The sequence below is a fragment of the Ceratosolen solmsi genome, unplaced genomic scaffold (assembly GCF_000503995.2).
Source record: "Ceratosolen solmsi marchali unplaced genomic scaffold, CerSol_1.0 scaffold10, whole genome shotgun sequence".
NCBI lineage: Eukaryota > Metazoa > Arthropoda > Insecta > Hymenoptera > Agaonidae > Ceratosolen > Ceratosolen solmsi.
The window spans coordinates 13,949,837-14,021,925 of NW_011948412.1; the positions used below are offsets into that span (position 1 = coordinate 13,949,837).

General features: G+C 28.8%; 2 protein-coding genes across 2 annotated transcripts; one reads left to right on the forward strand and one right to left on the reverse strand.

The window, feature by feature from the left end:
• Positions 1–19,428: 19,428 nt before the first annotated feature.
• Positions 19,429–23,369, forward strand: LOC105360133 (uncharacterized). The gene is made up of 3 exons (XM_011496936.1): positions 19,429–19,928; positions 21,968–22,179; positions 22,540–23,369. The coding sequence occupies exons 2-3, from the start codon at positions 22,092–22,094 to the stop codon at positions 23,100–23,102; spliced, it is 651 nt and encodes a 216-aa protein (XP_011495238.1). The 5' UTR covers positions 19,429–19,928; positions 21,968–22,091; the 3' UTR covers positions 23,103–23,369.
• A 4,159-nt stretch (positions 23,370–27,528) lies between these two features.
• On the reverse strand, positions 27,529–31,459 carry LOC105360141 (Alkaline phosphatase 12). Its single transcript, XM_011496948.1, has 8 exons — positions 31,240–31,459; positions 30,964–31,166; positions 30,555–30,747; positions 29,641–29,804; positions 29,023–29,370; positions 28,672–28,870; positions 28,181–28,399; positions 27,529–27,712 (listed from the first exon to the last, which is right to left on the reverse strand). Exons 1-8 carry the CDS (start codon positions 31,301–31,303, stop codon positions 27,537–27,539), a joined length of 1,566 nt encoding a protein of 521 aa, XP_011495250.1. The 5' UTR covers positions 31,304–31,459; the 3' UTR covers positions 27,529–27,536.
• Positions 31,460–72,089: the final 40,630 nt, after the last annotated feature.

Consider the following 72,089-nt stretch of genomic DNA (forward strand, 5'->3'; position numbering starts at 1 on the left):
ACGGACGTGAATTTAAAGCACACGCACTATTGTTCATTAAGCATAACAATGCACATTCTAAATATATAAGGAAGAAACAATTTTGTATAAAACATCGCTTTACGTCATAACATCAATCAATAACGTTTCTCTTGCATGTGCATCGTAAATCTGAAACGACATGCATATTACGTTCATTATCGGACGGCATTTGTAAAACGAGTCTCACGTATGCCAGTGTCAATGAAATCTACCGTGGTAAGGACAACTCGAAATAAATAAATAAATCGAGAAAAATAAATAGGCATTTCTCTACAGTAGCACTCAATACTCGCTTGTGACATTGATTAGAATGACGGTAGGCAAATAGATGAGGATAAGGATATTATTTACACTCTTTATTTGAGCCTGTAACTCATATAACGTTTCTCCTTTTCTTGGAAAAAGTCGAGTGATGTAGTGTACCAACGAGATAGAAGTTAAATTACTCGATACTTGCGTTAAAACATTTAATTCAGTAAGTAAGTTGAGATTATTCGTGATTAGATGCTATGCACGTGAAAACTGGTTTTGTAGGTTTTTTTCTCTCCAATGTATCATAAACAAGTCAATAGAGTTTTTAAGATGATAATGAATACATGCTTTCTCTATACAGACGATAATCTTTGTCAATGATACAATTATATTAACACAATTATAAGATTATTTACATAAGCGAAAAAAAAAAGATGTTTAATACGCGCTTTTATATTGTCGGTATAAAATTCCATTTTACCACCAACATTCTAGCTATAAAAATTCTACTTTTCATATCGATATCCATCCTTCATTGTGTCTACATGAAAACACATTGAGTGAAGTATATAAAATCAAAGTAAATATCTCGGTTGCACCTCGCAAGTACAAAACGACGTACAAGGTAAGTATCCGAAACTCTATAGTTCGTATATCAACGGTGCACGACGTGAATATAAGAAAACGTCGACATCTAAATACTTGTGAGTGCAACTGTACTTGTCTGACGTGTCTTTTATAGCTGGCGAGTGCGCACGGTGGGAAAAATCGCGTGCGGTTGTTGACTAAGCGCAAAAACACGCGAAAGCCCGCCAACCGGTTGCTCGCAATCGTTATTCGTACTATTGCAGGCGGACGCGATTTATCGAACGCGCCGGCCCTGACTCGATATTCCGCCATTTTCATGAAAGCTTCACTAATTTTCTATGTAGATACATGGGTATGCAGGTGAGCTTATCGAAGATAAACATATCGGAAACCAATAGCTCATCATTTATCGAGTAGACGCGGGAAGGGTACATGCTTCCGTCTTAAATTATCATTGATTTTGTTTATGGGCTAAAGATACTTATGGGGTTGGATACTTATGGGCTTATGTTTTCATCATTAAACACAAATGTATATTGTGGAAAAGAAAAAAATGGTTAAGGGGTGCCTTTGCAATAAATCCAAGTAATGAAATCAAGTTGAGCGTGATCAGTAACTTATCTTTTCGGACTGTTAACGTTTAATTTTTTTGCTTTCCTTTGAAGTTCCATAGCAAAAGTAAATATATGGAATTGTCGCGTATTCTTTATTTACAAATGACTAAAAATCAGTACGTTATTAAATAATAATTATAAGTAAGTAGGCACTTGTGCTTGTTATAATTAATAAATCGTAATAAGTAAGGGTGACAATAGAAAAATAAATGTTAACTATGAATTTAAAGTGAAATTCAAGTAATATTTACTTACATAAGTGAAACTGAATAAATACATCTGCGTTTGCGACCTTGTTTACAAATATCTTTCAATTAATATATAATTTTTATTTTTTTCACAATTATATTTTAAGAAATAATATTGTAATATATATTACCTTATACTTAGGACTATTTATTTCTAAAATTAATTATTCGGATATGAAATTTTTTCCTTATCTAAGACATATTTATATATACTTTTTATTTTTCTGTGATAATTAAATGCCAAAGAATGAAATTATCGATACCCTTTCCAAAGAAATTTAGCGATCGTAATAAACTGCTGTATAATAGTAATAATTTTTATAATTTTTACCAATGATTATCGCATTCATTTATACCACATAAATCGTTTCGATTTAATAAAGTATTTAAGAGATTATCCACTGTTAAATATATCCAGTCTTTCAAATGGAATAGCATCTAAATTAAACCAATAATTCATTAAATTCAATTTTTTTTATCAATTACGGACACATAGTTTGCTAATGAATATTTGAATAATTTTTTATAAACATAAATAATATTATATATGTAAAAAAAAATTTTATCATAATAGAATTAGAGGGCGATACATTTTTTATTAATATTAAATGATAATAGAATAAACGAATACTCAGTATTATGCGAAATTATTCATAAATCAAAAGAGCATATGTAAATAATTAATTTCCCGTAAAATTCAGCGAGAAATAAAAAGTATCCTATTCACTACGAACATAAATGTCACGAAAAAAATTTATTATTATAGTTTAAAATTCTATAAAAGTGGAGATTCGATAATCAAAAGAACTTATTACATTTACATATTCGACAGCACCGAATTAAAACTATTTCTTGTTTGTCAATTGGCCTTTTAATGAAATTGTGATATCTTACTTTACATTGTGCGCTACCGAAATTATTCGGTCGTGATGTAAGAAAATAGAAACGCTTGTCAACACAGCCTTATTTTCATTTATGACTCTAAAAAAATTACGAGATGCTCGATCGTAAATGATAAGATCTATTTTTATCTACATGACATGAATTATTCATTGTGCTCTAACAAAGTCATATGTTACGATTAAATTTGATAAAATAATGAAATTTATTTATTATAAATTCTACAATACAAATTATAAAATGAAAATTAATTAATGTTATAGTACTATATATAAATATTTAATAATTAAATTATAGTTTACATATATATTTTGCTGTTATTACGCAGACTGAATGATTAAATAAATTTCAATATTTCAATAATTTTATGTTTTCAAAATTTAAAATACGAGAGTAATAACTAATTACAAATTTAAATTTAATTTCATGCTTCAATTCAGAATTATAAAAATCATAATAGCTTATTTCAAATAAATGAATTTAATGATTTTTAATGAAATAAATCGATATATAATACTTAATTTTATCAAGCATTAATAAAAATAAAAAATTTTTAAATTTCTTTTAGTTGAAAATTTCTTTTTAACTGTTTGACAATTATTTGAAATAACAAATTTAAAAAACTTTGTATATCTACTAATTTATGTAATTTATTATACATGTTACATTTCAATAATCAATTATTGAAATTAATATCGTTGTCACTCATTATCGAGCTTTTACAATAAGGTCGGCATAAATATAATATGTCAAACTATGAATTTTCGAAATGGTTACAGAAAATTTAATAGGAATTTTGTTATATATAATGATTATAAAATCAATGAATTTCGTCTGATTTTTTTTACTTATATTATAATAATAATTGCGATGACTATTTCGTATTCATTTTTTTCTACATAAATTTCACGCTGATTACATTTTACGTATTAACTTACTGTAAAGCTGTAACCAAAAACACACAACTCACAGTTCAGCAAAAAAGAAACTTAGACGAGGACAGAATTACACATGACAAACAGCGTGAAAAAAATCTTAAGAACTTTGAAATACAATATTTCAGACCGTAATAATGAATTTTATGATTGAAACGATATATTTGTAATTAAAAATTTTCTTATATTTTATAGTAATGCGATTGCATTCGCTTCAATCATTATTATAGTGTATTTATGATTATAACGAATAAAATTTTTTACAAACCATGTTTATTTAAGTTTTTATAAACATAATTTATACAAATATATCATAATATATACAAAGTGGTAATGATATAAATATAATATAGTTAAATTATTTAAAATAAAAAATTGATCCTAAATGATATTTAGCATACTTTTTAAAATAAAGTATCCAATATTATTAAATTCTTTTAATTATTCAAGTGTAGAAAAATAATTCCATTACAAAAGCATTACAAATAAAAAATATTTCTTTTATTTGCTCTATAGTAATAAACTTTATGCTTAATTAAAATATGTAAAAAGGTATTTTCTTTATGATTAATAATTGTTAATTTTTTATTATAATTTTATTATAGCTATTGTAAGTACCCATTGTTTTGTATTCATTGTCAATGGTTTTTTTTTTATGAAGTATATCTACTATTATTATTTATATCTTAAATACTATTAATAAGTATATTTATTATCTATTATTTATAAACAAATGTTTATTAACTACAGTATCGCTCAGGCATTATATTTACATATATTTCAGTGTGATTTATTAAATTATTTTTAGGAATTATATGGATGGGTAAGAAGACACGTTAATGTACATAGAAATAAATTATCCAAACTTTTCTTGAATGAGTGATAGCTTTCAATAGATACAAGGAATTATTTGGATGTTCATCGATTAATTAAAATCATCTATTGATGGATGAATATAACAATTGAAATAGTTTCAAAACTATTGATTTCGCACATTATTGTAAAAAATTAAAATTACAAAACTATCAGTACCTTTTTAAAAAATCGCGAACTTTAAATTAATGACGTTGGTTTCTCAAATCATCTGGAGCTATGAAAAACAAATTCGATAATTGCGTATTGATAGACAGTATAATCATGTAACCTGAGAAATTATTTCGCAGAAGCTTGTATATTTAATAAAAAATTATGAATAAAAAATAAAATTTTAATATAATAATATTTTGAAAAGACTTAATTTCATAATCAAACTCTTTTTCATGTGATTTTCTAAATAAATTTATCATTGAATATTACATCTTCATTTAGTTCACTATTTTTTAAATAACTTAATTGTGCTCTTTGTTCAATAATTATAAAGGAAAAATATTAATATTCAAGATATATTATATTATATTATAAAATTAATATATGGTAAAGGATAATTAACAATGGCATGAGCAAATAAGTAAGAAGAACTTCGGCAAATATATATTACTTGCGTTATATTTTTTTGAAGGTTATCAAACTATATGTTATTTAAATTTTTACAGTCTCGGTGACCTAAAAATTATTCTTCATTAATACAGCTACCTAATTATAAATAGAAAATATTTTTAAAAAACGCCATATTTTGTATTTAAAATATTTAAATTATTTATAATTGAAAATTTATAAGTGTACCTAGTATAAAATAGTTAATAACATAATATTATTAATTATTACAATGACATTTATAATGCATTATTATCGTCCCTCTTTTAATTTTAGAATTATTTTTTAACAAAAATTTTATAAATAGTACTACTGTAAACATATTTTAAACCATGATCCGAAGGTGACATAATATCAAAATATTAATTAAAATGTATATTACGAACCTTTATATAAGGTTAATAGAATATTTTCATATAAAATATTCACCTAAGTTTCAACTGAAAATTCACCTCCCATTTAATAATAACAAAGCCAGTTCATTTAATAGGTCATATTTTCTAATGGAGTATTTTTGGAACGAAATTTATTTTTAAATGTAAATTATGGACTTTGAGTAAGCTTACAATTTACAAGGCAATTGGTAGATTTTCTTTTTGAACAGTACATATTTTAATATATAAACCATATATAAATCAAAGTAATGATTTCTATTGTTTATAATTTTTTTGTTTACAATAAAATAGTAATAATTTATCTTAATTTATAAATAATATCATCTTCAGCAATTTATGAAGTAATATAAAAGTTACGAATAACTGTATTCTATTAGATTTATAAAATTTGTATTATTTTGTTTTGAATCCTCGACGTATGAATTTTTATAATAATTAAAAAAATCTTTATTTTGTATTTGTAATAGTTAATAATCTTAATAATTAAAATAATTTTTTATTGCATGTATAGAATATTGAATGTGAATACATTAATGGAACATCGAAATGAATAGTTGAAATTTTGTTGTAAATGTCGCGTTTAATTTATCTCCAAATAATAAATTTATAATTTTCAAAAGTTTTTTATCACTCTGATTATGAATGCTTCATAATTTATAATATTTCCTACATATTCAATTATGCATGATCTATATTAAACAAATTATTTTTTATAAGTATACAATTGTAACGTAATTGAAATTGTAATCAAAGTCTTTTACATGCCAGATTATGTGTAGCATTGAACTTATAAGATTGAAATCTTTAAATATAATTATACACGAATTTATTCAAATGCTTTGAACTTATTACATAAATATCATTTAAAAATTCCATTAAAAGAATATAAGTTATATTAAAATCACAAGATAAATAATAAATTATTTGAATTTTTGCTTGACGCAAAAAAATCTTCTACGTACTAATCTACATACAAGTATTTTAATGATATACATGGTCTCTTTATTATTCGGAAGTATGATTGACCTCGTTTATATTTCGAAAAAAAAGCGCTCGTTTATCTATATACACTCTCAAGTCATTAAGATGACTCCAAAAAAAAAAAAAAAAAAAAAACAAAACCGGGGACACAGATAAAATGATTTTTTGGTATTAATATCGTCATCATCACGCGTAAAAGGCGTGTAAGTCTACAAATAATTTCCTTACTGACATCATATACAATGCCATTGATGCTTGACAACTGCTACCTATGTTTAACAAATGAGTAACACTTGTAGGTAATATACTTAGTCGTAACAATTTATGGACATTAACTTCTTTAAAATTAAAATAATAATAATTATGATGACGACGATAACGATAATGGATTCATTTACAACCTTAAATTTTTTCTATTCTTTCATAGTACAAATTAGTATATTCTCTAAATTTAATTTTATATTTCCAAGTCCATAAACGTTTAATAATTAAGTTTATTATAGATGCAATAAATATTAAATAACCGTTGCATGAATGTATGCAATATGATTGTAAACAAATTATTATTAAAAGTTCTCTTGATTCGTAATTTTGAGTAAATTATTTTATACCATAATGTTTAGTGCAAAGTATATAAATTGAAATTGTAATAAAATTTTACTACATTAAAACTCGATAACACAACATATTTGTTGCTAATTCCAATGCTAAGTTAATATAAAATTTATTGTGATTTATATACTATGATTTGAATAAATTATTCTACATTAAAATATAGAATAAAAATATTAAGTTTTATAGTTTATCTCAAAATAGTTCATTTAGTTTTGTCATTGGAAATTAAATACAAATTTATTTTTTAATTTAATTTTAAATACTTTGCGTTTATGATTTAATTGTAAATATAATTTAGCTTATTATCATATTAAAAATAGTATATATTTTATAATTTATAATATATAATACATATAACATATGTTAAAAAAGTTATTCTATAACTATTTGATAGAAAAAAAGTAAATATTATTGTGATAATGGTATTTCTTTAAAGTATTTTATTATCTAGATGGAATTTTGGGCATTGAACCCCGCGTTTGATTAGAATAAGAACTTAATTAAGTATATTTTAATTAACACTAAAATACAATATAAAAATAATGCCTGAAAAATATTATATAAATAGATCGTTCAAATTTTAACATTTTTTTACATATCTCATAAATAGTTAAAATTTTAAAATTTATTATCGTATTTGAAAAAAATGATTATTCTAGTCAAAATATTCGAATTGTTTTCAATATTTTCAACAATTTTTTAAGGAAATTTTTAATGAATAAAATATTAAGTTTTAACAATTAATAATATAATATAGAATTTTAAATAAAATTGACAATAATAATTCTTTTTATTTTAATGGGTAATATGAATTTTCATTTAGCCCTGATTTTATAATATCAGTCTATTGATTGTTAATTTATTTAAATAAGATAAGCTGCCTTGAGTTACATATTCGATGTAATCAATTAACCCCTTTATTTTCCTTATCAGTATGGAAATATTAATATTGTGTTTGATGAATTATAAGCTTTTTGAAGTATTTAAGATAAATCTTTCATTTTTCAGACTTATATAATAATGTTAGTAAACAAATGTTAATAAAAGTAGCTACGATATGTAACTAATAATTTGTTAGTATGTGACTTTTTATACATTAATTAATTTTTTTTTATATTTCATTTCCATTTTATAATATGAAAGAATTATAGAATTTGTCAGTGCAATTTATGAAAAATATTACTTTCTTTCTAGAATTCGTATTAACAAATCAAAAAAAAATTTTAATTTCACACTGATAGAATAACTACATCGACCTAAATGTCTAAATTATGAAAATTATACGTCTTATAAATAAAGACTTTAATAATAGAAACATTAAATATATGCAGAATGTTTATTAAAATTGCTTATGCTAATTTTCTTAGATTGTTGTAAGCATCATTTATATTAAAGATGAATGAATTATTAAGAAAATTATGCGCTTAAGAAAGTTATATATTATAGGAAAGGAACTAAATAATAATATTATAGAGAGTTGATTCCATCAACCACGAATTAACATCGATATTTTCTTGTGGTACAATTTCTATATCGATTTCTATCATATGGTGCATTTAACTTGGTAATAATACACTTTTATTGTTCATATGCGGTAGTTTAAGAATTTATCAATATACAAAGTAATATAGTAAAATATATTTTATTATATTTAATATACATTTGAATAAGTTAATTTAACTTAAGACATTGAAGTATCATACTTCATTATCATTAATTATTTTCAAATCCTTCTATATCATTTAATAATTAAAATCAAATTTGTTACTTAACTTAGATAGCTGATAATAAAAATAAAATTATAATCACTTCAACGAGTACTTCAAATTCATATTTTATTTATGTTTCAAGTTTTTACAAACAGTAATCGCCAATTATGTATTATATAAATATTGTTTAATTTAGTAACGTACTAAATAATATTGTTATTTATACAAATAATTTCTTTGAAAAGTATAAATAAAATTATATTAATTTTCTGTAAGCTTTGAAGTTGATAAGGTAATCATAAATTTATTCAATAATTCATTTTAATTTGTTTATAAAGTATGGCTCATTACACATAATTTTCCGTATACATATCAAACTTACTCTAATGAGGTTTCGATATTTATTGTACAGCACTCGATTCTTTGCACATTTATAATTTTTATTCCTAATTGTATATTAATAAAGCATGCGCTTTTCCATGATATCTAAAAAGGTGTTAAATTAAAAAATCATTTAGCTTTAACATCTAATCAAAAATTAATTTATAGATTAAAAATCATAAGACGATCATACAATATGATAATTAAATGATCATGCAACTTTCTGTACAGTTTTAAACTAATTTATAACTGTATATTAGAAAAATGGCAATAATTCTTATACTTTGATCAGATATGTTGATAAAAACAATAAGATTTTTTTAATACCAATTTATGAAAACGCCAAACCATCTCCAGTTTATTTCTAATAAAAAAATTTAAATACTTTATTAAGGACACTCATCTAAAGTGAAATTTTATTATGAATGAAAATTGAGTGACTAGTGGTGCATATTATTGTGTAAGTTTTACATTAATTTAACAAAAAAAATAAATAAATAAAAGAATTAAGAAACCAAATAGCTTCATAACCATTTAAAATTACATATGCCAATTTGACTATAATTTTATTAGATAATAATAATATAATAATCATCTTTGGCAAATAATCTCATACATTCGACTATTTTATTAATTGATTATTTTATAAAAAATTTATTCTAATTTAAAATACAAAAACCTCAACAAATCTTCAACAAATAAATACATATTATACTAAATAATAGCGAGTTACAAAATGACATTACCTCCGAGTTAAATACTATTCATGTAATGGTTTTTTTAATGGTTTTTTTTTTATTTTTATAACATTTCACTGAAAATGCTTTGTTTCACTTTGTAGTTAAAGGAATGTGAATATAAAGATAGAAAATTGCTGAGAGTGGCTACTGCCAATGCTCATTTAGTTTCACATGCGAAGCATATATACATCGATTCAAATTTATAACCGACTTCAATATACGTATGCAGTATTTTCTGTAATATATATTTTAATTCTAGAATAAATAAGAAAGGAAATTAGTCAGTATGATAAATATATATTTTCTCGTATCATGTACAAAAGGTTATGAAATATGTTTTAGTGTTCGAAAAAATTTCATTCACTCTGAATCGAGAAGAACCAACCACAAAGTAACAACTATGAATAATATGTTGTAGGTATGATTAATTGTTATTGAAAAGAGCTTTCTCTCTTTAGTGGAAAAGGTAAAAATTCTTTTTGGTTTTTCGTTCTATCTTGACGCGTCATTTGTGCAGACCCGAATACTAAAGATAAACCTTGAGCTACTCCGACCAAAACAAATTTGTCCTCTCGCACGTCCGATCTTTCCGAAACTATGATGTGTTTACAAAACATTAGTAAAGATTTTAAAATCTTTTGTTTATTTTTTATGGATAAATTCTTACATTATATGAAGAATAAATTTAAAAAAATGCATTCTGTTAACAACCAAATTTAAAGCATTGATATGAAGTTTTTTTATTTATTTAATTTTTTATATTAATGCCTATTATTTATATTAAATTCAAAAAGAAATGTATACTTAAATTATAACATTATTAATATAACGTTAAATAAATTTTAAAACATGTTTTTCATGTATTAAGAATTTATAGAATACAATTACAAAAAGTATATGATTTATAATTCATAAAACAAGCAATTGCTGTATGGTATTGTCTTATTACTAATAAATAAGGAAAATGAATGAAATTACACTCTCATTAAAAATGTAGAATTATCAGTTACTTAATTTTTGTTGCATCCAATCAGTATGAAAAGCAGGAAAAATAAAACTTCGTAAACTATTGTAAATAGAAGTGACATCACAATATCATGATAAGTTTGGTTTTACATATTTTGTAATTAATGTTTTTCTCAAACTGTCTATAATATGAAAAAGTGATCTATATCAAAATAATACACATCATTTCAATCAATGATAGTGAATATCTCTCTAGGAATTTATCGGAAATGACTGTAACGCCAGAGATCAATGAATCATTACGTAAATAAAGCGCGAAAAACTTATCAGCGTGGAGGAGGTACTTAATGACGATTACAACAGTAGTTTCGTTTTGCTGTGATTTCCTACTCGCAGTTATCATCCGTGTACTTATCCTTATGTATATCACCACTATAGCGATATGGCGTGTACATACGCATATAGACTCGCTCAGTAATGATGCGATCACTTAACATGAAACGAGCTGAAGAGGATGATTGCAAGAAATCCAAATGATCAAGGCTTCGTTTCATTTTGCCAATTAAGGTGTGTGTCGTATTTTACAGTTCTGCACTCGACAACCCATACGTTATAATTAAACTAATTACTAAATTGATTTTGTACACCCAATGGCAATTAAATCTGAAGTTATATTAAAATTCATAAAAGAGCAAATAAATATTGTTTAGATTTATTTGATAAGCTTTGACAAATCTTAACGCTGTCAACTTTTCGAAGGATTACAAAAGACACAGATTGGTTAAACCATTAAATAATAGTGCGATTCTAAAAAAAATTGTTATAACTATTAATTGATGTTGTTATTTGTACTTCAATACATATATATATATATATATATATATATATATATATATAGACGAGCGTATAGATATTACGAATATTATCCTCCAGCGTTTTCTTATTTTATAAAATACACGTTAAAATAAATTCAGACAAAATTTCGTTTTAATTTGTTCTCTATAAACTCTATAATTTGTACAAAATTATTTATCTTATCTCAGAGGTAAAATGTATTATATCTTATTTTTAACCCTGGTGAATAGTAGTACTAAATAGTAAACGTAAGTAATTAGAAGAACTAACTCCAGAATTGTAATAACATAATATATACTTTTACTGAAAAATTCAATAACTCTACTTAAAGTTTCTTTGAAGTTAACTTTAATTTATTAACATTTTCTTTATATTATTTTTAAGAAAACAAATATAATATATCTATATGAATAGCCTTATTTAATAATAGAGTAATATAATATTTAATAATGTTATTCTTTAAAGCTTTATAAATTAAAAAAAGAAATTACCATTTTTTAGTTCTTGAAAAATTTAATATTTTCATTAATTTTAAGAAAATTTAGAAAAAATTTATTAAAATTAGTATATTATTTTTTAATAAAAAAAAGAATTATGATTCAGTATTCGCTTACCGCTTCAAGCATGTAAAATAAATTGTTTTATTCACTAGATATCCACAAAATCATAAAATAAACATAATATTCCCTATGCTCCGTATTATCTTAAAAAAAAAAAAAAAAAAAAAAAAAAAAAAAAAAAAAATATGTCGCAACGAATTTATTAATTATATTCAATTTTCTTTATAAATTAATCATTGTACGATAAAACCGACAGTTTATTACCATATAAAATATTAATAAACGAATAATATTATGAATTTTTTACTTTTTTATTTATGACATTATGCTTACACAAGCACTACTCTACATTATGCAAAAAAAGAAATTTCCAATCGGACCAACAGAAGTGCGCAGCAGAAAATTTCAATTTTTCAAAAGTCCATTGCGTCAAAGAGGCTACTACTTCTTGAAAAGTCTCCTGCGCTCATAAGCACAAAGCAGAAAGCTCCTTATTAGTACTTCGGTTAACAAAGAAAGTATTCGGGACACTTGATCGCCACCATTCAGTCCGAAAAATTGTAAACGAGTATCCCTAAGGAGCCCGATAGCGGGCGTTTCGAAGCGTCGTTTGTTGTGCACGTGATCGACGCGTGTGCTTGACATCCTCTCCTATATCGCTCTATCTCTTTTTGACACATGCACATGCGGCATTAACGCGCGCGCATACCCACACACATTTGGTGGCTTTGTCTCCCCTATCTGCGGTACGATTTGGAACGTTAGGTCATGACGCTTCAACCAACAAGTTCTCCTCCTTTCGCTTGTCTACTGCATCATTGTATTTACTTTATCTTCCTCTTTTTTTTCGAGGCTTTCGGACATTCATGTCCAATTGATCCTTTTTCGTTATTTACTAACAGATATGAATAATAAATTGGGCGTACATTATTAAATATTATATATGCCAATAGTATGATGAACTAAATAATTATTTCAACTATCGTAATTAAGGTTTTAATGTCTTTTCCATTAGAATATCAGAACAAATATTTTTAAAGTTGAATAAATGTATTTAATGACAATTGAAACTTGTACTGCTTTACATGCTTCACCAACATCTAGATTTTAACAATTTCTAGATAAAAAATCTAATGTTATATTAGTATTGTATTTCATCATCATAATAAAATATAACGGACGCTTCTTGTGGCATAAACTACGATTATTTAAACCCTATTATTTAAAATAGTTCTGAAGTATAAACAGAAGTATTTTTACAACACAATGTTTTATTTATTTATTTATTTTTATTTTTTTTTTTATTTAGTATCCAAGTTATAAATCATGTGAGTGAAATTTCTTCTCTAATAATATAACTTTCGCAATATCCTAAAAAGTATTTGTTATTCTTTTTTTTTTTTTTTATACAATTCGAAAGAACATCATATTTTTACTTACTATTTTGCATTTTAGTTTGCCATAATTATATAATCTTAATTTATTATGTAAAATCTATTATAAAAAAATAAATAAATAAATAAATAAATAAATAAAATAACTGTTATTCGATAATTGTCGATTAGATGACAGCTATAAAACTATTTATTTAAATTATTATATCACTGGTTTCGTTATAAAGTTTTTTGATCTTTATCTTTGAGAAAGAAAATTAAAATTGTTTGTTTTACTCGACTTTTCAGAAATATCTTTCATATTCTTTATCAATTTGGAAAATTTAAGTTTGATCACGTTCGGGACTGGTGATATTTATAATATTATGAAATGTTCGTATTTTTGACAAATTGAAAATTAATCGAAACTTCGATAATGCACTATCATTGTGACTAATTTTAAGAAAATGTATGTAATATAAGTTTATGATTCCATCATCTTTTTAGGGAGCCATTCAATTTTATTTGATGAATCTAGTGCTGTAATTTATTTATTTCATTCAATACAAGGATAAGTGAATGTATTATACAACTATTAACAAAATTAAGTCCTGTTAATTATTACTTTGGTAATATTAACAATAATGGAAATTTTCTATAAAATTCATAATAAATTATTAACGTTTATTAATGTGTAAGACCGTTATATCTTTTAACTTTCCTTTTAAATTTGTATAAATTTATAACAATGCTAATTATTTTTCACGTCATTATAAAAATTTACTTTATAATTTACAAGTGTTTTTATACAAAACATATATATAATTATACATAAATACATCCACAAATTTAATGAATAATCATAGAATTGAAACAAATAATTTTCCAAAACATTACATATTCTAAAGAATTATTATCAAAAAGATTTATATAAAAAAACTATTTTCATAAGAAATTTTGAAATCTTTTCCTTCTAAAATTATGATATTTTGCTTGAATTAATACAGATTAATTTCTTTATTAGAATTAAAAAGAATAATTAAATATCAATTATCTATTTCAAATGTGAGTACTATTGAGTATTAGAATTACGTATTCATCCGTTTTTTAAAGTCTCGGTAATCATAATTTTAACAATCATTTTGTATAAATTTCATAATTGTTTAAAAAATACTTGCGTTTTTTTTTTTTTTTTTAATATCTATGGATTTTTTTTTAAATAGGAGTTTAATAAGTAATTTAATTGATTATTTATACAATTTTATATTGTATGTGTACTTTCAAGTAAATAATATGTTGACAAATAAATTCTATCTCAGTGGAAAGAAAGTAATAATTATATAAATAAATATATTTGAATTAAATAAAAAAACGGAAGGTTGTCTCTGAAAATTATGAAAATGAAATTGCATAATGCTTTTGAACATAAATCTATCTATTTTTAATATTTTTTTATTTATTAGTTTTAACTTCCATATACCGTATTAAACATGAAAGTCTATCAAATATTGATTTGTAAGAAATGTAGTTCTCATAAAATATATTGCATTATAATATCGATATTTTATTCAAAGTAAAAAAACAAGCAATTTTTAGTTATATAAGCATGTAATATCTGTAATTTTTTATTTACATTTATACTTCATATTTTTAACATAAGAGAAAACGATACTAGAAAACGACATTAAATACAGGATTTAATAATCTTCACCATATATTAGTTAATATCTAAAATGCTTAAAATAAGTGAGTAGAAACTATAATTTATACATTTGTTCAAATAATATAATTCTGTTGTAATATTACTAAAAATTCCTATACAATGTTCTCTAATTTTATAATTTTCTTTGAATAGGTCAATGTACTTTGCCAACTAAACAATTGGAATATGTATAGGCGCATGTGCGTATGTATTATAAGGGTTTCTTTCAATATAATATAACTACTGTTGCTTTTATAAGAAATTATAATATAGGGATACCTGTACTTCTCGTACTGTACTCAGGTACGAAAACTTTAAGTTCGGTTATAATTATTTGTTTGAAATTTGTAACAGGTTCTTGAAAAATTCATTTAAAGTCATAATCGTCTATTATAATTTAATTTTTATGATAAAATTTTGTCACTTTTGTGAAGTGGTGTAGCTTTGATTGTAGTAATTATTAAAAATAAAATCCGACAATTCCTCTAATTATTTAATAGTTTAATTTACAAAATACTACATAGAAAATACTTCTTACGCGTGTCAGTAAAAGAAATAAGCGAAGAAAAATATTTGATAATGTTTCTACATTCGTGTTTTGCATATAACGTCAATCATAGATATTGTAAAACAAAAGTCTACACATAAGCGTTAAATCACGAGTAACATTTTTCTTTCTAATGGTGCTATGTAATTGAGTTCGAATGATCGATTCGAGACATTGATAATGTTTGACATTCGGATTTTTTTAATTCATGACGAAAATGAACAAACGATTATACAATAATGCTGTGATCTATCAATGAATTGATAGGCAATTAATGTTGTAATTAATATTATACTTATTTGTTAGAAAAATTTATGTTTCAATAATTGATTTCATTTTAATATTGAAAAGTTCGCCAAATTGTATCAAAATGTATAACGGAATTTTGATTAATTTATTATACAAAAATATTTTTCCTTTTTAATATGTTCATTAGGATTGTTATGAATTTTATTTCGATTTTACTTTACAAAGAGTTTAAAGTTTACCGTGTTAATCCAATAAAACTGAAATACATTAATTTCATTTTTAGTAAAATTATACTGTACATTTTTTTGTTTTTAAATATAATTACAATTTTTTAATCCTTATGAAAAATTAGTAATATTATGGAAGGATAATTTTGAAAAATACAATGGAAAATGTTATTTTTATTTGTATATAACATGTTTTTCGTGATTATATGGTTTCTTTCTGTTTATCGTATTTTTTCAATCTACGAATATATAATTTTTAGTAATCTAGAACGAACAAGTATTTGACGTACAAGTATTTAGAAGAAAAAAGAAAAACAAATTGAAGTTCAGGAGAAGGAGGAGTAGAAGATTTGCGATCAAATGTTAAACAGTTCCTACGGAAACAGACATGTTTGTGGCATTGAATCATTTATCTGATAATTAAAAACAAATCTAATGTATTGATAATCGAATTTTTATTATGTATTTTTATAATGTATGCGTGCTCGAGTTTAGATGCCTTTAGATCGGTGCGCTTTCCTAAATTCATATGCGTACGTGCATACCCTTTTTTGTTATTTGAGGACGAATTACTTAATTAAGGATTAGTTAGAAATTTTCCTTCTACGTAGGCAATGATTCAAGCAAGCAGATTATCAGTAGCTTCGTAAATGTGATTGTAATTCATTTGTTAAAGTTCAATCAGCATTTAAAATTTATTCATCGATACAAAGTGGTTTTATTTATCTACTTTTTATTTTTATCACGATATTTCTTATGCACAAAATATAAATTTGAAACACTATAATGCCTCTTTTACTTTTTATGATTGCGTAATGCTTTTATAAAGGTCTGGAACGTAAAATTTTTAATGTAAAATCGGTAATGTAAAATATTTTAAATTATCTTTAAAATAAATTTAGTATTTTGATTAAGAGTAATATACATTTTTTAGTGAAAAAATTTAACGATATTGGAAATAGTATATTTCCATGTTATTAGTATATGTAATCATTTCTCATGCATTTTTTGTTTAAATTTTTACATATTTTGACCTTGTATCAATGTTTTTAATGAAATATTATAGTACGAGTCCGCACATAGGTACTAGTCAAATGTTTCGTTATATGTTAATGTTTAAAAATTAAGCTTCCTATGCTTTATTCAATAAAATTATTTTTATAATATTTATATGCATTTAAAATGTATATTAATTTTTATTCGGTAAGCCTTTAACTTCTAAAAAATAATTTTATAAAGCTTCAACGAGTTTTGATTTAATTTATACATCTACAGCTTCATTTATTCTCAATTTATAGTTTGGCCAAGTTGTTAAAATTAATAATAATTGCGAATTAGAAAAATCATTCGGGAAATAGTGAAATTAAAAATCTTTTATCTTTGATTGATTCATAAACCCACAAAATATACGTGCATGACTGATGCAATTTTGCTGTTTTTATCCTTTATCAAAAAAGATAAGTAATATTATTTGTGCACATACGTAATCAATCGCATTACATTCCCATTATAATCTATATCGTTAAATTGTATCTTCAATATTAACCGAAAGTATATCCTAGCTAAAGTTTATGCAAGATAATAATAATTAGTACACAATAATTTTTGATGCAGTAAGTTTTTTTTTCTAATTTTCCAAGGCAGATATTTTAAGTAATCTCTGCTTGTATATTTATAATTTATAATTTATATTTTATATTTGCAAATATATCAGAATTATTTATTTAATTGTTTATGCTAAACTAAGTTGAAAGAATGATGTTATTTCCCAATTCTATTGGGAGTTTTAATTATTAATATATATGTATTCAGATAAATACGCTTTTTAATAAATAGTTTTAATTAATTTTTTCTAATACGTGAACTATCTATCTTATGTTTTAAATTTGAAAAATCATATAATTGCGAATTAAAAAAAATAAGATAGCAGAGTAATCGTCGATTTTGAAATCAACGCGATTTTGTTTTACAAACATATATTGATATTATTTTATATTTGAGACTGATTATTATTATTATTATTATTATATTTTTTTTATAAGTTCAATGCAATCGTATAATATTTTAGAAACATATTAAACTTACGACATAACTTCATATAAAAAGAGAAAAATAAATATGTGAGAAGGGAAATTGAAGCAATATCAATAAAGGAAGTAAGCGTTTTCAATATTTATAAAAATTATTAAAGAGAATTAATTAATATGACTATTAGAAATATTACTTTAACCTTTAGGTTTGTGTACATCTTTATTTACAAAATAACTATATTTAATTGCTTATTCATTTTTGTATTGTTCCAACAGCTTATATTGTTCCAAACGATATTTATTTAGCTATTATTAGCTAAAGCATGATGAATTTATAGGAGTAAGTTGTAATATTTTTATTTGAAATATAAAGTAAAAAAAAAAAGAAAAAAAGAAAAAGAAAGAAACGTTTCAATGATGTAAAAAGAAAGTGAATATGACGGTGGCTCGTTCGTTACACTTTCCTATCGCTTTCATTCATTTGAAAATAATAGATGGATGATTTTTTTGTGTCTCATTCGCAATGAAAAAAGCGAATAGAAATCTAGATGAAAATAGAGACAGAAATGAGTGACCGAGCAAGACGCTTAGATGCATGAATGCGCATCTAATATTGTTAAAATGCGTATTATTACTATTAGCGTCGTTGAATCAATAGTTAATTTAAAAATTTACATACATGACTGAGTGCTCGTAAATTCATTCACATTCCCGACGCTTTGAATTTGGAAACATTCCCTCGAAGGAAATTATTTGTTAATAGGCAAGCTTTGCTCTTGTTCAAAAAATAAGGAAAATGCTTCTCTTGCTTAAGCTCCACAAAACCTATATTATTCTTCAAATGTCCTCCCCGGATTCCTGGTATTTTCTAGCGGCGGCGATGATGGAGGGCACCCCTCCATTCCCCTTCCGGTTCGTGCCGTCCCCACCCCCACGTAATGACGGTATCCCGTCCCACTCTCCATGGCATCTTAGTCCCGTGGCTTGCGCACGTCGCATCATTTCGGTCTCGTACGTTGTTGCGTCAAGAATTGGAGTGGCAGCAGGCAGCAGCAGCAGCATCGGCGTTGGTAGTAACAGGAACGCGAACAGACCTGTTTTCCTCGAGGGACGCTCGTACTCTTACTAAGAGTTGAGGAGGACAAACGTCAAGATCAGCTCCTCGTTCTCTTGGCTGTTTTCTCAGGCGAGAAGACGATCGTTTCGTCATCAGCGCGAGCGAGCTCAGCCATCTCGAGCCAATACGTAAAGAGGAGACGACGGCACGGACGGCACGGACGGCACGGACGGCAGGAATAATATGGGCATATTTCGCGAATTTCCAACAGTCTTCAATCTTTATAAGAAGTACAGTTAGACTGTGACTGATTCAAAGCTTCTTGTCGAAGCTTTAGTAATCGCGCAGAGAACTGGGAGGATCGAGTTTTGTGGAGTATTCATTATTTCGTACGTGAGAGTGTCATCGATTTGGCGAAGTTATTTGGCGAAGAATACCAAAGATTGTTCAAGGATCTCAAATAATAAAAATAATTAAACAAAAAATAAGACAAAAGCAAAAAAAGAATAGGTAAGTCGTTTATCCTTGTTATTATTCAGTATTGTAAAGTGCAACATTCATGCGGCGGTTGCTCCATCATATTATTTAGCTACGAGAGCTTGCTGCTCGATATTAGATTTACTGTTTGCTAAGCGTACACTCTTGCACAATTATGCCGTTTAAATGTGAACGCGACCATTGGTGGTGGGAGCAGGTGAATAGGCAAAAATGATGGGAGTTTTACGTGAGTAAACCTCGGACTTTACAAAAGCACAACCCGAGTCATACTGTTAACAAACTTTGTCGTCTTTCTTATCTATAAATAACGTCAGACATTCCAAATGTATGCAGCCACATTGTATGGTTGACTATTGTATGGTTGCTGCAATGAACCTCTTAAACTTCTCGTTTTCGGTTATACAATAACAACGGTTTCGCTGCCTTGGCTTTCAAGAACATTCATTGATAGCTTCCGTTTGTGATTAGAGCAGCCTCTAAGCTAACATTACTTTTTGTTAAGGGCTTGTTATCAAATGGTCACTTACTGATGGAAAGAAAAGAAAGAGAGAAAGAGAGGTGCACCACCGATGGTTGTCAGTTAATTTTAAGAGGATATAGGACGAAATTCAATTTATTAAATTGATTAAATGGTAGGAGTTTATTAAATATAATTTTTGCTAAGGTTTGTTTTTGTTTTATGTCGATTTCTTCTTTTAAACATTTGTATTAAATTTGTATTCTCAATGTGCATTATTACTTTTTATTTATAATTCTTACGTTTTATTATAAATAATTTCTGTTCATAATGTAGTTAATTATTAAATTTTGTCATTAATTTTTATTCCTTTTAAATACACTTTTAAAATGATTTCAATTTGTCTCGCTGCCGTAACCATACATATATGCCTTATCCAACAATATAAAAAATTGCTATATTTATTAATTCAATATTGAATACAGAATCAAACAATTATTTACAATTTTAGATAAGAACGCATAAATATCAGGTATAAATAAATAAATAATAAAGAAATAACTGTACTTATTTATTATGAAAATCTTAAAAGTAGTTTTATATCTACCGACTGTATTGTAAGTTAATTCAGAACGGCCTTAATGGTACATTTGAGTTTATCTCTTTTCATAAAAATTATCTCTCCATCATTGGATTTTTTTATCTTAAAAATTCAACATTATTGTCATAACAATCTATAAGTAAAACTTAGAAAGTCAAATAATGAAGTTAAAAGAAAAAGAAACATCAAATAAATATTGACTAGACAAGTAATATATATATATATATATATATATATAAATATCTAGACTCTTCTGCTGTTCTTATCAATTATTTTGTATCTGGTTAGCCTGTTTTTTTACTTGGTGAAATAAGAGATTAATTTTGTAATTACAAAAGTTGCAAATCTTTTTGGCAGAGCTTTAATCTTGGTGCTTTGGGTTATCAAGTGTGTGATTTTTTACAAATAGTTTCTGTGACGAGAGTTTGTCAGTTCATATGATACCGGATGAAGGTCTTTTGCATCTGGCAATGAATATTATGCTCAGAGACAGTCTTTCATTTAAATGAAGAGGATACATATATTGATGTTAAAAAATTATTCGAACATTAAGTAATATGCTCAGACTCTGAAAAATAATCTTTTCTGACAGTTATGCAAATCACTTTTATATATATAGTTTTTCTATGTCTAGTAAAATGAATTTCTGCGTATTTTAATATAAAAAATTTTAACTAATTAATAGATATTTATAGATTTAAAAATTTTTTCATATAATTATTTACATATTAATATTAGAACAAGGGTTGTATGTAATTATTGTTAAAAAATATGCGCAAGAGTGTTTTCAGTATTTATTTAATGATAGTCAAATACTACAAATCTTTTAACTTTTAATATTTAAATTTGTTATAAGGATGTATTTTGCTTATGTTCTTTTAAAAATAGAAGAATTTGCTTAATATAAATGTATAAGAAATTTTTATTATAATTAGTTTTGCAATTATATTCTAATAAAGGCATTTAATTATCACGGTAATCTCTTATTTTCAGGAGTGATAACTGTATCCGGTGAATCAGTCTTTTATTCAAAAAATTGTAAAGAATAACAGACTCTAAATAAGGTCATTGTGAAGTTTATCTGATATTCTATAATATTTTCCAAATACTAAATAAAATGAGTAAGTCCAATTTTATTCAAGAGGAGGATAGTACTATCAAAAAAGCCCCTACGTTAGTTAGGCGTGTCTCTGATATGTTTAAGGGTAAGTAATTATGCAGTTGATAAATTTAGTTTGATTATTGAAGTATCACTTATTGAATTTTATACAAGAAAATTTTTATTTATTAAGATAAGCACTGTATTAATAACTGTATTAATGTTTTTTCAAAATTATTAAAAATGCGTATGAGCATAGTTAGTATCTTTGATACAGATCTAGCCACAAATATGTACAGATAAATATATATATATATATATATATATATATATATAATATAAAAAAAAATAACATAACATTCATGAATATGATTTTATGTTAATGTTTATATTTGAATAAAAATCTTCTTTTTTTTTTCATTTATATAGTATAATAGTATTAATTATTATACGTTTTTGTTTGTAGATGGAACTTACAGTGGACCGCCATCTCTCTTTTCTCAGAAGATTAGGCATTGCTGTCAGAATTTAAATCTCTTTCCATACTTGCTTTATTCTTTTGAAAATTCCAAGTCTCATCCAATAGCGAAGAAAGTTAATTTGTGCTTTGATTTGTTACTTAGAAATTTCATTCAACGACTTTTATTTGTATACACGCGTTTACGACGAGCAGCTTTGTGTGGCCTTCAACAGGTATCGTTATTGTCTTCCAAGAAAGAAATTGAAGAGCAGAATTATATTTTTGCAAAAAATGATACAAAAGCTAGGTTATGTAACTTTCAAAAGCAGAAACCAAAACGCAGTCCTGTACTTCTTATAATTGCAATTTATCTGGCTCCTTTGATTCTTGCCCTTCAATTAATTGGACTATGTAGTCTGCTTATTTTTGGCAAGTATACACCTGGATTTATTTTTCTTGTGACTTCGTTAGTATTACTTGGATATATATCCATGAAAATAATGTTCCATGATGCAGCAACAGTTCGAAGCAAAAAGGAAGAAAGGTGGGAGATAAAGAAACTGGATTGATTTTGTATTTCTTTCTAGATCTTTAAATAAAATATAAATAGAATTCTTTCAATCATATCACTATAAATACTCGATACTTTAAGATATTTACTTAGTTGCACCAACATTCTAAATAACTTGCATTACAGAAAAAAATAAAATTTGGCTAATCTATCATTTACTTTTTCTACATTTACATATTTATGCAGACAGTTCTTATGTCCTCGATGCAAGATAATTTTCAATGATTAAATAATTATTATATTATAGTGTTATGATTCACCAACAATTCTTTTTTTTACTCGAATAATTGTTATACATATTTATTTACTAATAATTATTATTCAAGTAAAGTACATAACAAATATTTTGACGGTTGGCAAAAGAAAACATTCGGAAATTTTCAGGGAAAAGTATGTGCTCATCTTACCAAGTAGTTTATGAGATTTTGTAATTGTGTTTCTATAGGCATTGCCTTCACTTATGCTTCTAAAATTTTCTTTCCATTTATTATTATAAAGGCTATAAACTTTCACAATGTACTTCTGTGCTTAATGTAAATCACTTTATTGTGCCCGTCATAATTATTTTATACTACTTCATATGCAAATTAGATTATTAAGTAGACTATACGTGCAGTGATAAAATTAATTGTGAAATCGCAACAAACTTTTGGATAAATAGACATAAGAAGCTCATGTATACATACACATAATCATCAATACATCTTTTAGGAAGGATCAAAGAAGGGAAAGAAAATTAAATAACAAAGTTAAAAAATTAGTTTTCAGTTACAATCAATTTTCGATTTGAAATACTAAATGTAATAGTGATGTTTCATAAACAGCTTTCTTGATGGCTATAACTGCACGTATTTCAGCATTGACTGATGAAATTAAAGGATAATTAACGTATGATACTTTATCCTCTACAGTATAAGACTGAAAAATCGTTTAACGTACTTGTTTGTAAATATAAATAACATGAGAGAATAAATTTATTGATATCGTGTATACCTTATTGCGTACCATTAACAGATTGTAATATTTTTCTTATGCGCATAGTATGATTCTTTGCGACCATATGTTTTCATTAAAATATGCTTTTTCTACAATGTAAAATTTTCTTCTTTGAAATACATTTTTGTCGTATTTTTTATTTATTGTAGTAGAATATGTAGAATATAAAGGAAAGCCATCTACCAATGTTAAATATTTAAATGGATTTAATACTTGTAATATTAAATTTTTCACGAATAACAAAAACTCATTAAAAATATACCTGTAAAATTTCGGAAAATTAAACTTTTTTCATAAAATTATTGAGAGTTATTTATTTGTGTTTAATGACAAACCGTTTTAAAAAAATGTGATATACGTTTTAATTATGAAAATTTGAAGAAATAAAGTATATGTAATTTTCGAATTAAGCAAATCAATCTTGAAAAAAATATTTATAAGAAAAAAGTGTAATTATTTATATATTAAAAGAAAATCCATTATTCAGAGTTCCGAAATGAATATTAATAGATGTTTCAATGATTAAACTTATTAGAGCTTCGAATTCTTTTGGTGTTAATATTGATTTATTTTTAATTACGAGTATCCAAGTTACGATTCATCATACATATATATATATATATATATATATATATATATATATATATCTGTAATTATTGAATTAGCTTTTGATTCATTTCACAAGGAGAAATAAGTAAATTTACATGTAAATTGACAGCAAAATAAAGAATTTGTATGTCCTAACAGTGACGCCATGTAATTTGAAATTCTAAGAATTATATTCCGTTGATATAAATTAATTTAGAATCGATCGTAAACAATATATTGTTTTCATAAAATTTTAAGTAAAATACTTATAATATATTTTATATATTAAAACTTCATCTTTTAATATTATCATGTATGTAGAAAACCAAAAAGTAAGGAATATTTTTTCATTATTCTTTCTAACAGTTACATTATCTTAAAAGAACATTGTTTTATTTATAAATCGCAGATTTACGTGAAATGTATAACAGACAGTAGGACCATATGGTATTGAATTGATAAATCTTTATTATTTTATATGTATATCTTTTGTACAGAATATTGGCGTATATATTTTAACTATAAAACACCAAATATATAATATCAGATAAGGAATATGAATTTGTGTATATCTTAATTGTATGGGAAAAAATTGTCTATTACTAATTGGCAATATCTTTTAGATAAAGTTATCCTAGAGTATTAAATTTACATAGTAAATGAAAATAAATAAATATGTAAGAATATAATCGCATAAGAAAATAGTAAAATTTACCGTACTCGAGCCGGCATCGACTGATGAAATTTTGACACGTCTTTATTTTTTTTATACTGCTTTTATATAGTATATTTACTTTAGAGTATCAATAAAAATATTCTGTTAAATTTTAAAAAGCCTATGTTAATAAATAAACAGTTTATAAAAAATATAATGGTAGCAATAAAAGCTTACCATAACTATATGTATATAGAATATATACATAACTATATATATATATAAGAACTATATGAAACGTGCTACTTACCTGTTAAATTGAAATACGATTCTACTTACATTTTAAATTTATTCTTAGTATACAATAATCGAATGAAGGAGTATAGAGTGATACTAGAGTTTAATCCAGTACCTCGATTTAATAATGATGTACAGGGAAACCATTTAAACAAGTAAAAATATAACATTACAAAGAAAAATTAATTGTAATGAAAAACATGATATCATCTTTGTTAAAAATTTCTACTATAAATATTTTTTATTAGAAAAAAATATTGAAAAGCGATTTAACTTGTAAATAGCAGAAGTATTTGTAATTTTAAATTTGAATAAAAATTTAATATAGTAATGATAATACAGTACGTTAATTGTTGATGTTTAACTCTTTATTTCATAGTTAATCAACAGAGTAATATGTAAGGAATTGCTTGTTTTTAATACAATATTTAAGCACAATCGTAATAGCTTTATTTTTTTTTCATTGATGTTATATTTGCAAGAGATATGTACTTCCTGGTAAATAAGTAGCAAGTTAAATTTTAAAAATGTTTTAGATTTTTTTTTTAAGTTTTTGTATTAGCTTGGAAATTTGTTTACTGTTCGCGTTAGATTTTTCTATTAAACTGTTAAAACTGTAATTTTTTTTATGTTGTACATTAAATAATTTGGGAGAAAATACTATATATACTTTTGTTTATACTATATATATATATATATGATTGTATACTTTGTATTGTATACTTAAAGATATTTATTATCTTTATTTGGTTAGTTTTTTTTTATTAAAAAAACTAATTAATTAAAAAAACTAAGTATTTATTTGATAAGAATTAAAAATCTTATATAATAGCTATAAGCAGTCTTTGAAAAGCTAAAAAAACCTAAACTTCAATTTCGAATGCTTGATTATCAAAACTGAGTTATCACTGACAAGATAAAGGAGAAACCGCTCTCTTGTTTTTTATTTTTATCTATATTATCATATATATATTATCAATTTACTCAAACAGCTTTTAACAACAATTTACTTAATGCTTATACACAAGTAAGTACTATGAGTAAAAGAGGAATCTTTTTAAATAGTGTAACTATTTTAATAATTATTGCTAATGCGTATAATATATAAATGTATAATATATAAAAGAATATAAAATGCATATAATATTGATATCGTTACGAAATAAATTAAATTATCATTTAATTTTTCATAAATACGTAGCATAAAAATAAGTAAAATATAATGGTTTTTATTAAATTACGTAAAACATTGAATAGTGAAATTGTGACTCCCATCAAAAAGAATTTACGGTTTCAGTACGTCTGATTACAATGATATCTGCAATCGCTTACATTGTATTATATTTCGCTTAAATTAAAAAAAAAATATAAGTTAGTTTTGTTTTATGCTTTTATCAACAAAATTATTTTTATTCTTTATTTATAAAACTTTTTTGGTAATGGAATTCCAATCCGGCATTGAGCTGATATGATTGAGAATCAGGAAGTAATTGGAGTATAATGAATTAGTGATTTACCTTTCAAATATATTTAGAGGAAATATCTAAGAGTTAGTTGGGAGAAATAATATTCGTATTCGTTATGGAAGAGTAATAATTTACGAATGCCTTTCGCTAATACGTGATAAGTAATACTAATATAATAAAAGTGTATATACTTTTTCATTAACCAAGTACTATGTTTCTATTCACTCATCTTTCAACACTGGATTAATACAACGATTTAAGTTTTGATTGTTCATTATTTTATTTTAAGTAAAGAAATTTTTAGGAATATAATTTTTAGGAATTATTATAATGCATTGTATGTATGAAATATATTGTTATTATTAAAATTAAAGCTACAAATATGAAAACTACATTGTAATATGCAATAAATTAATTAGGGTTTTTAATTTTAGATAGCAGTATAGAAGATTGTAAATAAAACGAGAAAGTTTCCTATAAAAATTAGACTCCACTTATTGCTCGTAGAGGAGGAATTAGCGTATGGACCAATTTTGGCGGCGTAGGCGACAACGTAAGGTACGAAGTTCTGCTCGTGCGTTGTGTGAAGCAAATGTGCGTACGGTCCTATAGAAAAACGGATATAAATATTCACAAAAATCATTAGTTTTTTAAGAATATTTTTAGGAAAAATGTGTAGTTACATGATTCCTATTGTATTGAATATTAAAATGATTGTGACATATGCAATAAATTATCTAATTAAATAAGAGTTTGCCTGAAATCATTAAAAGATATTCAATATAAATATATTATATAAATTATTTAAAGAAAGTTTTTACAAGAATTTGTATAACCAATTATAAGGATAATGAAGTTTTTAAGAGTAGTGAGCTGCTCGGTTAATATCAAATTATCTATTTTAAAAAATATGCATCTTCATTGCTAATGCATTAAACTGTTGAACGAGTTATGACAATTATTATGAAAATTGATAGCTATATACAAATATTAAAATTTATTATGAGAATAATAAACAATTCTTAATAATGTAATTATGTTTAGTAGGATTATTCATTTAAAAATAAAACTAACCAAGTGCATAAACAGCAACATCGCCACCGCCGTGATGAGCCTCGTCGGTGATAATTGCAGCTTGTTGACTGTAAGTGAATTGCGTAGTATCGTTCTCGTTTGGATTTTTTCTTACGGATTTGTTATTAGAGACTTCGTAAGCTAAATTGTTCGGTCCACCGGTGCTGTAACTCAATGTAGTGTACGGGATTTTGTCGAATTTTGAGTCCTCGGCTATTCCTGTAATCGGTCATTAAACCCTATTTTATGATTGATTGAAAATTTTAAATGTTACTTTTTCTTTATCTCTTACAATGACAAATTACACCCATAAAATAAAAATAAAAATATAAAAATTCGCTATAAAATCTTCCCGTCATTCACTATTATTACGAAGATATATTTATATCAAAATTTCCGATACGCTATTCAATATGTAATATTTTTGCAACGTAAAGCCTTCGAAGTTTAAGGAAAAATTGACATTGATGTCCGATTATATGCGCTCTCACCTAGAATGTCAGACCCACGACGGCTGTTCCCGTTGAAAGCCAACGAGTGTGTATGATCGCTAGTGACAATCACTAGCGTTTCTTCCGCGTTGATCATTCCCAAAGTGGCATTTATTGCATCCGAAAAACGAACGGTCTCGAGAAGAGCTTGAGCAGCGTGGCCCCGATGGTGCGCAAAGTCGATCAAGCCACCTTCGACCTGGAAGAAACGTAAACTCGTGCTTGAGAAGGATGCGAAACCAGTTTACAGTACATATATTGTAAGTTTATCTGTAAGAATGAACGACAAACGGTTTAGAAACATAAAGATATTTAGAGATGTGTGTGTCACGTTAACAGAATATGTATTACCACGAGAAGAAATCCGTTATTGGATTTTTTCAATATCTTAAGTGCAGCGACTGTCATCTCCTCCAAACTCGGCTGACCGTTTGTTCCATTATCCCTCTTGTAATCCATGGGAATGTGTCCGTTTGCGAATATACCCAGTAGAAAGTCTATCTTATCGTAATTAATCTCGGCGAGCTCCTCATTATTTTGTACTACGCTAAACGACGCCTTTCTGCTTTTTTTATCCGCCATCCAATCGCTAATTAAATTACGCCCATCACGTCGGCGACCGGCCCATGTGTCAATGGGATCGCTTTCCGTGGTGTTAACGACAGTTTGTAGCATTTGTCTACCACCACCCATTATTACCTGTTGAATGATTATTTTGTGTTTTGTACTTTTATTATTTCACTTTAACAGTTTTATATTTTATCGGTAAAAACGCATGTATAGTTATTGAAAATATCGATTATGCCCATATTTATGTGTTATTATAAAATCAAATTAATTATTTAGATAATGCATTGGAACGTTAGTTTTGCCGATAAATAAACAAATAAATAAATCAGTACACAATACTGGTATGTAAAGTAGATGAATTTCGAGAAGCATTAATCATTTGTTGAGTGAAATACAAACTTTGATATTTTTGCCAGGCTCATTTTCAATCAATTGCCTAGCTATATCCTTGCAATTACTTTCTTCGATTGGCATTGTGCTCTCGCATTCCCACTTTCTATTTGGGCCATGTGCGTATAATGGAGCAGGCGTCGCATGAGTCACTCGTGTAGTTGTGACAAATCCTGTTGACCAACAAGTACAAATTTGATATCAAAAGACATATTTAATTATGTCAAGCCTACAAGAGCGCGAGAAAATTACGATACGCTAATTCTATTGTTGGCGATAAGAAACTTTATAAATGTGCATCTTTTATGTTAATTATGTACTATTTATACACCTTTTATAAGACTTTATTTTATCGCGAGTCGTCATTTTAGTTATGAAAGAAAAAGAATTTAATCCTATATTAAACAATTTTTTAATTTAATATTGTTGTTATACAAGTTCCATCTATACAGAATTACCTAACGAGCCACTTAACTTCTACTACACAAGTATGTACGATGTTTACAATTGTGCTATAAATTTATTCTACATATATTATAAGTTTTGTAAAGAAGTACCGTTACATGTTGATAATATTACACTAAGCTGAAATTTCAATTACTGAAGTTTTTGTAGTAAAGTTGAATAAATTTGTGCATTCGATTTCTGTACGAAAGAATCGAAAATTTATCTTCCACATTTCCTATACGTTTTCTTTTTTTTTCTTTATTTTCTTTATTTTATTTTTTGTTTTTTATTCAGACGTAGCATTTCTGTCATAGAATTGGCAATAGCATTCAGTTAGTTGTCAAAATTGAGAAATTTTTGTACTTATGCACTATATCACAGTGTTAAAAAAAAATCGTATTAACCCCTTAACAATCGTTAATGTAGCGAGAAAGCCAGTGGCTCCTTATCGACCGAACAAAGTGGTTAGTAGTAACCTGTGCTTTTGCCGGCGGCTTGAGCCCAATTTATGATGGAGTCGACTCGATTGTCGGTAGGTACACTCGCTTCGCAATCGTTCAACGCTACGTTCGCATCAACCCCGTGGGTGTTGTATTTCGCCTTGACGCCGCAAAATAATGCGGTCGCAGCCGAAGCGGAATCCGGTGCCTGCTTATCGACATTGTACGTCTGGATAGAAAAAAAATTTGGCATTACTTCAAAGAGGTTAGAATTTACATTAATAAATAATGATAACTCGCCATGATAGTCGAGGAAAATAAATAGATAGATAGATAGAGATGAGAGTGAAAAATTGGAAAGAGGGGGGAGTGAGCAGGTATATGCGCGCCTATGTGTATATGCGTGCCTGTTGCGTAATAACGTTTTATTGCGTTGGCGGTGTACCTTCAGCAAACCGATGTGAGGAAATCTTTCCCATGCGAGATAACTGTCCTCGCCACTTCGGTAAATTCGACTGGCCGTTATTGTATCGGAGCTCATGCCATCCCCAACGAACAGAACAATGTTTTTGGCTTTGTTTGTGTTCCATGCGTAAGAAAGCGAGTCCTTTAGCTCCTTCTCGGCGACTTCGAGCCAGTACTTCTTATCTGCACGTCGCGTTTAATAAGCTTGGTTTTTATCGATTTTTGGTATTATTATGATAGCTGTTTAATCACGTACCTTCTTTGATTCCTATGATAACAGGAACAAGAAATACAAGGACCACTACTTTTGAAAGTTTCATGTTAATAGTTTGATTTTACTGATTTGCTTATAGTTTACTATCGGTCACATAATCAGCTCGCGATAGATACGCATTGTACGATATCCGTTATCTGTTTGCCGAGTAGCGAGGCTTTGAAAGGTGTGCGTTATTAGCTCTTAAATTGTCATTATATTTAATAGTGACTTATTTATCATAATTTTTCCCGTTAGCATTTATAAAGTGATTACATATACTCGACTGGTGCCGCCATCTCGGCAAATGAGCTTTGATACCTTATTATTTCAATCAATAATTGAAAATTTCATTATTTTGAAGAAAGTAATTTGTTATTTTTTTGCTTACTACGAACTACTATGTATTACTACGAATTAAAAGAATCTTTCTTTCCAAATTTTTCATACAATATTTTATATTTTACACATTTATCGATAAGGTAGAAACTGATTTTATACGCATTATGTAAATAACGGTTTTCTAGAGAATTAAAAAATACGCACACACACACGTGCTGTTCTGAGAATTTGTATTAAAAGATGAAAACCAACAAGAAAAAAAATAATAGATTTTTAGACTGAACATAAATCTATATGTATGTCTAATCTAAATAATATTAACATTTACGATGTTGAATTTTTTAATTGAAATTTTTAATTATCTTTGCTTTGATAACAAACGATCAATGTATTTTCAAATATAAAAATTTATCAAGATATACACTAGCGACGCACTCATTATATTGAAAATGTTCTTTAATTAAATCACATAAATCGATTACTAACATAAGTTCTTCGTTTTTTGTGAAAAATTATCGACGACAATACCTTTTTAAAAGCAGCTAATTTTTCATTTGATAAAACTGTCGGACAACTGTAGACACTAGAGAGACTTCGTATTTATAAACTATATTTGGACCTAAGTTTTTAAAATAAAGTATGGGAGGAGGAATCAAGCGTAATTTTGGAGCATAGGAAAAGAGAGACGAATTTATTGATCGGTGGAGCTCTTCTTTTTCCATTACATAGAAGAGAGCCAGGAAGAGAAGAAAGGGACTCGGTCTGGGAAGGGATTTTTATGAAATTAAAGATGGCGTCAACCTCTTATTGTCTTTTTCTCTCTTATGTGTACTTTGTCCAATATTTCCCATTCTATTTTCTGTTTGACTTTCGATTGTACCGGTTAGGGTGGGATAATGTTAAGCGGTGGGCAATGGTAACGTAACCAAGAGGAAATGAGAATAAATATGTCACGTCGGTTGATCAGTGACCTGAACAAAAAGCATTTTCAGCGTAGTCGTTTTAAGAATGCTTTTCTATAAGAATATACGCGATTTTTCAAGAACTTTGTAAATTAATAATGCTTATTTTCGTAGTCATAATACTTCATATCTAAAATAATTAAGATTATAAACAAATCAGTGTGTGAATAATTTTTTTGAATGAAGTGAGACAAATTACATTTTAATAAAAAATTAACATAAATAATATTTTATAGTAAAAAATATTATTGCATGTAATAATTAGTTTTTACAGCAATGTTCTTAAAGTTTCGTATCGGTGAATTCACTTTATATTTTTATAATTTGTCAATAATATTAAAATATTAGAAAATTTTCATCCTTTTGAAATTTTAAATAAGGTCGTATGCCCCTAGTAAAACGGTACTTTCATTACAAAGGTATTAATTTCATTATTTATTTATCCTGCAAACTGAAGAACAAAGTACGCGAGAAGTAAACGTTGGCACTTGAAGGTAGCGCAGGGGGTTTCGAAGGGTGAGAGAGAAACTTGGAGGGTGGATCGTCTTTTAAACGGCTAAAGGATGGAAGAAGAGATGGAACGCGAGAGAGCCTGTATATGCACGATAGCATTGGAAAGACTGACAACGAGGGTGAGATATATATATATATATATATATATATAGGAGAGAGAGAGAGAGAGAGAGAGAGAGAGAGAGAGAGAGAGACGGGGACAGAGAGCAGGGGGCAGTAATGGGATGGTACGTGCGGAATCGCGGTTTGTTTTTGTTTCCTTCGAGACTTTCGACTCGGAATGTACAAAAACTTGGAGAATTTAAGGGGCGCTGCGAACTGCTTTTTATAGTTTGAGGTTTTATACACAATGAAGTGCGAGTCCCACCGGAAAAAGAATCTTTGTGGTTAAAGTTGAAATTGTTTGCTTTTCTTAGGCTTCTGAAGGTTAGCGTAAATTAATAATAATTGCCAACAATCTTTTATTTTATGTACTTTCTTATTCCAAGGATTTAATGGCTAGCAGAATGATGATATGTCTTTATAGGCACTTACAATTTATAATATAAATTTGATAAAGTACAAACGTGTAGACTTTTAAATTGTACGTTAGATAATTCTAGATGTTATGAAATAATGCCTCGTGTGCTTGGAGGTGCGATACATTTGAAATATTTAATCCATTATATATTATTGATAGTAACATTGATAATCGGAATAAACGATGAATTCGTAAGGAACTACATCTCAACTGTTTAATAGTTTTTAATAATTTTCAAACACTTGCGCTTATTAACGGTATTGACACATCTGCAAGATTCGGTTGGCTTGAGAGTTGAATATGAATTGATTATGTCAGACACGTCAGCATACTGTTTTAGAGGTAGATGCGAGAGATTGACACACACGAGTTTGGTCAGTATGAAAATTGCGCTCGAGCCCTATAACCAGAGTACTCGAGGGTAAAGGTCGGAGGGCGTTAACTGATACCCAAATCGCTGCTTACGAAGCCAGCTGTTGATGATTTTACACCATTTTACGTCATTTATAATTTACTTTTTCTATTTTGTCCTTTGTTTTTTAACCAATAGCCTTTGCTAGATTTACTTTTGTAGACCTCTCTTTTGGATTTATAAAGTTTTCATGTCATTAAATTTTAATTTTTTTTTTTTTTTTTTTTTAAATACATCGAGTTCCTACATTAGTGAATCAGGAAATAAAGTATATTATTCGACGGAAAATGTTTAGTAATTAATTGTTGATTTGTTTATTAGGAAGATCAAGTTTTAAAAATAATTTGGTGCTTTGAAATATTTATTTAATAATACATTATATATAAATTATAAATAGAAATATAAGTAGAAATATAAATATAAATAAAAGAAATATAAATAAAAGAAAATTATATCCACATTATTGATTATATACATTATTTATTTATTATTTATTAAAATATTTTTAATATGCTTTAATAATATTTGTGTCATGTACAGTATTTAAATAACTGTAAATATTGAATTATATGATGTATATATATGTAAATCATAATATTATTAAATAAGTGATACAAATATTTATAAAGAATATTTCAGAATTGAGATAGAATTAGTTTTTATAGAGATGAAAATTTAAACACATAATTATTGAAATTAAATATTATTTTTATTTTATGTTTTTACGACATGAAGTGTAATGCGCAAGAATTTACAGTCCGGCCATTATAAAGACAAGAAATATAAGGAAATAGTTTTTTGTACAATTTAAATAGTTGATCTATAAATTTTTGTTTATAAAAATGAATACTTTCTATTACATAGAACATTAAAAAGATATGAAATAATAATAGGATTTATTTACATTTCAACTAAAAAAATTATTTTTTACTTCTTTACTCAACAAAAAGAAGCCGTGAAAGTATTTTTATAATGAAAATAATGAGTTGATAAATTACAATCTTTCTTTTACGGTAGGCAAGTTCACGACTTCTAAAAGTAACAAAAGAAGTTGACGGCCACTGCAAGAACGAAAAAGAGAAAGAGAGAGAAAGAGAGAGAGAGAGAGAGAGAGAGAGAGAGAGAGCATAAAATAATAAAGACGAGTTTTTGATTGTGCCATAAATTTAAGAGCTTTTGTTTTTAACGTTGTAGTATATATTTGCTGCTGCAAATCTTGCAACTTTCCTAAACTTCAGTACATTGGCAACCTCAGAGGTTGCAATGACCAGTTGGTATTTTTGTTTTCTCAATATTGTACAATATTATTAAAAATAAAGATTTTAACACCTAGTAAAAATAAACGAACCTATAGAATATTTGAATTACGGTCCAGAAGTTTTATTTTGACGTAAACACAACTTTAATCATTAGTAACTTTATTCCGTATTATAATATAATAATGCCTTATTTTAATGTTTATCAACTTTTAATTTGTACAGATTATTAACAGATTTTATATTACGATGTGAAAAAAATATGTATTTTAAAAATAAGTATATTAATTTTTTGTTATGAACATAAGAATATAGCTATTCAAGACTTTTACATTGTCTCATACATAAAATTAAATCGTTAGTTTAAGCACTTAAAAAGTTTTGATTTCAAAATGAAGTAAGTATTTTGTTTATCATTGTCTGTTACTATTTAAATTGAAATAATCATTGTACATTAATTGGTATAAAGTTGCACTAAAATATTGTTGACTCAACATTTATTTTCATTTGTAAAAATTCGATACCTTATAGCTATATTTAGCTATATTCGAAAACTAGTTACGTTTAAGAGAAAATAAAATTTAGATGGTAGTTATCTAAGTTATAGTAGTCTAATAAATAGTAGTTCCTAAATTACTTATTATTAAATTATATTTTTCTTCGTTTAAAAATTAATTTTCTAATTTTAAGTACATTTTTATATGTATTAAAATTAAAAATTCTTCATTTACGTAAACTTATTTTATCATTTTAATTAATTCTTCAATTAATTTAATAAAGAAATTATTGTAAATCAAAAATTAATTTTCGTATTGGGAACTATATGTAATTGTTCCTTAACCCGAGTTTTATAATATAAAGTGTTTGAATAGTTATTGCAATTATAATTTAAAAATTTTCTGTCTATTTTATTAACGTTCAAAATTTATCATTAATTTACTTGAATATGTGAAAATAAATTTTTAATGAAAATTGGAAAAATTTGAACAGATGATGTATTATTTCAATAGAAAATTAATGAAAATATTGAATAAGGAATAATGAAGATAATGGTCATTCAATTTCTTATATGAAAATTGTAGAATATAATAGAAGTATTTAGTTCTTTTATAATGTAGAATATTTTTCTTTTTATAATTTTAGAAATTTGGTTAAAAAATTTTTTAAAAATACATACTTATACATTAATAAATTTCATTATAGTTTTAGATGTCACTGTCACATCATATATAATTTTAAATAATATATTTTTTTATTACGCATGTATTATGTATTATGTATTATGTAGATGTAATTTTAAAAATTGTCCACAATGATAACTACGATTTAAACTTTTTTAAAATTATTTCTGTTATATACAAAATTTGTCAAAATTATCAGAGTTTTTAGTTGTCAATTTCGTTTTATCATAACATATTAGAAGAGATTATTTTTAGTAACCAAGTATTCTTATAAAGGATTATTATAAAATATTTCGAATTTTTTAACGTTTTATGATATTATGTATATATATATATATTCCAAACGGATAGAAATAAGCATTTCGAATATAACTGTTAAATTCAAAAGAAAATTTTCAACTATTACAGACAATATTGCTAAATCGTTCGCGTATGGTAAAAAGGAAAATATGCGTTTCGAAAGTTTTAATGTAGCTATCAGCTGAATTAAAGTGCTAACTAAGAAGTGACATCTCTTACCTAATCCTTTGAATACTCGCTTCTTATAATTTCTTAACATGATGTAGTGCAATACTCTTGTGTTTTACGAGTCACGGCTCTTCAGGTCGAAAGGACGAGGGAGTAGCACGTCGTCGTTTAACCGTGCTGTGGTAGGACTTTTTAGAATGGCATAAAAGCGGCAGTCATAAAGTCTGTGGTTTGGACTTGAGGACTGACGCTTTTTATGCTCCCATCGCGACCGACGGGATTCACTCTTCCTTGCTTGTATAGAGCCGGTGTGTGCGAATCGAGCCATTGCGCGTAATTTATCGTCCGTCGAGACTCGACGGAAATTAGTTGAATCCATGGCTTTTATCAGACGTCGATTTAAGACTCGATGAGAAGTATTGGGATACAGTTCTTTAGCTACACGATGAATAAATTTATTTTTCATTCTGAACGCGAATTCAGTCACCATGGGAATCTAAGAGTTTTGTGGCATTGCAATTAATACTCTTGCCTTTCAGGATGTATACAATATCTACGTTGCAATCTTTACACGGATAACCAAGCGATTTATATCGGTAATCTTTATCCCGTCTATGTAGAGAATAGCAATGATTAATTACACGCCGTTTTTAATCGTTAATATTTAAATTATACGTCTATCAAAAAACAAGCATTGCAAGCTATAAATTTCGCGCGAATTGAACAAACTCTATATTTTCATTAATAATACATTTGATATTATACATTTGATATTTTTTGAAATCTCAATAATTTTTATTTATAATTATCAAGAAAATCTATAAGCATTGACAACTTCACTTCCAAAGTCAGTAGATTGAAAGGTTAACGAGTCATAAAGGGTCTTTTCGTATTAGCTTATCAAGCAAAAGCAATCGGCCATTAATCGATATCTCATCGACATGTTGATTGATTAGCGCATCGACGAAAAAGTTGGCGCCATTTCATCGGATACGGAAGTAAACAAATCCTAGCATAAGTAATCGAAGCCAATATTCTGTGGTTTTTAGTTTTCAAATAAAAAAACGTTGTAAATATGCAGTCATTCATTTTATTTTGAAACTACGTTAATGATTGATTATCCTAAATCAAATTTTTCGTCTTAGCATCGATTTTTCATTAATCTTTGTGCTTGGATATGGTTTTATTTTCTCGCTCTGTTTTTTTTTATACATATACTTTTTCAAGCCTTAATGAATTGAGACCTCACATTATGAAGATGGAAGAATCGTTGTAGAATATGATGAGAAGGTTTGTAGATCCGTATCATGAACGAATTCGAAACCACACAGTTTATATTTCACTGAAAAAAAAGGTTTGGCTATTTGTATTTCATTTCGCCAAAAATCTTTTATCGTTGAAAATTAACTTTCAATATATGTTTAACGTGTACGCGTAAAAGATATTTTTTTTTTTAATTAATCTACAGATATTAAAGTTACTTTTTAATTGAAAAGATATTTAATTATTGGAATAAATTGATGAAATATACATGGAATATACGGAATATACATTTGATTTATCTAAACCTGTTTTTCATTTCATAAAAATTTAAACTATAAATAATAGTCTAGTCTTTCATATAAAATATATAACATAGATTTGAAATAATATATAATATATTGTTGTTTTGTTGACTCTCGGTGTATCGATTAAAAATATTTAATTAGTTATTAAAAATATTTATTTAGCTTACAAATTTTTTTTAACGTAGATATAGTTATAGATAATTTATAATGTTTAGCCAATCATTCTCAATATGCATGGTTGATAATAACTTTAATATTAGATACCGTAATTAATAATTTTTAAATATTTCTTTTATCGAATATATAAACATCACTTACATAAATGTCATTATAAGTCGCCATTCCTAATTTCTGTAATTAAATAAAACAAATATTAGCTTTGAGATTATGCAAAATTCATCCAAAACTTTGTTAACGACGGATTTTGTAACAAAGAATGAAATTGAACGAAACTGAAATTCAGTCGAATAAAATCCAATGAAAAGTCATTTAATTTATTCAGACAATGAAAATTTATTAAAATGTTTACCTTTTATTTTATATGTTTACCTTTATTTAAATTTTATTTAAATGTTTACCTTTTAATTCATTATAATAGATGGTTGCGTTTTATCACTCTATAATGACAATTCACGCGATCGAGAGAAGGTTCTCTTTCTTCATCATTGCCCTTTTTTGTTGCACCTCTCCCGCGATATTCTCCTCTTTTGTCGGGTTGAGCTTAATAGAGCGTTAGATGGGACGAGGGATGAATTTCCTAATTAAAACTCGCAAGAAACTATTTAAAACTTAAAAAGGAATAAAGTTAGTGCAGCTAAAGCGCGGATGAAGAACCAAAGCAACTCTCACGCGTCCATTATCACCTAGGTTAAAAGGAACTTTGGCAAATTATAAATTTCTTCGCTCGTTTATTTGTGTATATATATATATTTTTTGTTTTTAGTTATTGTCAATGATTGTAGCGTATATACTGTAATATATACACTATGACCAGCCAAGCGTTTGCCACATGATTTGATTAATTGCTCTCAGATATCAATGATCAAATGTTATTGTAATGGAGTGAGCAAATTTTAAAATATAATTTAATTTATTTGAATTTTAAATTTGTTGAATAATTGAATGTTATTCAATAGGTTTTACTTCAATGGCACTCTATATGAATAATATTAAGAAATAACAGTATATACATTAATATTAAATAACTTAATTAATGAATTTGAAAAATAAGCTTAATAATTAATTGATATTAAATAATTTTTTTATAAATATTAGCTATAGTCAGAATGATTGGTTCAAGCTGCGAATATAAAAAATCAATTACTATTTTCAATTAAATTTAAGCTGTATAAATCAATAATATTATTATAATTTTTATAATTTTGTAATGCAAAGATAATTTTATTTTTATTTATTATATACAGAGCTTAAAAATATATTGCTCTAGTTAGTCAAGTTTGCTTTGTAAATGATTCAATTAATTTTAGTAAAAATACCACGGAAGTGAGTCTTGGGAGTCCATAGGGTCTTTAAGTAAAATACAACGAGCATGTCGTTTTAATTTTCCTGAGCATTTACGTTTATTCGTGCAAGCGTTTACTTTCCTCCGTTACGATATCACCTGAGCGGGTTGAATTGGGGTATGAGCGATCTTCCCCCTCCTTACCTTTCTCACTACCATCCGCTACTTATTTCGCCTATCTCTCGGGGACGTTCGCGACAGGAACACGGAGGGCAATTAGGAAGTTGTTTTAATCTCGGCCATAGATTTTTCCGGCGAGCTCCCCGCTTAACAAGGAAAATTTAAGGACTAGTGTACGAGCCACTCGAGGCTCGATACCTAAGTTCGCACTGACACTCTCGTTTTGTTTTTCTTCACTTTTAATATGTTTAATCTTGCTAGGAGTGCCAAAAAGTTTTCTCAAGTTTGACTGTCCACCGTCACAAAAACGTCCAAGCGCTTAGTGTTGAATAAACCAAAGCTTTCTTTCGGAGTTCAGGGTTGGGTTTAAACGAGCAATTTGCTTTGCATTTTATATATATAGATTGCAGAAAATATCGGACCTCGTTTTATCGACTGAGTCCAAACGTTTCAAGTAGCGACATCTGTAAAATGAATGAGGTACTTTGTAAAGGAAATATAGGGATAATTTGAGCTGATGCGGTAGATTTCATATTGTTGCCGGGTGCGATATATACTTTTGTACTTTAGAACGAGTAGGTAGTGCCGGATCATTTAATAAGACAAAGTTTTTGAGAAGATCAAAATTGATCTCTTAAGGAAGTGAAATCAGAGACAATTATCATAACTTACTACAACTATTTTTTTTTATTTATTCAGTATATTATTAAGCAAAATTAAAATATTGCAATGGAAAATATGATTTTTTGATAGTCATTTTTGATATATTTTATTTTTAAATAAAAAAATTATTACCTGAATCTAAATATATTATTCAATTATCTTATCAAATTTTATTTTTAATAATAAGATAGTATTAACATAAGTGATTATCTTTACCTTTTTAATGATAGTTTATGGTAGGTTAAACAAGGTCATATCTAACGATAGCTTTCATAATTATACATAATAATTAAATATAATTAATCAATCCTTCGTTCTTCAATGTGACAAAGATTATTTTTTAAAATAAATTTTTTTAACGTTTACGATACGTTGTATAAGATAAAATTTATTGCTGCCTTCCATAATTATAAGCACTTATTCAATAGAATTAATAACGATTAATTAATTGGTTGAGTTATTAATTAAATTAATAATATAAATTAATAAAGTAATAATATAGTTAGTAAAATAGAAAACTTCTATTTTGCATTTGTTTTGTACAATATTTGAAAATATTCGTGAATTATTCATTTGTTTAAGTAAATTTTCTTTTATAATATTGAACTCGAGTTTTAAAAAAACAAAAATCTTTACCGTTTCTCTTTATTTCCAAGCTTAGTATTATTGATACTGTGTCATTTATATCAGATGGAAGTTAAGTCTTAAGTTAAGTTAAGTTAAATAAATATACGGAAATAGTGAAATAAAAAATTTATACATTTTTATGAAATGATAATTTTGTAAGTTTCAGAAAACAGCCACTACGAATTTTTTGTATATAAGAGTCGAATAAATTTGTTATTATATAAAAAGTAGAAAAAGTAAAGAATACTCGACAATTGATTTTACCAATGTAAATCTAGAAAGTTCTTTTGATCATAGTACGAATGCTCCTATTTAATTTTTTCATAAGCCAAAGAAGTGTTCGTTTCAATAACCGCAGGAAATTTCTAAATCATCAGCCATCTCGGTAGTCATAAAACCCAATCTCAGCGTATTCGTGTGCGGACTTTTCTAACTTTCTGCATATTTGCAACAAATTTGAAAAGCGTTTTCCGTAGTCGATAACCATTTGAACGTGGCGGCGGAGTTGGGATTCGACTTTCATAAAAGTTTCACGTAAGCGAGCGATTCGGAGAAGGATAGAAAACCTAGCTCTTCTAAGCGCGGCTAATTCAAAATGGCGTCGTACACCCCTATATCATTCCCGCCGACCCCAGGCTACGACTCGTATGTAGTCGAAAAGAGAGAGAGACAGAGAGGGGTGGGGCCTACACTACCAACCAAAGTATGGCGCGCGTTCGCTTTACTGCCCCTCTTTCTCTTTCTCTCTATGCCTATCTCTTTCTCTTTCGCTCTCCCTTCATCTCAGAACTTCGCTAAATTGAAATCCTGGCCTTTTCCCCGGGAAGCTCTCACGCGACAGCTTATCTCTGGCGAAGTCGAAGCTTTGCAGGAGCTACTCCCCTTTCTCTCTCTGGCTCTCTCCCTCTTTTCATCTCTCTTACCCTTTCTCTTTGCTTCCTTTTGCTTTCCTCTAGCTCTACGTAGCTGCTTCTCTACTTGCCCGTTTTGCCGCTTTAAGGGCCGTATAATTTCGCCGTGAATTATATCGCTTGATAGACGCTTTTATGAGGAAAAATTTTCGGGTTTTCTGTGCATGTATGCAAGTGTCTGATTACACGCGTATAGGAAGGATTCATTTTCGCAACTAAAGAATGCGAGAGGATCTCTCGTTGATTCTGTAAGCGAGTATTTTTGATACTTAATAATTTGCATTGTTTATGTCAAATTATCGTTTTAAATAATTGATTAAGTCATTTATCTTCATGGAATACCTATGTCTTTTATCTAATTTGATAATATCAATAGAAAAGTAGTTATGTACATTTTGTTCTCGGTATATTAGTGCATTTGGTGCAATTATTTATGATTTTAAATACGACTAACATTATAATTATATTAAATAATTTAAGATGCAATATATTTATTCGTTTTAAAAATAATGTTAATACTTTGGTTTTTGAGACATTAGAAAATAAAAATTTATTTGTAATAGGCTCTTGTTTGTCTATTTCATTACATTAACGTTTTTTATAATACTCAAAATATAATACAAAAAGTGAACATAATTTTTTGTGCTTCTTTAAAATAAGTTTATATTTCATTACTCCCTATAAATTTGATGAATATTTTATTTTTGATTAGTCAGAATCCAAACTGGTTGGCGAAGGATTCATCTATTCGAGAAATTTCAACAGCCAGCCAGATTTCATGTCAGCCGTGACTACGGAAAGTCTGGCATTCCATTGCGAATAGTTCTAACATTGCTGCTAATTTTCAAAATAGTCCTTCCACATACTTTTTACTGCCTCATTTCAAAATAAATTACTCGCTGTATGGAAGCGCACGATTTAGATATTACGCCGCTATATTGAAATGTTTTGCAAAATTTGTACATACAGTGGGTCAACTTGACTACGCAAATTTGTTAGTATAACATTCAACATAAACAACCGGCATTGAATTATTGATATTTATAGATGTAAAATCATTTACAGATAGAGGAGTAACTATATTTGTCTTACCTTATTTTCCATTTGTAGTAATAGAATTAATAATGCAATTGATTTACATAATAACTTAGTTAATTAAAGTGTCCACGTTTCTCTTAAGCTATAATTATATAAGCATAGTTTATTATTATAAAATTTCTGAGATTGAATAAATGATTTTTATTTGTGAATCATAAAAATATAAATTTTTCCAAAGTTTTTTGGTGCTCGGAATTCAAATGCGTTCGCGCACAATCACGACAAGACAGACTGGCGTGAATTTTTCCGCAGCTCGTGCCGCACTAACCTCGTCCGTATTTTTCCACCCTGTTTTACTCGTCAGTCCTTTTTCCGTACGATTCCGCACGTAGTCTGAAATTTTTACGATTCTGCGCGCGGGAAAAATTGCATTTTTCTGATGGTAAAGAGCTTGCGCACATTCTGCGACCTTTAATTCGCGCTTATTCAAAGCTGACATTTTGCACTTTCAGATATTCAACGTTCATTGTTATTCAGTAGTTTATTAATATTTATTTCAAATTTTTCTTTCTGTTTAATAGAAATGTAAAAAGAAAGAAAAAATATTCGAGAAATATTTAACAATTAACATTTGGCGTTCCTTGCGTCGTAATTGAACATATTGGTCCAATTTAATTTGACAAAATTGTGTTTAAATGTTTCAGAAGGTAATAACATTTAAGTAAAAGAAATTCTTATATTTTAATTTAACCGAAGACCATTTAATTTCACATAAAATATAATTTTCAAACATATAGAAAATTGTTCACATAAAGTCAAAATAATAAGCTCATAATTAAATACTGTCCCGCTAATATTATTAAGAAAATCACTTTTTATTAGCTGCATATATAATTAAATAGTTGAAATACTTCGTTAATATTACGGAAATTTGAACTTACATCTCTGTATTCACGGAATCAAATATAATTTAAAATTAAGTGAATCTATTGGAATAATTAAATTTTATAATGAAATTGATATAATAAGTAAATAATAGACTTTTTATTCGATAAAATTTTATAGAAACATACATACACGTTTTGTGCAAATTTTCAGAAAAAGTTACGTCAAATTTACGTCCTATTAAATTATAATAGCTATTTTTATAAAATGCGCGCAATCTTGTGTTTAATAAGACGGAAAATTGTTGATAATATGAATTAAGCAATCTAAAATGTCATTACATGCTATTAAAGAAGCAGTTTTCTAATAGAAAAATACATAATTTTGGTAAATATTGTCTTTTATTTGACTTCCAGTATATAAGGGTGACTATTACGATGACGATGCAAGCTTTCTATTCATCATTCTAAAAACAATCAGTTTGAGAGCGGTACGATGTGACGCAAGGACAAGCAATATCCGCAGCTTCTGACCCCTTAGTAAGTCTAAGGAAAGAGTCGAATGAACCCCATTCTGCGGGAATCCCGGAAAGGCTTGTCCGCCTCATTTCATTAGTCTGAGAAAATAGCCGCCGTAACTCGGGAACGCCCTCGATTTTTCCTTCCCTTTGGTCAGCAACGTCAACCTTGGCAAGCGTCTCGACGAGCCCTTATATGTATTCTATGATTCCACATAGGCTTGCATACACAGACCTCGCAAAGAAAGGGGTATCCGGTATTCTCGAGAGGCTGGAAACGAGAGTAGAGTAGCTGAATGCTTGGTCCCGGTCGGCTATACCTACTGTATAGTAAACCCCCGCGTGGCCATAAATTCGCTCTTCGTTCGGCCCGAATTTCGCCTCGCATCTACGAACTAGTGGCGCTGGTTCTTTGTCTATATATCTATGTGCGTGTGTGGCCGAGGGTCGTTAAGTATGCTCTGTAAATTTCTTGGAGTTGAATTTCGTCCGGTAATATAGTTAAAAGAGAACTGGAACGAGAGCTACGGAGAAATAACTTGGCCATTAAAGATACTATATATGTATTTTTAGCATAAATGTCTCTGTTTCTAACTATAGGTTTTTATTGGCATGTCGTTATTTTTTGCGCTAATTTTTTTATTTTTTTATTATTGACAATTTTTTAATACCATTTAGAATGTTCACAATTGTCATTGGCATTTAGAAATCTGTCGAGTATCGCTTTTATTGTTAAAAAATTTTTTTTTCATTATTATGATGCATGAAGTTCCGCTTGTCGCCATTAAAAATAATCACGAATTGGACTTAATAAAGACTTAGAATTTAATCGATATTTGAGAGGAATAAATTACATTTCCATATTACTGATACTTTTGTTAGAGTACATTTCAATTTTGTTGACTTACTTGGATAATTTAGATATTACAATTTGTTGTCGACTCCTGAATGATTTAAACAAATAGTTAGACTGATAATTCTACAAAGTTAAATAAAAGGGTATAAAACTATATGAAACAATTTTAATGAAATCCACGAGCCCGAGAATGTACACTCTACAAACAATAATGTAAAACTCATTCATTGTTCTAATAACTATATTTTGGCATCTCTAAATAGTAAAAGCTTCCCTCTAATGCGTTAATTTGCACTCTGTAAGGAATATAAAAATCTTTCTTTTATTTACATACATACGCATAGTTACAAATACTTATATTGATATATAAATATATTAAAAATATGTATGTTTGATGTATTTGTTAGATAATTCATTAGTATACATAAATTCCTTTTTCATGTTGAAAAATATTTAATATAATAAACATTTATAAACAATGTTATATTTATGATTAAAGTAATACAATTATTTGTATTTTGTATTTATTTTATTTGTATTGAAAAACTGTTGCTGATTTTTTAAAATTTGTGTTTATTTACAAAAATATTGATTCATAAAAATGAAAATATCTCATATCAGTATGCACATAAATTCGCTTTTAAATATTAAGTTTCAATTCTAATTTATTATACGATTGAAATATTAAAAAATATTAAACCATTATTATCAATATCTATATTAACATACAAATAAATATTAGTATGTGTGTATAAGATTTTTTATATATAAGGAAATTTTTTTCAATTAGGAAGTTTGGTCAGTTATATGCATAGGTTTTTCTAAATAGTAATTTTTTATTGAATAATTTATTAAATTAGAAATAATCTAATTATAGTCTATAAATGTATATTTTAATCGCTAATTACATTTCTTACCAAAGACAAATTAATCTATTTTTACATACATCGGTAATACCTAGTTTTATACAATTAAAATATAATAATGCGAATTTATCGAGGTTATTAATATTACTATTACTAGCTACATTTATGAAAATTGTTTTAAACTTTGTTAACAAATTGATGCATTAAATAAGTAAAGTTTCTGTAGGAAGTGTCATTACTTCGAATTTTCTTCCTCCATTTAACTTTATAAAGTTAATATTGTTTTATTGACGGATGTAAATGTCGTTAGAGCTTGATAGTAAATGATAAAAGTAAATATACTAATAGATAGTCTACATCTTAAATAGATATTATAATTTGCAGTTAAAATATTAAAAGTTTTACGATTTTTGAATTGTGGCTGTATTCTCAAGAGTTACATGCCTTATTATTTACATTCGATTGAGAATTCTCCATTAACTACGAAATAGATAAAATAATCTATTAATTTGATATGATAACCAGTTCATATTTTTATCGTTTTAGGCTTGCGAATGACTGGTTTTCTATATTATTATAAATTAGCTGATTAATACGGGTACCTACACAATGATGTGCACAGTTCATTCATCGCGAGTCGGTGGATGCTGCATCTCGCTCCACATGTATGTATGAGGCTCATATTCTCTTCGCGTATGCGGAGGAAATTCGAGAGGCAGGAAGAGGAAGAGGAGAAGGAGGAGGAGGAGGAGGAGGAGGAGGAGGAGAAGGCGCGTACCTTCTTGGATCAATAAATGATTTAATATTCACAAAATGGCGGGCCGACCGAGCTTTCTCTAGCCAGTTTCAATCCTCTCTCTCCTTTCTCTTTTAGCTGCGCTCCTTGTCGTTGCGAGATGGGGCGGAGAAATAATATAATCTACCTTAGACTCCGTACTCAACCGCTGTTACTCTCCTGCGCGTCTCCTTCATTCTTGCGGAGTACCATTTCCCTACGGCTCTCTTCTATTCTCGGCCTTTTCTCCACTTTGCTTATATACCTCCTTCAGGTATGTTCCACACTAGCTCATTTACGAATATTAATTATTTTCACATTTAGGCTTATCTACGTTTCATTAAATTCCGAGATACTTTATTTCTCAACATGTGTATACATTTTTTTTACTCTGTTCACTTCATCATGAATTTATAGAAAAAATTGCTTCATTTCAATGGGAATGATTTTTATGATAAATGTTGAATTTTTATGAAACTAAATAAAAATGTTTAACACATATAATTTTAGTTCTATAACTCACATAATTTATGGCAATCTAATGTGTATCAAATGAGACGAAAAGATTTCATGGTATAAATATCTAATAAAATATAAAATTAAATTTGAATATTGTATTCATGCTTAATAGAAAATCTGTTTAAATAAAAAAGATTATAATGAACTATCTATTAGTTTTATTGTTTAAACATAAATATTGAACCGGTAAATTTAATATTAATACGAAAATCTATTATTAGACCTGAATCCTCAAAACTTACTTGGGGAGAATTATCTTTATTAAGCCTTTATCTTCAAGATTGTTATAAGATTGTTATAATAATAATATTTAATTTAAAAATATTTATTTTAAAATATATATTACTAATTTGCAAAATAAAAAAATAAGAAATATGTTTAATAATGCATATATAATTCGTAATAAATAAAGAATTTTTTAGTGCTAAATTATAGAAATTCAAGTTATCTTTCCATCAATTTATACACGTGCTATCATTTTTCTGATAAAAAAATCTCTTCAATTCGATGTGCTGATCTTAGACATTGTGAAAATCGCATTGTGATCCGCGTTCATTGTATATATATGTGCACTAAACAATATATCTTTTTGTGGAGGGGGAGGGGCACGTATGGATATACAGCATCAGAAAGAGAGAGAGAGAGTGAGAGAGAGAGAGAGAGAGAGAGAGAGAGAGAGAGATTAGTAGAACCGTAGCGACCTCTTTCACTCCACTTTTCCTACTACTCTCTTTCTCTTTATCCTTCCTGTTCTCTCTTTGTATATATATATATATATATATATGCATCTCCTTCTCTTTCTACCCTTACGTCTACTTCTCGCAACCTGGTTACATCCCACTACCACCCCCTATCGCTCTTTCTCTATACGTTCCTACGTACTGCCGGCATAGACTCTAGAGATCTCTCGCTCTTTCCTTCTCTCTCTTGTTCTTGCTCTTTTATTCATCTCTCTAGCTCTTCGACGTAGTAATGCCTAGCGTATACGTTCGAAACGAAGCTCGCCTTCTACTACTTCTATAGGCGATTTTGCCTGTGTCCCACCTCGCGTTGAATTTCCTCTACTGTACTCTTCTCCCGCTTTCTCCCATGCCAGTTACTGATGCTATAGAATACCCCGAGATTCGATATGTGTATATGTAGGAAAAGAGAGAGAGAGAGAAAGAGAGAGAGAGAGAGAGAGAGAGAGAATGAGTGAGGGGGGGGCAGCGCAGAGACTATTCAAATCCTCGACTTTTCACGAGCCACAAATAGTTCGAGATTGGGGGATTCGCGCGACCTTAATATACCGAAAGGCTTTCCACGAATTACTTTCGAGTTTCACCTTTTCTCGCGTTTCGCTTACACATTATATTATAGCATTGTATGTTTTTTGTTTGAAAGAATTATCCAATAGGTCAGTGAACTGTTATAATTAAAAAAAAAAATTATATTCACTTTAGTTCTATCGTTTACCAATTAGAAATGAAAAATTGAGAAATATAATAAATCAAGTGAATAAATAAAATTTTTATCATTAAGCAAAGGTAAAATATTAAAAAATAACCTTTAATTCCCTTAAACTAATTATTTTAAAGAGATATTTATATACGCGGTTGAATATAGAAATTCTTAATCAATTTATTAATTTATTACATAATCTACTTAAGATATACTCATGTATTATACCACATAAAATATTGTGTCTCTTTAATTGTGTGTTTTAAGGTTAAAGGCTCCTCAATATTATGACAACCTTGTTAATTGAATTGAATATCAATTGACATGCTAATGTTAGATACTTGATTTATTAACGCCGTTTGTTTACCAGTCAGTGCTTTGACTTAGTATTAAAATATTACGATTTAAAAAGGAAAATAGCTAAGATTTTATCATTTATTATCGATGCTAAATTATCTTGGCCAATGCTCATACAATCAAATAGTTTGTCAACGGAGCAAGTTGAGGTATTCATTTTTTACGTCTCAATATTTACGACGCGGCTAACACCAAATTTTCGAAAATCCCTTCAGCAAGCGGCCTAGGATCTGAACCCGATGCCACTGGGTGTTGCCTATTGAAAATGGCCGTTCTTTCGGAAATAATTTAAGCTCCGAGCGGAGACGCCATTCGCCTTTAGATCTGTCGCTTTCCGAAACTCCTTAATGCGCTCGTGCGATTTCCATAATCTTGCGAGTTGCTTATGGCAGCGCAGGAGAAGACAACCCTCATAATATAATAATATATGCCCTGACAAGGCAGCAGCTCGCAAACGTGTCTGCCGGGGATGCGAGTGGGAGTGGAGAGGCGAGAGCTAGGGGGTGGCGGCCGACGGCGTCGCTGCCGCTGTAGGATGATGCAAAATGGCCGACCACGTTAATGCCCTCTTAATATTTAGGGATCTTGTACGTCTAGCGTGAGCCGAATGGCTGGTCACGACGCGGTGCTCTTTCTGAAAATCCACTTTACCGTTGTATTAAGGCGAAATATTCCGAATGGGAAGGAGCTGAGATGGAAAATCTTTTACATTGGTGAAATTGCTTTTCCATCTCCTTGTCCATCTTAAAAAGACTTTTGCAAGGCGTAAATAAACCCAGAAGGGTAAATTATTTTCCTAGCTTAAATGTACATTATTTCGGGTTTTAAATGCATTTAGAAAATAAAATAATTATATATCCTATTGTATTATTATTCATTTTACCATTTTTAAATTACTTTACGCGTTTCATTTCAATGTTTAATAAGAGTTTCGAATATAATTCATTTTTTCTTCTTATAAGGTTATTGTAAAATGTAACAACAGAAATATATGTATAAAAATTTATGGGAATAAGTTTTTATATTATTGGCAATAATTTCTATTTCTAGCCAGTTTTTTAAATATATATTTTTCTTGGGTAAATCCCTTAGACAGGCGTCTGTTGAAATCAATAAAAATAGATTATCGTATTACGAGTGATGCTTTAATTAATAAATTATGTTTCCTTTAAATTAGATTCAGTTCGGAAATAAATGTTGAATATAACTTAAGAATTTTATAATATTTCTGATAATTTTAATTTTGAAATATATACATTTTATGTATCTATAAAACTGAAAGTCGGATTCGAATTTTACATAAGCTGCTTTATAAAACTAACAAAGCGCTTTCTGAATATTTCATTTCAATCTCTGGGATTTTGATGAGAAAGGCAACTATTTTGAAATAATATCTTGAAAACACAACAAGAGTTTTATTAAAAGATAAAATTATTTATAAATATCTATCAATCTTAATTCTCAATAGAATTAATTAATAATAGATAAATGTACCCTTTGGATTCAGAATTTGTTATCAACATTATATACCTTACTAATAAATAATATCTAGTGTATTTTATAAAATATAAACTTCTTTATGAATCAATGAAGCAAAGCTTCAAACGGTACGATTTTAAAGCAAATCTAATGGTTATGTATTCGTTTTCAACTGCAATTCATTGCAATTATTGGCGGAGTATTGGCTGAGAGTTTAAGTTTATTCGCTCGTTCTACGATAAATATTTTACATAGCATACTTATATTGGTAAAATCTTAGTTCCTTAAAAATTCTACGAAACCTTGGAAGATATCCCGAATAGTGTCGCTCTACGGGGTATTTTGTATTTGTTTGTTATATTTGTATTTGTACTGGCGCACACATCCTCGTTTCGACACAAATCTTAATTATTAGTGTAGTTATAACTGTGCCGTGCCGCGCAACATCGTAAAGTCACGTTAGGAAACTACAGCGAACAGCGTCAGGGATCGGGAGTTCGACGTAAGTTTGTTGTGCGAGAAAACAGGGGACTGATTTGAATTTATATTACTTGTATTTCGGGCCCACGTATACCGTCGTCTCTTGGGATTTCTGCAAGGTGTTGCTCGAGGAGCCGGACGACGAGGGTACTGATGCCTCTGCGGGAGGAAATTTCCATACATCCGTGAGAGGCTCGACTATCGTCTTTGCGCGAGATTAATCGCTTCCTGCATTCCGCAATTGTTGATGATTTCTCACGTCCCTTAGCTACATTTCTCTGTGCGTACACGAGATCTTTATTCGATTTTGAAATTGTAGCTCATTGTGTAAAATTGTAAAAAGTATTATCTCGGAAGAGATTAAGACATTTTTCAAAACGATTTAGTCGGTGCTTATTGCAAAGTTGTAATTTGAAATAAGAACAGTGCATGTACATTGATCGCGAAATGTTTTAAGCATAATAGATAAAATTTGCCGATTAAAGTGTCGAAATTTTCAAGATACCTTGTAATTACGAACATCTGAGTTAATTAAAGAAATATTGTACGAGATAATAAAAAAATACGAAAAATTATAAGCGAATTTCAGCGAATCATTAGTTAATCATAGACTGTATTAACTTAGTATATTTGAGATTATGTTATTAATTTGATATATCATTATACGAATAGAATAAAATATTTTCTACATTAAATTAATAATAATGTTTATATTAATAGAACATATGTTATCATAAATTTAACGCATAGAAATTAATTATCAATGTAACAGGAATATACAATGTGCCGAGGTAATTTTTTTATTTTAATTGACTAGAGTAAAATTAATGGGAATTTATAAAATCTCGAATAATATGTAACTATACACTCAAGACAGTAGTATTCACTTTCAATGGAATTAACAAATTTATTCGCTTGCTTCTCTTGCACGCTTATTCGAAAAATTTGACTGCTTTAATGCTCTTTGCGAACGAATGTATTCTAAAAGATGCAGCGTCTACACTTTGGAATTATCGCGAATGCAAAGGCTTAATGTGGTTTCTCCAGGATTTGCCCGAGTTTTTTATGAAAAGGTCTCGGTTTCACCCTTTTCAGAGCCGCGCTTAAATACTTTTTAAACGCTAGCTTTTACCCTCCTTGCTGCCCTCTTTCCTTCAGGCACAACCACACGCGAGTTAAGCGCGAAACAATTAAAATGCGAAAACGAGGGGTCGTGGTTCGCGGCTTTCACGCCTGCTGGCTTGATAAGAGATAGGAGCGGAAAAATCCCGGCCGCTCGGGAAATATTGAGGAACCTCGTCACTGCGTAATTTAACCGCGGCTATATGCTCGGCTAATTGACGCTCATTCGTCCGAGCTCTGATTTATCGCACGATTATTTAGATTATCTCATTTTTTGCTTCATCCCCATATCAATTATGTTAAACGTCGTTTCTTAAATCAAGTCAGCACATTATCCACTTTGCGTTACTGGCATAATTAATTATGGATTTTTTCTTATTAAACAATAATATAAATGTATAAAGTGGCACAATGTTTAATATAAGCTTTTAGATTCTAGCTTACGAAATTGTGTATATCTTTAAGATTGGCAATAATTATACAACTAGGACCTTATCATTCATTTCACTATGATTAATATATACATCATAATTATTTGTTAAATAGGTAAATGCCAAAAAATTATTTATTAAGGGCTAAACATTGTAGGGCTATGCTTTAAAGACAATAATAATCTTACTTGATAGCTAATGTAATAATTCATTTTGAAACATTTCGTGATAGATGTTTTTACACATTCTAGTAGAAATCTGTTTAATTAGCACTTTCATGAATATTTCCTCTGAATAGTCTATATGCCCTAATGCAAGTCAAAACTTTATTAATTAATGTACTCACATTGAAATTTTGTTTATTTTGTATTGCACTTTTATCATATAATTTAACTATTTAGATTATATTATTAGGCATTTAGTTTAATTTTACTCTTTTTAGATTTGAATGTATATATATATATATATATATATATATATATATGAAATAAATAATAAAAAAAACTATACTGAGTTTAATAATTTTATTTGTCACTATTCGAAGACCATACATCATGTGTATGTTATAAAATATGATTATAACTATTAGACATTATTAATAAATTAACGTCTTAATTATCAGAATATGTTAATCGTACGAATGATTTTGATCAACTTGAATTTATTTTCTTGCACTTTTTTCTTAATGATATTCATATTGCTAGTTAGAAGTTTAAAAGCTATTCGAGTTGTTAAAAGAAAATATTTCTAACTACGTTGCACTGTAATGCCAATCACACAATAACACAAAATCACACGATAGGATTTCCGAGAGGAACGCGACAAATTGATTGACCGAAGTCACCGGCGATCAAATCCAAATCTCAACTGAGTCTGGTTAATTTAGCGACTCCCGAGTTTCAATCGAGCGCCAAGATGCAAGAAAACGTGAATTAAGTTGCATAAACTGCAGATGACCTTAGGGAAACCTGTTCGATTGAGTGCCGATGACCGGTCACGTGAGAACGGGCATGCAGACAGCGAATGAACAGCGAAATCAGATTCACTTTCCGACAGCGCTCCCGGAATCTAGAACATAGAGCTACAGATATTCCCACAGGACTAGTACGTATATGCATGTACGGCATGTGTATACACGATCAGCCGGTGTGCCACTCTCTCCGTGTCTCCCGCTCTCCCTCTCTCCCTCTCGCCCTTAGTGGTATCGGTCGCTGACCAGTCACCAAGCCGGCTGCCGAGTATATCGCGCCAGTCCACTTAAAGGGTTTTGTTGACGGGAGAACGAGAGTAATAGAGCGCCGAGGTGGAACTTGTATTGCCAGTTCTTGAAGAAATAAGCGATGTTCCTTGCGGCGTCTGTAGTCATCCCAACTTTTTTGTTATGCATTATATAGCGTGAGAAGTATCGGGACTTATTTTATGTGCAGATGTTAACGCTTCATAATTATAGACGACTTTCAAATAGATTATTCCTTATGAAATTTTACGTAAATAAATAGATTAATCGGTGTATCGGTGTAATTTTTCTTCTATCACGGTAATAATTGAAAATTCATAACTATGTAAAATGACTGACTTCAATTGAACGATTATTCATTTAGATGCAAAGTATAGCTTGACGCAGTTACAGAATAATTATTTTCTAGATTTATTTAACGCGAATAAATAATTCATGCGCGTTTTACAACATTTAAAATTAGTTCTGTACATTTGCTATTAAAACTTGATTTATTTATTATTTATACATCTATTTGGCCATATTTAGTTGCCATGAGTTATACAACTAGCCATTTGAATCATCTAACGATGATTGTACGGGCAAAGATTATAATACTAATACAATTTAATTAAAGTATTTTAAAAGAGCATTTTTAAGAATTATAACAGATTCCGCGTATAGGCAAGTAAAATTGTTTATAAGGAAATTAATATTGTTATGCCAGAATCGCGGCTACGAAAGAGAAAAAGTGTTTATTGTTAAGGCAGGGAGTAATAAATCTCAGTGTTTATTCTGTTTCGCGTATCAAAAGTGTCAAACAAATGAAATCAACATCTAATATATATCTAATATATCACTTACTATTTTTTTTTTCTTTTAATATCTAAATATTATTATTAGGACACGCTTTTTCTTTAGCAGAACAATGATGATGCAATTCGTTTGAATCGTGCCAATAACAAAATAAAGGAATGTAAAAAAACAATCGAACTTTCTTCGCCTCTTTCTTTGCAAGTGGTCCTTGACGGCGCTCGAATACGTCCCGCGACAATACCAACAATTATTGACCATGATCCATTGTGCGAGTAAAACGGAAGTAAAACAATCACACATTGTGGGGAAGAATGATAGAGTGCATGCACATAAGACAAGGAACTTAATTATCCTGTAAGTCGACAAGTGTATACAATTAAGTCGTTATAGGGACCAATGACTATTTCCGCGAAACTTCACGTCGAGAGTCACGGAGTTTTGCCGGAACGTAAGCGAACGGACGTAAGCATCTGTTAAATGTTCGAACTTTTTACTCAATTATGAGACAATAATGTCGTACACGTTGGACTCTTCCTCAAAATAAGATTCATAATTGCACGAAAATTGTTTTTACCATTAAAATTAAAAATATTTAATAAGACTAAGTAGAACAATTCTTTCTAAGCCTTAATTCATAATATTATCTAAATAGAAGAAAATTATTAAATTAACAGTAACATTAATTAATCGATAATTGTCCAGTGTAATAATAAATGTAACGAATATGATGTACTACTAATTGTGAGAATACTAAAAAATTATGTCATACAATGTTATCTTAAATATTTAAATAGTAAACATTCTCTCGAAACATGTGTTTAGATGTTTATAATGGTAGCGTGAATAAAATTTTTGAGTAAAAGTTTAATATTTGTGTATTGATGTAATTAGTATTGTTTAAAGTCATTTAAAAAGTAATTCAATTTCTGTAACTCTATTTACATTTAATTGTTTATTTACTTGAATTTTCACATAAAAAAATTGTTATTTTATTATGCTTCTTCAAGTATTTTATGTACTCACCGAGCATGACGAAGTGTACTTAAATTGCAATTATCCAATTTTGGTAGAAGCCAGAAAATAAGCTATTTTCTGCACTGAATAAAACACACCTTTTCCTTAGATTAAGATTTCCTGCTAAATTATTAATTGAGAAATTTTTACTTGAATACTTGATTAATTTTATTACATTTGTAGTATTTTTACTATTATTAAACCAATTTGATAATAATTTTCGCAGAAGCATTTCATTGTATAATAATAGTTTCAGTGGATAAAATAAAATATTATTATCTTAGTTATTGTTTACAATAAATATAAAATGTTTATATTTTTAAATATCTAGAGTTAAAAATAAAAAGTAATTTTAGATTGTATGTTGTATAATTATTATTTTATACATAATATTTTAAAACTTCTCATAACATTATAAAAAATATCCTATTAATTTAATTTATTTCATTTTAAAAAGAAAACTTGTGTTTTTGTCGAATAGTGATATTTTTCGAACCAAATTGTCCACTTATATAATCCTTTACAATATTTTAATGCTATAAATTTTATTACTGCAGAATATCATGTTGTTTAATATTCCTATACAAATTTAGATGATTTGTATATATTAATTTGTCATTCATTTTTATACACTTTTCTCGAAATATTAATTACTTAATGAATTACATTAAAATTAAATGTAATGTTAGTTAAATTACGGTACTTACATATGAACATATATTAATATAAACTGTTATCATTACTAATAATATTTATTAACAAATTAAGGTTATATTATTAAGGGCTTATAAATATATTATTATAATTTTTTTATTACTATTGAAATAATAATTTCTTCAATTTATAATCGCATATTAGTTGCTTTAAAATAATAATTTTAGTTGATCATGTCTATCAAGATATAGTAAGTAGATGTTTTTTTTATCAAATATATGTAGCCGAACTAAAATATAGAATAAATGGGAAATGTTACTAGTACAAGGCTTGGATGTAAGGTTGATTGCGAAATGTTCGAGCTCAGATTCAATGAATTTTCCCGGTACATCTTGTTAGTTGACTTATCAGGATGCTTATGCTATATTTACCGTTGATGGATGTAAATTTGCTTGCAGTTAGCATACATCGTGTCTTTTTCTCTTTAAATCTTTTAACGAATAAAGAAGCATTTTTCAAAATTTTCTGATAAAGAGATGTGAGTTAATGTGGTATGTTAATTTCAATGCCTTATATTGAAGCAAAAAGTTATCTCTATTTATTCAGTTAAGCTTTGTCTAGTTGGAAAGATGACAAACACAATGGGTATGTACATTGAAAAATATTTACACAAAATTAGTAGTAATTGGATATCATAATATCATATATTATAAATAAGTATCTATTTAATTGGACTAAAACTGTATAAATAGATGTATATAACTAATAAAAAGTAAGAAGAAATATTAAAAGACAAATGCTGCAGCATTAAACGAGTGAATGAATATTTATTAATCGTAAATGTTTTATTTGTATTTTTTAATAAAATAGCCTATTTACGCAACATATTTATGAACATGAATAATAATCATAACATTTTAGAATATTTGAATAAATATTTATTCAATAATACATACTAATAATACATAATAATGCAGACTAATGAATAAAAAATCATATAAGAAATAAAATTGTGTAATAATAATATCAATAATATTATTATTATTATTATTATTATTATATTCATTTGTAATAACATTAATATTGCAATCGCACAAAAAATATAAGTTTTTATTACACAGGAGAAATCGGATATTGTAAAGAAGGATGGTCAGCGACATTTGATCCTAAGTTCGAAAGCTAGAAGTTGAAAAAATGAGTAATTAAAGCTGACACTCAGTACGCTTTCATTAATTAAGTTTAGCCACCTATAAACAAACATCTCATAATAATTCGAGAGCGCTTGCGTTACAGTCGCTCAATTAATGCGTAAGTTTGCCGAGGGTCTCCACGGCTTTGCCTTGCAAGTTTATGAAGCACTCAAAACTGAAAACACTCTTGAACAAATTTATATCTGTATATATAAATATATATATATACATATCTTCAGCCCTCGACAAATAGGGAATATTCTCGAGGCGCTATGGCGCATTATACGGCAGAGACGTGAAGTCAGAAAGAGAAAGCTAAATTGGAAAGGAGAAAGATAGTATAAGAGAGATAAAGATAGATAGATAGATAGATAGATAGATAGATAGATAGATAGATAGATAGATAGATAGATAGATAGATAGATAGATAGATAGATAGATAGATAGATAGATAGATAGATAGATAGATAGATAGATAGATAGATAGATAGATAGATAGATAGATAGATAGATAGATAGATAGATAGATAGATAGATAGATAGATAGATAGATAGATAGATAGATAGATAGATAGATAGATAGATAGATAGATAGATAGATAGATAGATAGATAGATAGATAGATAGATAGATAGATAGATAGATAGATAGATAGATAGATAGATAGATAGATAGATAGATAGATAGATAGATAGATAGATAGATAGATAGATAGATAGATAGATAGATAGATAGATAGATAGATAGATAGATAGATAGATAGATAGATAGATAGATAGATAGATAGATAGATAGATAGATAGATAGATAGATAGATAGATAGATAGATAGATAGATAGATAGATAGATAGATAGATAGATAGATAGATAGATAGATAGATAGCTAGATAGATAGATAGATAGAGAGAGAGAGAGAGAGAGAGAGAGAGAGGGAGAGAGAGTGAGAGAGAGAGGGAGAGGGGGGTGTGTGTAAGTCTTCAGAGTTTCCGCATTAACAACCCCGCTCGCGTCACCCATTTTCCCCGACGTTGTATGTACCCGCCCTGTATAACGACGATGGGGCTCGAAGTAGAGAGGAAGAGCAGGAGCCAAGAAGAGCGAGGGGCCTCGGCAAAGCTCCTTTGACAATTTCGAACTAAGACAGCCCGTGTGCTATGGCGCAGGTTCAATTTAGATAATTAATGATATAGCAGAGAGCGGGAGAGAGATCGAGAGCGAGAACTAGAGTGAACACTAGAATAGGAAAGATAGAGACAAGAGCTCGCGACTAGAGAGGAAAACAGTGTTTCCAAGCTATGCGAGGCCTCGAATGCGAGGGAAGTACCTGCATTTCTCCTGCTGTTGCTTGGTTTCCTCGAGGGCGCGTATCTTCTTCTACCAAGATGATTTGGTAGGGGGTGGGATGGGGTGGAAAAGAGGCGCGGCATACGCAAGAAGGAAGAAGATATTGCGAAAGCCCCCACCTGCGCGTTATTTACGCATCGAGACTGATGAGAGCTTAATACTAAGTTGAGGTGGTGGTGGTGAAATTCACTTGAAACTTAATCTTATGTTGCTAAAAATTAAATCTTACGCGATGACTAATTTTGACGTTTATTTCAACAATATGCAACACCAAATATTTTACTTTATATAAAGCAAAATTCATTTCAGATTTTTACAATAGTGTAAACCTAGTTTATTTATATTCTGCTTATCTATTTTATTATATATTTTATTGTATTATATAACTTTATATAAATTACATATAATTTTATAATTAACTATTTTTAGTTATATTAAATTTAATTTACATTTTGAATTGTTATTTTGGTATTTCTATTGTACAAAAAGAATTTTATATTAATCTTTTAAATGAAATAGAATTATTATCTGTTGAATCTATCAATATGTGGTCAATCAAGATTATTGTAATGTGGGAGCAAATTTTTATCTAGCATTATTATTTTTATTGTTGTTGTTGTTGGTCGTAGTTGTTATTTTAGATTTTATTTTATATAATTTTAGATTAATAGCTATTTTTACTCTTGTATATGAATATGAAATATATATGAAATTATTCATTCATTGATTTGGATTGTTTGGATATTATTCTTTCTTCTTTAATTTTTTAATAATTTATATATATTACATAATTATTAGTAACATATATATGCTTGTTTATTATACAAATATACATTTTCATAAACTTTTAAAATATATTTTCAATAAAATTTCAACTCTAATCCTGTATCATAGTTTAATTCTATATTTTAATTTGAGTAATTAGTATTGTATACTATACTGTTTGCAATAAAATATGTTTCGAAACGTTATTATTGATATGATATTCTTTATTATTTATATCAAAGTTAATAACAATGTAGTATCTGTATGTTTTATAAATGGATTGCTAATTTTTAAAAAGAAAATTGAAAAAATAACTATGATAATAATAATTCTCGACGATTTACAGAAATCCTGCAAAGTCTGAATATGTAATCTTGGTCCTTCGGGAGGAAGGGTGCGCGCATGTATGTTCGGAGGGTGGTTGGGTAGGAACCTAGAGACCGAACTAGCGGCGCAAGCCTCGAAGCTTTGCTTTTCTCCCTCTTCCTCGCAGTCAACGAAATCGGAGTAAGACGGAGGAAAATCGTTACTCACTAGTCGTGCTCTCGCGCCGTCGCGGGGTCACTCGCGCGATAAAGACAGACGAATGTAGCATCCCTCTGTTGGGGCGAGGACCTTTCCTAGGATGCGGTCGGGGGAGGGCATCTCATTCCCTCTCCTTGAAAGAAGCAATGAGATTCTGAGGTAGAGAGAAATATATGTGTATAGATAGATTGAGAAAATGAGTGAAAGAGAGAGAGGGAGAGAGAAACAGTCAGACAGACAGAGATCAATGGAATGAGTGAATACGCAAGACGGTCCCTGGGAAAATAGCTAAAATACGTCGATATGAGACTCGACCTGAGACACGGTGGATCTCCCCTTCCGGTTCCTTCGCTACGATCCCCTTTTCCGAGAAAGAGACAAAACTGAATTTCCTCCTTGTCGTCTCTCTTTCCATGTGCGCAAAAGGTCTCTCGCATTCAACTCGAAATTACGTTCGCCAAGCCCGACTCTACGTGTATGCGCGACCGGCGAATTCACGACTCGAGTTCTCGAGTAGTTTTAACGGGGGAGGGGGAGGGAATTCCTGCCCAAGTTCACGCAGATTTACAATTTAACAATTTTCAGCGTTACCTCTGCTGTTGCTGTTCGAGCGTCAGTAACTGAGTACCGAATGGCGCAAAAGTTTGGAATAGTCGTGTATGGATAGCGCTTTTGGGGATTCTTTTTCCATAGTTTAGTTCCAGAACTATTTTTTAGCAGGATTTTTATTTCCCACTGAAGGATTATTGCTTTTGTTATTAATGAAGATAATTACCATTTTTTCCTTATATATTATTGTCCCCACAGATGCACATGCATCTGATGGATATATTTTGTTGTTTTATATCTTAAGGAAGATAGAATTTTTTATATAATTTTGCTCACTCATATAAAGAATTATTTATTCATTGAATATTTGTAGAAATATTTTAAACTATGCTTCACGGTATGATGTAATGTTCAGATTAATTCTCCAGCTATTTATAGTAGTACATCATGATTTAGGAGTGATAATATCATTTTTTTACTACATTATAATATCGGAGAATGGTTTTTTCAACTTTATAATTCTATTTACGTGCATTGAAATAATATAAGTTTTTGCACAATTATCTTAACAATGAGCATAATATCTTTAAGGTGGTATTTAAAAGTAAAAGATATAGAATTAAAGTTTTTGAAAGACAACAAAAAGGAGAAATATAATCACGACGATGGTTTTGTAAATTTACGGAGACATCGACGCTGGGAGCGTCAGAGCTTTTTTCTTGTGTCGACCGCCCATTTTTTTTCGCAAGGCTTTTTTGCATTTTATACGCGTGCGCGTTGCTTTGCTAAGTTTTCTATATTCACGGAGACGGTGCGACGTGAAAAATCGTGAGTTCATTGAAATCTCGCTATTTCTCCTTATGCCCAAAACTTATATTATTTAGTAATTTTAGTTTATATTTATAAAAGATTTTAATACAGAATGACTATAGAAATATTAAAAATAAAGATTAATAATTGTAATGACAATTTTAATTTACATATGACTTAATTTTCTAAATTTCAATAATTTTTTAATAAATATTTTACCATTAATTTATTGTATAATACTTGCACATTTATAATGTTAATTTTAAGACTTTAATGTACATCATCTAAATTTGTATAATTTTTTATCACTAGCGTTGTCATTTTTTTTAGACAACTTACTTAAAATTTAATTTTTATATATGAATGCACGATGGTGAATAGGAATACACGACGGTAAACAGATATTCGTAATTGTGGAGTAAAGTATTCTTTTTAAAACAAATTAAATATTTGATAAAATTACATATTATAAAAACATTTATTAAAGTATAATTTTCAATTGGCAATTAATTTTTTAGGCTTACTATTCAAAATAGAACTCTGTTACAAATACATCTAATTTTTATAATTTAAAAAAAAGAATAATATTTTGATTTAGTTGTATAATATACAGGTAAGTATATAGGTACTACGAGTCTTCTAACATTATTCTCTATAGATTTATCGTAAAATTTAATATATTGCTATACACTAGTAGTAAATACATCGCACAGGTGGTTGCTTTCTCACGATAGCGCGGTTAGGATTGTCTTGAAACCGGACAGTGTCACCCTTACCTAATTCGTAATAATGGCGGTTACTTTCAGTCTCCGATCCAAATACTGTAGAAACAAATAGTAAATTGAAATGTCCTATGTGAAAAAAATGGTTTTTTAATACACACTATATTACATTTAGACATCGGCAATATACATTTCCTTTGTGTGTAGGTTATGCTGATTACGCCAGAGGAGGCTCGTGCATACGAATGGTAAGGAATGCTAGCAAGTGCATAATCACGCAAATTTTAGTTTTGCGGATGCTTCGCATCTCGCTCGAGACATCTTATGTGGGGGGGGGGGTGAATTTGCACGAGGGTGGCATGGTCTGCTGTATGGGATGCAAGGCAACGTTGACGTTTTGACAACACGACACTCTGTAATGTAAATTCAACGACGCTGTGAGAATTTCTTGAATTCCTTTACATTGGTTATAAAAACTTGGATATATAGAGTCTATTGACCGATGGTGAGGTAAGTGAAGTAATAATTAAATTTTTAAATAGTAGTAAAATCTTCCGTTTTTTGTAATTTGTAAAAGTATGGCTATTATTTATTATAAAATTAATTTATGTTATAACTCTCTAAGAAATATAAATATTATTATAATATTAAAATATAAAAATTAAATAAAAATATTACATTATAAATAATAAACTAATATGCATTGTCGTTTATTATATTTGGTTAAAATTTCTTTGCGTATTAAAAATAATCGTTATATTTTATAAATCATTTGAGGGTATTGAATCTTAATGGTCATTATTATAAAACACAAGTAAATGAGAATCAATCGACATTATCATCCATTTTTTAATCGTTGTAATTTAGGTATGTATTTTGAAAATATAATTATGATTTTAATAAAATATTCATTGTCGATCTTTTGTCATTGTTTTTTTTTAAAATTCATAGAAAAATTCAATATTATTTATATAAAAGGATTCTTGCATACGTAAAATACCGTACGTAAGATGATGTATAGAGTAGATTGGAAATAATAGGGTATAGCGATTGAATATTAGGTAATAGTTCGTCCGACCGCGAAATCTTTAAAAGCCAGCAATGCTACAGCAACAAAATTTCAGTTTGGAAATCACGTAGACCCCACATAACCATTACCGACCCCAAGAAATACCCAGGATTCACGAAGTACCAATATTTCCTGGAAATAACGCTCCTCCACCCTAAATTACAAGTCTTCTCGACTCGGTAGCGAACTAACAGCTGTATGTCCGTATATACTTACGTATATATGTATGAATGAGTGTGTATATGTGCGTATGAAATGTGTTATGCACGTATGTATGTGTGTATATTTCTCTCTCTCTCTCTCTCTCTCTCTCTCTCTGTGCGTGTGTGTGGGTGTGTATACCCAGTCATACACGTAAAAGGAGCGTTTGTAAGGGTGGTGTTCTTGGGCTGGCGCTTCGATGCGCGTCGTCTCGGTCTCTCATGTTTCTCATTTCGCGTCACGGCACACGTAGACGACGTAGCGCCAAGCCTTTCCCTTAGAAACTAAAGACGAGCTCCAGCCCCGGCCTCTCTTTCACGTCACATGGAAAGTTGGTCGATGAGCGGTGAGGGGGAAGACGATGGTGGTGGTGGTAGCGGTGGTGATGGTAGTAATGGTGGTGTGGGAAATGGGGTGGGACGAGGAGGCTAGAAAGCCTCTCTCCCTCGGCTCTCATACATACATTAACGTCGCTTGTCAGGCGTGGCAGTCGCGCGCAAGACTTAAGATACTGCTAGTGGGGAAGGATGTCTGTTTCTGGGATATAACTACCCCGCGCTCTTCTCTCCTGTCGCCGGTAACGGTAGAGCCTCTTCCTTCCCGCCTTCTTACACCGCCCACCCACACGCAGGCTTAACGCCCCGTCGAGTCAACTGACGGGAAGCTATCGCACTCTCGCTCTATCGTAAACTTCAGATGAAGGTGCTCGTGGAAAATGGCTGCTACTAAGATCCTTTGGCCCGGGAATTAACGATTGACTTTTCGCATTAACGGCGACGTCTATTCCCGGAGGATGCTTTGCTCTGTAAGTGGAAGAAACGATTTTATTTCTTACTGAAAGATACATCGAGGGCTCATTATTGGGGTACAAGTAGATTATATCTAATGGCAAAAAGAGATACTGGTACATGTATTATTGTATAATATATGTAGTGTGCTATATATCTTCAGAAATAAAAATATGATGGCTGGGCATAGGGAGCAATTGAAATTCGCAAACTTTTCATCGATGTAAACAAATTAATTATGTATTGAAATATATATCGAATGTATGTAGATGAAAGTACGACAAATTGCACTATAAAGAAAGGAAAGAGGACAATGTCTTTATATTTAAAATACTTAATTGAGTACATAAAATAATATAATAGACGCATGATATAATAGAAAATAATATGGTAATAATATAATAGTTTTATTTTTAATGGTAGAAATGAAAATTTATTGGCAACAAAATGTTTTTCGGGGCAAAGAGTTTTTATACTATTGGAGCAATTCTCTAATTCTCCTCTAAATGTCTAGTATTTCCTTTCTCTCCCTCCAGCCCTACAAAGTATTTTTAGACATCGAATTTTCATCCTTTTTCAAACAAATGTGACGTATTTTTGAAACTACGTAATTTGAACACGGATCAAATGAAGCGAAGCGAAGGGCTCGACGCGTACGAGGCGCGTCGACCTCCTTATCATAAAGCAGGTATCAGGGTTATTTTGCCCTCGGGACGACTTGTGACGGAAACGGGTCTAGCATGAAATCGAATCGCAACGGGCTTCGCTGCTTATTAGGTGGATATCTCTTTCTTGCTGCGTAACTACCATCTAAAATATTAAGTAATTCAGCGCAAGTAGTAGCGCAAGGCAAAAGCCACTTGGATTCATGAGACTCTTTATAAAACGTGAATACTCGCTTGTGTTATAAAGAGAAATATGAATTTTTAATTGGATATTGACTGAAATGTGACATGATCGGTGAAAATATTCAAATACTATAATGAACGATTATCTATTCGTTTTGGCTCTCAGTTACGCGGACTGACATTTGTAGACTGACACTGCCATTTTTGGAACTAATTATTTTTATTATTTTATTATTTTATTATTATATCATCATTACATTTAACATTTAGCATAAGGTTATTAAGATGTAATTGTTACTAATGATTTAAATTTATTTAGATAATCATACTGACTAGATGTTGCAAATCTTTTGTTTACCTTTACGCAATTAAGATTAATTAACAATATGGTAAGCAAATCAATAAGAAACGAAAAGAGTTTCCATTTTATATAGTTGTTCTCTCTTTCTTATTATTGATGAGTTAGATTGAGTGAAATTAATTATAGGCGACGAATTGTCAACAAAAAAAATGTTTATAGCATAGCTGTCAATAAAAATGGATAATAAGCGCTTAGTGCGTAATTAAAATTATGGACGAATGTAAATGAAAATTGAAAGAAATAAAAACAAAATTGAAAATATTAATAATAATTAAATACGAATTTAAAATTCATGCCAACATATGATTCAGGGACTTTGATCAAAAGTCATTCATTCTCATAGTATTAAGAATTGAGAAGTTTTTATAAGCTATCATTTAATTACTTTTTATATGGTTAACAAAAAATGAAAATAACATATATCATGCAAATGCTCCTAAAAATTCTGTTGGAAATGGTAAATCGGATAACGTGACAACTAACAATTCCACAAAAACTAATTTCGCTTTTTCCCTCTTTCATTCTCAAACTACAAAAATGCTAACAGGAAGTGAGCATCGAACTTGCGAATATGATTTGCTGTCGACGTAGTACAATGAAGCCCTTGATCGGTCCACCATGTCGACTTCGATATTTTCCAGCGCGGACACGTAGAGAAAGTCGACAGGACGTCAGTCTCCCTGGGCTTCCGCTTCCTCGCGGCGTACAAACGTAGGAACGCGAAAGAAGGGAGACAGGAGAGGAGATACCATTGGCGCCCACCTCGACGATTGGGTATAAAAGAGCAGCCCCGCCAGTAGGGGGAGACAATATGAAATTGAAACGGAGAACGGAAGTTCGCGCGTATCTCCACGCTAATGGAAAATGTTTTGTATCTCTTCTAGACGGACGGAGAAGGAGAGGTTGAAGAGGAGAACAAGAGCAAAGGGGATGGATTCTAGGAATAAGGTGGTGCGGGTCGAGCGACCGGTGGCTGACGGCTCAGCAGATATGTGTGTGCATGTACCTGTTGGTCGCCGGCTTACGATGCCCAACTCATTTGGCTCAAAATATTGAAATACTTTGATTTTTTGATTTTTGACTCTTTTGTTGGCGATTATTTTCGAAATTGGATTATTGACACAGAATTATTAAGAGAAACGAATGCGATTCAACTTTACTAAATACAGTGCTCATCTCTTATTTAACACTTAAAACATAGAAAAAACTTTTTATTTCCAAGGTCTATATAAACTTTGATATTCCTATGCATTGATATTATTTTGAATGGGCTTTTGTTAACATTTTATAGTACTTATTTGTGTAAATAATATTAATAATATGGATTATAAGAAGTATAATCGGTCTTTTTTTCTTCTTTATTTCTCTCTAACACTATACGTAACAACAATATTTTAAATATTAATATTGGGAAAATAAAAAACAAGTTTTTAATTACTATGATGTTACCGATACTTGTACAGGTTTCTTTGTTAGTTGTTAACTATTAACGATGTTACATATTAACATCACTTTTTCTTTAACTTAATTATCGATTTTATAGATAGATAGAACTTATAGTAATCTTATATTTATTACTTTTACAAATTAAATTTTGAGCATTTTAGTAAAAATGCATAATAAGTAAACATTGTATTTCAGATAACAATCAATATACCTGTATCCAAATGCTTGCGTGTATCTAATATTTAATTATTTAGATATTAAATTAGATATTAATTATATTATTAATTATTAGATATTAAAAATATAACAGACTATTATTTTTGATAAGATGCTGATTTATTCCGCATTTTTATTATAATGTTCAGAATTAGATCATTTATTATTTGGATTTTGGAGCTTTTATTTTGGATAATCATAAAAGTATTAACATTAATTATGTTAAGAGGACACAATATTTATGCCAAGTCAAGTGATTGATTTTAGAAATGATCGACATAAAATCCGGCTACAAATGCATATTCATTTTCTGACGTTTCTCTACAATGGAATTTAATTATAGCATGTAACCAAGTATGAAGACAAGTTAGGTGAAAAGAAAATCCGTCAAATCAACGAAGTTGAGTAAATCGAGTTTCTCCTAAGCTTGAGCGGTAATCCTCGAGTGCTTGGGCATAGATGCGATGGGTCGACGTGACGCGTCCCCGAGAGAAGCATTTCACATCCTGGAGCGACGGCTCTGTAAGAGAGTAAACGAGCGCGTCGCAAGGAAGAGAGCGGCAAAAGCTTTGGGGGGGGGGGGGATTGCTCTGCATAATATAAAGGCCGGGGAGAGGGAACGCCAGGGAGGGTGGGAGCCACCCCCGGCTCACCCCCCTAAGACAGCCATGAGTCGTTGCGCGATTGGTTGGCATTATTCAAAATGGCGTCATCGCGCCGCTGCATAAGATTCGGTTTAATAGTCGACGCGCAATCGAGGCTAAGGAACTCGAGCGCGCGACCTTTAAAAACCACACGCGGATGTCGATGTGATGATGTATGTGCTTATATGCCTATATAAGGTGTGGTGATCATCAGGCGAGGTGATTTCGGCTGAAATTGATGAAAATGTGTGCCCGACTATTTATCGATCGTTATGTAGTTTCGTTTTGCGTCAATGTTCGAGGTCCTTGCGTTATCAAAGAGCTGCATTATTTTTCTATAAGTCGTTCTATAAGTTCGTTGAACCGTTTTGTTAAATAACATTGAAAATAATGCGTATTAATTTCACAAAATACAACATTTAATTTTGATGATTATATTAAAAATTTTAACAAATCTTTTATTAAATTCGTAAAAATATTATACAATAATGCACCGATTTATGTTACCGATATATTACCGTTTATTCTATAAAGGATTTACTGTAATATATATACATATATATATATAATAGTTAAAATGTTATAATATTAAACAAATTACGAAGAAAAAGCCCGTTCAATGTTTTGAATAGAAAAAAAACAATTAGTTTATTATTATAGCTTTACTTAGCGTATTTATGCGTTATATTTAATTTATATTTATATGATATATATTATATTTCAATAATATTTTCGATTTTTTTACGAGATAATAAAAAGAACGGTAACAATACTTAATAATAACTTTTGAGAACATAGAAGAAAACTTGACATATGAAATAAACTTGTAGAAGAAGCTTCTCTCGTAATGCTTTATGAGCTCTCGCCTCTCGTAGCACAGTTAATTAATGCATTTGAAACGGATTAGTTTACAAAATGTACTTATGCCTTGCACAAGTCAATAGTGAGAGGAATAAAATTAGATCTCTGGGTATTTTCGTAAGACCTATTTTGCATTCGATACGTCCGACAACCGGTTAATATCTGTCCGAAAATGAAGCCGCGTGCGAAAATTTCTTCAGTGTAGAGTTACGCGAGTTCCGCGTAAACAACGCAATTAAAACGAGTGTAGGGTGTTATGGTTGGACACCTGGTTGAAAAGTCTCGAAGACTCGTAAAACGAGTCGCTGAGATACGAGTCGAAGAAGTTAGCTAGAGAGAAGTAACGTGGGGAGAGGTTTTTTCAATATATTCTCACCGTATGCGTTGACCGCTGGTCAAGCGACTCCTTCAACCCTCGTACCCCACGTGTAACGGAGACGACTTCGCCACAATCAAAACCCGAAAAAAATGCTTTAAAATATCGTTTGTGTAAATTCAAGTGGTCAAAGTGTGGCTGGTCGGTATCGTTACTTACAAATCAATTATAAATGCGAATTATTGATTACAATCAATCTAATTATTATAAGCAAAAGAGATTGATGATTTATTGATTTCATTTGTCCATCAATTTTATTTTTGTCATTAAAGAGATAATTTACTTATAAGAGTATAAGTCTTTATTTAAGTTGATAGATTTTTAATTTGCATGGAAATTCACTGATTATTCTATAGATATTCGAATGGAAACTTTAAGCTTATTGTAAAGTTTATTAAATGCAATAGTCGATTATATATATTTAAATAAGGTAATATTAGTATATTAAATTCTTAAATATTGACAAGTATAATTAATAGTCGAATGTCATGAACAAAATGAAAATTTATGTGGAAAAGATAATAAATTTGTAAAGACTTTGTAAAGATAGAGATATTTTAAAATTTGTATTTTTAATACATTATAATTAATTAATTAATTATTGAAATAGTCATAAAATCGAATGAAAAAGAGGTAGATGTGTTAACACAAAAAGTACATTTATCTATTATTAAGAATAAACGCATGTAGAGATTTATATTTGTATTCCTAAGTTCATGTAAAATTTAATATAAAATTATAGTTACTTTGAAACAAATGATTTAAATATTTAAAAAAATTAATAAATAATTGCGTCGTTTTAATTATTTAATTAATTGATAAGCTTATTTATAAATTACACGACAGAGCGACTAACGATATATACAATATTAATATTAATTTTAAAGATTTCAAATACTATTAAGAAAAATTATATTGTAGTTTCAAAATATTGTTTTCTCGATAATGGAGCAAGTGGCCTGAAATTGTAATTATAACACATTTTTTAATATCATACATCATACATCAATTTGTGATAATATAAAATTTCATAAATTGCAATTATACATTAAATCGGACCACGTACTATGCATGGTAAAATTTATATATGTACATGGAGTAATGAATAAAAATCTTGAATTATAAAAACATGAAACCAAATCGAAAAATCGATCAAAGTGTGTATAGCTTCTCAAGGCACTCGACCGGTTGGGTCATGTCGCCTGTCATCCTTCGTTCGCGTGTTTTCGCAAAACAGTCGGCACGCGAAATTTTCACAAGAGAAAATTAAGGGGCAACCCGAGATGCCCAAACGAGTCTATCAAGATTGTAGTCCCACGTAACGAGTCGTTTTTTTCACAATTCTCTCAGGGCATTGTCAATTCGCATGAATGGCGAGGGTCGCGGCTTCCCTTCCTGCACAATGGCCGATCGGCTCAACGCGCGAATTACAAGACTCGATTTACTTGACAGAATGGCAATCGAGTTGCGATTTGTGAAGATACGAGCTTTGAATGCGTCGCGAGTTGAACAGATTTTTGTTCGAGCCTTCAGTGTTCCTGTATGGGTGTTCGGTCTGTTTGGCGCATGTGAGGTTTTATAGTTGGACAATGTGAACGATTTTGATGATTGTGTACTTGATTTGGCGTTAAATGTAAATGGTTAAGTGATCATTAATAATAAAATTTATGAAATCATTAAATTTAAAGGTATTTTAGTTGAAGCCAATGTCAAAATCATTTTATTCAATGAACTTGCTTTATAGAAGATGGTGTATAGGAAATGAAAAATCTAAAGTTTCTCTTCAATGCGTATTACTACATTTTTTTCTAATTTAATTTTATCTATGACATTAAGAATTAAAAAAATTTATCCAATGTAATAAATGTAATTTTTATTTTACTATAATATTTAAACACAACTTTTCAATATGAAAATTCAAGAATTAAAAATTATATAAAAATAAATTTAACGTGTAAAAATATTTAATGTATAAATTTTGCCGCACACAGTTATTATGTTATATTAATTTATTCTAATAACAACATTAATACTAATTTCATTTTGTATTAAAGTGGCTAATATTTTTATACAATAATAGTTTTATTATGTACTGAATACTCGTGGAGTATTCTATTGTTACAAATGTTTGATAAGAATGTCTGATAGAACTGAACAATGACATTACTAATGTTTATTTAAGAAAACAAATAATTAATTATTCCATCAAATTTGAAGTGAATTTTTAGTTTTAAGTTTATTTTAATTAAATAAATATAGTTTCTCGTGACAATGAAATTCGGGTAAAAGCCAATGGATAAATTTGGTTAAAAATTTTTGATTTTTTGGCTCGAACTGCTAATGTTCGATAGCTTTACAGTTATTTGCTACTGCTACTAATAATTCTAACTACTAACTAATAATTCCAGATCGTCTAGTGAGCGTCGGAGTGAAGAATTCTTAATTCTTGAGAGAAGTATGCTGATTCAGTTGCCTTTATCCAGAATATCGTTGCTTTCTCCAAGGTTTCTATGTTAATCTGGATAGTGGAGGACTTTTCAATATATTTTCTTAGTCGTGCGTTAAATATGAGACAGAGTGCTGTCGCTTGCAACAATTTTTTGAGAGT

Coding starts and splice junctions, on each gene's coding strand:
- LOC105360141 (XM_011496948.1), bottom strand. CDS start 31,303: ATGAAACTTTCAAAAGTAGTGGTCCTTGTATTTCTTGTTCCTGTTATC. Junction 29,805..30,554: donor AGCCGCCGGCAAAAGCACAG/GTTACTACTAAC, acceptor GTTGGTCAACAG/GATTTGTCACAACTACACGA. Junction 28,871..29,022: donor ATAACGGATTTCTTCTCGTG/GTAATACATATT, acceptor CGTTTCTTCCAG/GTCGAAGGTGGCTTGATCGA.
- LOC105360133 (XM_011496936.1), top strand. CDS start 22,092: ATGAGTAAGTCCAATTTTATTCAAGAGGAGGATAGTACTATCAAAAAA. Junction 22,180..22,539: donor TGTCTCTGATATGTTTAAGG/GTAAGTAATTAT, acceptor TTTTGTTTGTAG/ATGGAACTTACAGTGGACCG.